Here is a 72,089-nt window from a genome sequence, read left to right on the forward strand (position 1 = left end):
TAAAGGTGATGCTGGCGGTTCTGAGAGATTAGCAGCTATTAGTCACTCAATTTTTTTTCCCTTTCTTCTCTATCTTTGTATGTGTACCAGAATCACATGAGATGATGTATGTGAAGATGTATTATTGCAATAGTAAAGACTTTTTCTTTGAGAAAGCCAGTAAATCAACAGGGCTCTGGCCCAATTCCTATTAATGGTTTTCTGCCATCCTGTTGTATTAAGGCATTAACAAAACGAGTAATATTTTGTAAATACTTTTTCCAAATTCTGAAAAAAAAAAAAAAACTGTGATACAAGAATAGAGACATTGACCTCTGGAACAGGACTGAGAATCCAGAGATGAAACCATCTGCATATGGTAATCTAATCTTTGACAAAGCTGACAAAAACATACACTGGGGAAAAGAATCTCTTTTCAATAAATGGTGCTGGGAGAACTGGATAGCTACATGCAGAAGACTGAAACTAGACCCCCACCTCTCACCTCTCACAAAAATCAATTCAAGATGGCTAACAGACTTAAACCTAAGGCAGGAAACCTTAAGAATTCTAAATGAAGATGTTGGGAAGACCCTTTCAGACATCAGCCTAGGCAAGGAATTCTTGAAGAAGACCCCCAAAGCAATCGCCGCAGCAACAAAAATAAATAAGTGGGATCTAATCAAATTAAAAAGCTTCTTTACTGCCAAGGAAACTATCATTAGAGTGAATAGACAGCCCACAGAATGGGAAAAAATATTTGCTCTCTACACATCTGATAAAGGGCTGATAACCAGAATCTATCTAGAACTCAAAAAAATCAACAAGAAAAAATCAAACAACCCCATCAACAAATGGGCAAGGGAAATGAACAGAAACTTTTCAAAAGAAGACAGAATAATGACCAGCAAACATATAAAAAAATGCTCAACATCTCTAATCATTAGAGAAATGCAAATCAAAACCACAATGAGGTATCACCTAACTCGGGTGAGATTGGCCTCTATCAAAAAAACACAAAACAACAAATGCTGGCGAGGATGTGGAGAGACAGGAACACTTTTACACTGCTGGTGGGACTGCAAATTAGTGCAACCTCTGTGGAAAAGAATTTGGAGATACCTCAGAGAGCTAAAAATAGAAATACCATTCGATCCAGCAATAGCACTATTAGACATCTACCCAAAAGAGCACAAAACATTCTACGATAAAGACATCTGCACCCGAATGTTTATGGCAGCACAATTCACTATTGCAAGAATGTGGAAACAACCCAAGTGCCCGTCAATCCATGAGTGGATTATCAAAATTTGGTATATGTTTACAATGGAATATTACTCAATCATAAGAAATGACAGTGATCTAGCACCTCTTATACTTTCCTGATTAAACTTAAGCCCATTATCCAAAGTGGGGCACCACAAGAGCAGAAGAACAGGATCCATTTGTACTCACCATCAAATTGGTACTAACTGATCAACACTAGGTTGATCACATGGCAGAAATTCTCTCTAAGGATTAGGGGGATGGGGGGGCAAATCTACAACTAAAGGACACGGGGAGCACTAAAGGGAGGGAAGGGCATGCCTTTGGGCGAGGCAAAGACATAAAGTGTAACTACAATGTTTGTATCCTCACAAAACCCTGGAATAATAAATAAATAATAATTTAAAAAAAACTGTGATAGACCAGTTAAAAGTGATCAGTAAAACTTAACACTTTGCCTTCTTCTAATATTTAATGACGTTAGTAGCAAACAAGATGCCATGGCAGATGTGTAAATGTGTTTCTCACTGTGAACAAAACACAACTGTATTTCCTGAACTCTTTACCATCCAGTTAACTAACAGTTCATTAAGCATATTCTGTTCACTACAGGCCAATTATTGTATTCTCTGAAAGGAATGGAAAATCCTGAATAAGCCTCCCAAACCTTAATTCTCAGTCATTGCTGATGACCATGCAAACTGGTAGTACTTTCATGAAGACAAATTTGGTAATATCTGTCAAAATTAAAAATGCATATATCTTTACACCCAGAAATTCCACCACCGGGGATTTACTATTTTTGAAAAGATGCAAAATAATATGTACACAGTTTTTCAGCAGCACAATTTGTAGTACGAGACTGGAAGAAATGCAAATGATCAGCAATAAATTACAGTACATCATCCTACCTGGTAGTAAAACCAAGACAGAAGGCTTTTTCATAATAATTATTTATTGCTTACCATGTGCCAGATAATGTCTAAAAAGTCCTCTATATACATTAAATCATTTAATTTTCATAACAACTTTATGAGAAGTTACTATTATTAATATTATATTTATTTTACAGATCATAAAATGGGTGTTCAGAGAGGTGGAGTATCTGAAATTACACACTGTCGAAGTTGTCAAAATCAAAAGGGAGTCCTGAATGTTTAGAAAACTCTGACAAATATTGCTGGGAAGGCTATGAAGAGAGAGTTCTCATGCTTATATGCCTGATAACAAAAATTATCACAAAAGACTGCAAAACCCACAACCTTACACAAAAAAATACTTCTATAAGGACATCTGCCCTATAACTGCCTATCCAACCTCAGACTGAAATCACCCTTATTATTGATCTTTGTAGCCAAGGGTTATTATTTCAAAACAATTACATAATCCTTCTCATTTTTTTCCTTTAAAAGTCTTTGCCTTCCTTTACCTTCCTGAATACACACGTAGTTTACTATGGCATGTGTATTCCCATTGCAATGCTTTATTCTCGGATAAATTTTATTGTAGAGAGCCTCTCTCTGTTTGCAATTTAGGTTGACAACAGCCAAAAAGTAGTGAAAACTTGATTTAAAACCACAGTGTAGCTTCGGAATCCATATTTATAATGACTGTATACTATATGGCCTCTCCAGGTACTGATATGTAATGATCTCGAAAATTTCTTGTCAAGTGCAAAAAAGCAAGGTACAAGATAATGTGCAGTAGAAGAGTGTGTGTGTGTATAAATGTGAGATATTTCTGAAAAAATACTATTAATAAATAAACTGCTAACAGTGGTTGCCTCTGAGGAAAGGAAGCTGGATAACCTGGGAATAGTGATGGATGGAAGATCTTTTCATTGTAACCCTTTTATGGTCTTTGAATTTTGAATCATATGTATGCAATGTCCATCCATAAATAAATAGTATAAAGAATCCCTTCCCTTAAATACAGGTAAAACACACATTATGATAAGATAATTGTTTTAGTAGAGATGTGTATGAAAACCCTAAGGAGCACAGAATAAATAATATTACTGATGGGGGTAGGAAGAATGCAAAACAGCATTGTAGGCAGATGAAGTAAGAAAAGGTGTCACCTTCAAGGAAGCAGAAGTGTATTAGGGCCAAGAGTCTGCAGCAGTAGGCAGAGGGAAGCAGCACAGGGGACTAGGTAAGTAGTCTATGACTGAGCACTGTTCCAAGGGCTTCCTTCTATTATGTGCAGGCTTCTCAAAATGATGACAGGACTTCTAGATAAAAACAACTAGATATGAACTGTGAAAGGCTTATTAAGTAAAATTCTGAAATATGGTATACACAACTATAGATGCCAATTTAACATTGTATGGTTATTTAAATGAAGCAGACTCTTAAGTTATTTGTTAAATTAATCTAGTAGTCATAAGGTTTTCTTTGCTCCATTGAGTTTGTGGGAGAAAAAGAAAGTACCATTAGTCCCTTTTGGAACTAGTAGAGGAATCTTCTGAGTATTTATTATCAGTTAAAAAGAGAGATGTCAAATAAAACAGTGTGACCATCGCAGCATATGCTCAAATAAGCCAATGGATCAAAATTGCGCACTGAATAGATAGTAATATATATCTATGGAATATTCAGCAGTATCTAGAGTTTGGACATTTTAGGAGACCCCTTTCAGTGACACTGCACATTTACATTAACTTACAACAAACAACTTGGTGGCAGTTTTGGATACTGGCATTGCTATGGTCTTAATGTTTGTGTCCCCTACCTCAAATTCATATGTTGAAACCTAATCCCCAATGTGGTGGTATTAAGAGGTGGGGCCTTTGGGAGGTGAATAGGTCACGAGCAGAGAGCCTTCATGAATGAAATTAGTGCCTTTATTCATACATAAATAACTTAATCTCCAAAGTCATAAATAAAATTATCAACTCTTATGGCCTAGAAGCATACTCAAATTTTGAAAGTTAACAAAAGTGCTCTCTTTATGATTTTATAAATAACAACATGTTGTATTTGCAGTGTTTATTATCAAATGACTTATCGTAAGTTCTTAGTGTCTCCCAACCTGTTCTGCCAATAATAGACCTTGCAGTGCACTTGGCAAAAATGTTATGCATTTAAAAAGTCAAAATGGTCAAAATCTTAGATTTTAAAAATAGCAGAGAAGGTTCTATTTCAATATCACTAAGTCTTATTAAAACCACTTCAGTTTGGAAAACAAAAAATGCTACTAAAGAGTGAATGCTTGTACCATCATTTGTATGGTATCTAACAAAATCTAAAATTTAAGAAATAATAAAATCATATTAAATCCTGAATTCTTGCCAAAAAATGTCATTGAGATTCTGTTATAGGAACAGAATCAATATATTAAAATTTTCATATCATCACTTTGATGAGTTATAGCTTTAAGGGTAAAAAAATGACATAAAATGACTTCAAAAAGCCACACTTATAATTCCTGATACAGAACATTAGATTAGTTGTTGTTTAATGACTGGAAATCCTTATTTCTTCAGAAAATATTAAATATCTGTGGAAACATACCACCTATCTAGTGATTTATTGAATAACCACTTCAGATTTATTAGGTAAGCACTTAAATTACTTTTATGTAATAAAAATAAGCAGGAATTTTACATATTGGCTATGTTTCATTTTATACATTATTGTTTAGGCCTTCATTTATATGGTATAAAACTTAAAAAAATTCTCAACTAACATTTTCATTAGATTTAAATGATTCAAACTATAAATAATGCTAAGCTAAGCACTGTCATTTCCTTTAGAATCTAAGTTTCTAAAAGTTTTATTTTTCAATCAATACAAAAATTATCTGGTTCACATTATTAACTGCCCAACAAACTGTTTAAAAAACTAAATATTCTCTGTTAAAGAGCAGATTACTAGAAATGTTTTCCATGCTCTTATTTTTTAAAAAACAAGATTCTGATACACATAATGAATCTAAATCAAAATTCACAAATGGTAGCTGATATCCTGTCAACTTTAAGCCCAATACAACATAAATCCACAGTTTTTATGCATAAACAATTCAAAATTAAAGTTTATAATGGAAATGTCAACAAGTCATAACTACTACACATCACTACTGATGGGTTCCACTATACTTCAACCAAGCACAGCAGATGTGCACATCTGATAGACAGACTGCTTAGAAAATTAAAGCTATCAGAGCTATAAATAAGGAATACATAAATATGAACACAACAATGCCAAAGCATTATAGCTGTGAAAAAAAAATAAGTGAGTAAGATGTGATTGTGATGTAAACACATCTGACACTTGTCTGTAAGCCACTTTCCACTGATTCATAAAGCTATGGTTTTATAATTCTTTTAAAAAGGAAAATTTTTCTACACTGATGCATGCAGTAATTTCATTGTACATTCTTGACTACAAAGCAATCTTCAAATCCTCTTGCAGATCTTGACATATCTGATCAGAATTTCTCCAGAAAAGTCAGCTTATCATATTTTCAGCAGCCCTTAGTGCTTCAGTAGCCTTGAGAAGCTCCTTAATAACCGATGAGAAAGCTTTAGGGTTAATTCCTTGTTCACAAAGCCGTACACAAATAGACTAAGTTTCCATATCTAAGCCAGTATTCAAAATTCTGGAAATCTCAAGCAGAACGTCCATGGTCTCCCTTACCGCATTCATGTTCGCCGTCGCCGCTCCTTGGGCGCCGTCACTGCTCGCCATGGCGGAGGCTGAGGGAGGCCGATCACACATCCTTTGACTACTTTTATAAAGGAGAATTGTAATTCTGTAGCTTCAGGGGAGAAGGACCATCTCCTTACACATATCCTTACTTTTTTTTTTTTTTTTTTGCAAATTATTTTGCTAATTATAGACTTTTATTTTTAAGGCTAGGTCCTGAAATTTTATTAGTAAATATTAAAAGAAAGACTAGGCCTGAATGCATATTTTACACGAAGAAATAGAAAAAAGGCTGAAGAACATTTTATTTCATAACAAGAGAATAGGGAGCATGTAATATCCTTCAAGAGGCCTTTATCTTCCACTCTCCAGGAGATTCTTCTTAAAGATGAACACATTGGCTTATTATCAAGAATAAGAGTATTCTTTTTTGTTGTTATTTTCATATGTTTAGTGGAGGTACATTCTGCAACTTCTTTTATGCAAGTTTTTTCTAAATTGATTTCTTTCATTATAACCTCATGTTTGCCTATAAGAACCTACTCTTCATTCTGTCTTGGGACATATTTATGAGATATGAGCTATAGCTGAATAATCTGTAGAATTTAAGGCTGTAATCCCTTAAGCAATGTCCATTTGTGCTGCAATAACAAAATATCTGAGGCTGGGTAATTTATAAAGAACAGAAATTTATTTTCTAACAGTTCTGGAGGCCAAGAGTATAAGATCAAGGTCTTCGCAGGTTTCCTGCCTAGTGAAGGCTGGTTCTCTGCTTGTGAATTGGCTGCGTCCTTGGGGGAAGTGGGCGGGGAGGGGGGGCAGAAGCTGTGTAAACGCATGGTGGAAAGAGGGGCCAAAAGGGACAAACTTCCTCCCTCTGTCAAGCCTTTTATAACACCATTAATTCATTCATGAAGGCAGAGCCCTCGTGACCTAAACATGTCCCCAAGGCCTCACCTCCCAACACTGTTACATTGGAGATTAAGTTTCCAACACATGAATTTTGGAGGAAACCTTCAGACCATAGCAAGCAAGGTCCTGCAAAGCTGACCTTCTCCCCTAGCCTACCTTCCTCTGCAAGCTTTCCATGAGCCTACGTTGTTATAATGGAATGCTTCAAGCAGGGACTTTATCAGGATGCTCACATCTGAGGAATATATTCACAGTAACAAAATTTACAAGAAATAGTAGTAAACTAGAATTCACTGTATTAATTATTGTGGAAGATGTGTCTGGCCTTGGAACTGACTACAAGTTATTGATCAGAAATTGTGCTTTAGAGAGCAAAGAAGGAAAGTAAATGAAGTAGCCTTTTTACTAAGGAACATAATTCTGTAATGTGGTTATAACTTACCTCTCCTTACTCTCTTTACTCTTGGTATATGTGTATCTTAAACAGCCACACTTGCAATCTAGCATGAACTAATTTTCTTTCCTGGTTTTGTGCTAGAGCTCATTGACAGTCATCACACTAGTTTTCCTTTGTCCAGATTCTAAGCATGCCAACTACATTTCCATGCACATATCTGTCATTAAATTATGGAAATTTCACTTTATTTTATATCATTCTACATGTGACTGGATGATTTCTTAATATCCGAGAAACATAAGAAGCTATGAACAGCCTCATCTATTTTATTTCTGTTCATATTATGGCCAGGTTCTATTTCTGTACTCTTTCTCCAAATTCTGGGAAAGAACCCCATTTGAGGCCTATAATACTGAATTCCCAGATGATAGTCCCCCAAAATGTACTCAGATATTAGAGAAGTTAGCATAGTTCAAACTCTCAAATGTGTTGACCTGGAATTTCAATACCTGTGTGGACAAGAAGACTACAGGCTCAGAATTTTAAAAAAGGATTTTGCCGTTTATAAGAACTGTGCTCCAGGAAGAAAGGAAAAGAGACAAGAAGGCCTGCAGGCTTAACTGAGTAGATAAGTATAACCATCCACTCTATGGTTCACAGATCTTCCTGTTCCTCTCCATGCACTGAAGGTAGGAGTTAGAACTTTTAGACCCTGGTTTCTTGGTTTAAAAAAAAAAATAACAAACAAAGCTAAAGACCTAAAGTCATCCTCAGTGAGGATGACTTTTGTGAGGTCACCACAAAGAGGCAAATGCCATTTTGGCCACTGCGATCACAGACAAGTCAGTGAAACTCATTACACTTTATACCAGTTTCTATATCAGCAAAACAGGGGTAGAAATTAGCCCAATTTTATCAGGAAGTTGTATAAATCAAATAAGACAATATATGCAACAGGGATATAATTATGTACTGTGCATTAAGGAGAAAAGAATAATATAGAAATTATCACAAATTCCATTTATAAGTCAAGAAAATGATTGTAGAGCCAGTAATTTTGCCTCTGTATGACCTAGTCAGTTAGCTTAAAGGAAATTCATTTATTTAATCATAAAATATTGAACACTTTATATATAGCAGACAGTATTCTAGCATCAAGGATACACAGTGAAAACAACCTGCTAAAGTTCCTGTTTTTATGGTACTTTGAAGTGGAAAATGAGCCAGACTGTAAAAAATAAGTTATTAGATTCCATAATATGTCATCACCTTGATAAGTGATTTGGATAAAAATACAGCAAGAAGGGAGACAGGCAGTTGAGGATTCCAATGTTAAGAAGGGTATACAAATGAGGTCTCAATGAGGTGTCATTGGAATAAAGTAGTGAGAGAGTGTTGCTATGTGGGGGAAGCTATTCCAGGCAGAAGGAGCAATGAGTGTGAAGTCCCAGAGGCAGGCCCCTGCTTAGCTTGTCCTAGGAGCAGCAAGAGAAGCCATTGTGCTTGGAGCAAAGGGATCCACGGAGTAAGAAGTTTTGAGCCTCATTTGTCTGCCTCTTTTTCTCTTAGTCCAATTTAATTCCTGCATAGATCCTTGAAAATCTGCAAGTTTTCTAAATAGCTGCTGAAAAACTGCACTGCAAAATAAGAAAGAGAAGATGGCCCTGTCTCTGCTAGGATCTAGATCTAGAAAAGCAAATGATATTCTTGTCAATCTATCCCTAAAGGGACGAATTCTAACAAAGGAGTCTTGTCCTCAGTTGTACCCCCAGCACCAAGACCAGCACCTGGAATGCACACTGAGTGAATGACATGCCAACAAATGTCTTATTACTGCTTGGTATAATAACAGTACATAGCATTTGGTGTCTTTTGGGGGGGTTTCTTTTCCCTAATCATCTACCTTAATGATTTTTACTTTTTCACATTTTATCCCACTCTTGCAAAATCCCAGAGCCAACAATTTTGATAACAGACATCATTTTTTAAGCCATATAACAATTTCTTCAATATGCCCATAAGGAGACATGAAGGCTGATGTTTACTAAAGTTTTATTTATGGTCGCAAAAAAAAAAAAAAAAATGAGAACAGTCTTATTGGGCAACACTGAGAGAGTAGATAGGTCAAACTCCTGTTTCTGGAATTGTTCGAGTTATTATTACTGCATAACAAGCTAGCTCAAAACTTAATGCCATAAAACAAACATGTCATGTTCATGGATTCTATGTTTAGGAATTAGGACAGATCGCTGTCTGTCTCTGCTCCAAGATGTCTGGAGCTTCAGGTGGAAATTCTCTGGTTTGGGGTGATTCTTGGGATAGTCTTTGAGGGCTGGAATCATCTGGAGGCTTCTTCATTCACATATCTGGCAATTGATGCTGGCCGTGGGCTGGGACATGTAGACCAGATGGACCTACATGTGGTCTGAGCTTCCTAATAATCGGTGGCCTCAGAGTGATCAGACTTGTCATGTGACAGCTCAGGATTCCAAAAGGTGAGTCTCCTGCGATATGCGCCCGAAAGCTGTGACTTTCCATGTCAGAATAAACGTCAAAATCCTAACGAGGTCCTACACAGTATTGCCAATTGTATGGGACAGGATGATTCAGTGGGAGGGTAGAAACAAGGGTGGGAGCAGAGATCTCACTGTTAGAAAAGGCTCCAGAAAATCCAGATGAACCATGCAAGATCATTTTGCAAAAGTTGTGCATTCCTAATTCTTTATACAGTTTTGTCTTGAGCATTACAGGACTGCCAGGATTTCTGGTTCTGACCTATGAAAGCCAGTTGTGCCCCAGTCATTGAAACAACCAAAACATCCACGCATTTTCAAAATACCCCTGAAGAGAGCAGTACAATTTTATTGAAAACCACTGTTGTAAAATGTAACAATTGAACTAGTGCTTCTGGAATGAATATATGAGAAAGAAACTTGCAAAAGGTATTTGTTAGTTGGCCCCATGGTGTAATGGTTAGCACTCTGGACTTTGAATCCAGCGATCCGAGTTCAAATCTCGGTGGGACCTGCTTAGGTTTTGCTTTGTTTTTAAAATTTTTTTTTTTTTTAATCTAACCTCTCTCTGCAATTTCGTCTCTTAAAACTAGGGTGTTTCATTGCAATCCAGCCCATCACACGTCCTAGTATCTGACTAGCAGTAATATCTTTGTCAGTCCTCAGAAGTTGAGCCCACCTACTGAAGCAAGCCCATATACAGAAATCATCACTGCAAGTCTTCATCCTGTGACCTGTGTCCAGATGCGGATGGAGAGGGGCGTGTCTCTCAGGTGTCTCCCCTCGGCTTAATGCCTAGAAAGGAATATGTGTGTGCATACAATAGAAATATCTGTTTTTAAAAGAATGGCCACGTTACTCTATGACTGGAAAAAGGTGTCTAAACTGAGAAGATCTATTTTATTTGAAGGCGATAAACTTGGAGTGATTCTGTTTTATTCTTTTTCATGGAATGCTCTGAATGAGAACGGGATTCCAGCCCGGATAGGAGGAGCACAATGGTCAGGCCACACTGTCCTATAATAGCTGCAAATTTGTTAGGTTCTTTCTTAGACTTATTTTTGGTAAAGCCTCTGCACTTTGATTAAGCTGATACATATGGTACTGTTCTTCAAACTGCTGGTAGCAACCCATGAATGTGCAGCCCTTGCTGTCACCTTAGAGATTCTCACACAAGTCCATTCCCCTTTGCTTGAGGCAGCTTTTTTACATTGTAATGATTGCTGTCCTAACCTGCACACATCTCCAGCCTCATTTGTCACCATACCTGCAGCACACATAGCCCAGAATTAGCTTCTAGTCACCAGCCACGGTAACATTATTTCAATTCCTTTATTCTTTTCCCCCTCTCTTCTCATTTTCTACCTGCAAAACATTTTTGTCCTCCCCTCTACCCTCATGTTACGAGGGCTAGTTCTTTACTCATTCCTCAAGTATTAACTTAGACATTCCAGACCTTCTTACTGAGTCCTTCCCTGGCCTCCCTTTATCTGGGCTCAGGTGCCCCATCTATATCTCCTCAGCACTCTAAATCCCCTTCCCACACCACCTCATATTTTAATTGCTTGTTTAATAAGCTCTCCTTCCTGCTCTAGACAGCTAGTTCTCCTAGGGGAGGGACCAGTCCTGTGGCCCTGTTTGCCTTTCCGTTCTCAGTCCGACCTGGCTCATGTTAGTTCAAAAATACTTGCTGAGTCATGAACTTTCATCTAATCTGGTTTGATCGTTCCAGAACCTGGGATAGTTCATGTCCATGTTTTGTTCCAAATCTTTCTGCGTTGCTTCTTCTCAAATTTCTTTTCATTTTTTCCTTCACTGATCCCAAGTCTACATCCACTCTGGAGGTGAATTTCAACCATGACTCTGTCTTAATGATGCCACCCAGTCAGTAGGTAAAGGGGGGAAAGGGAGGTGTGTGATCGGATCACTACATTCTTCACATTTTGGATGAGAATTCACTTCACAAGAAAGGCTCCTTTCACTACATTCTTGGCCAGTGGTCCTGGAAGTCACTTCGGGCCTAGTTTTGGTTACCTATTGGTTATAGGGAGTCCAGGACCTGTCACGGGCTTAGCCCCTGGAAGGCACTAATTACACATTTGTGATTAATTTGAAGATTTTTTATTGCTGCACAGTAAGCAAGGATTTAAGCTGAAGGTGCTCCTGTATCCTTCCTAAGGGAGCAGGAAGGAGACGTGGCCTCTGAAGCCCGCACTTACTCTTTCCATGGTCGGTAGGGAGCTGGCGCGTAGGATATGGCCCTGGAGAAGCACGGATGTATTCTCTCTGCTAATCCGGAGCCACTGCTGAAGTCAGGGGCATCGTTCTGCACTTGATGCACCTTTGTAAACCTATCAGGAACCTCCTCAAGGACAAGGCCATTGGAACTATTTCCCTCTTTGGCATTGGAAAATGTGATTGAACTAGTGTATTGGGGACTGGCTGATTATGTTCGGCGGCAAGAAATCTACGGGGCTTTCCCAGCGCAGGTCAGAAATCATCCCCTTTTTAAGGACCTTTTCCTTTTCTCCATCGGAGTTTGGAATCTCTCGTGGAGGATTTTTACCCTCTCTCCCGAGGGTTTCCTACTCCCTCCGTGCAAACAAGGGACTGTTCTTAAACATGCTCGATCTGTTCTAGGTTTGAGAAAAACTCCCAATCCAGCTTTCCAGAAAATACTGAATTTAAAGACTTTGTCCAGTGATAGCCACTTGCAAAAGTTCCGTTGCAAAAGAATCCAACAAGAAGCCTCTTGCCGGTTTTCTACAGGAAGAGTTACTGCGTTGTGGTTTTGTCGTTCGTCCGTTTGGGGGTGGAGGGGGATTGCTCTTTGACATCCACAAGAGGGCGCGCGCGGTCCTCGAGTTTCCTCTCTTAAAATCTGACGTCCTAGAAGACAGCCACAACCAGGAAGCCTGGAAATTCAATTTCCACTAAGCACCCTCTTGCTGGACAGGCACCGAATCCCGCTAAACTACTTGGAGCAGAGCTGGACTCCTTTCTATCACTAAGGAAATTGCTGAAGCTCTCGCTTCTACATTTGTGCTGAATATTGTCTCGCTTCCAGGCAACTAAAAGCCAGCGGGAGTAGTTCGTGAAGGTGCTGGGAAGGTAGGACGCGACTCAGAACATCCAGAGAACGTCACAGAAAGCTGGAGAGTGCGAGGAAGAAAGGGGACATTCTCACAGTATGGGCTCCTATGTATGCGGGAATCTTTTTTATGGCCATTTTGGAGTCTCGCCCGTGGACTCTCTGGTGAATGAGCAGTAGGACCGCGGGGCTGCGCGCTGTCCTGGGACACTCCCGCGGTCCTTCCTTTCCCCTCCTCTTCGCCCCCTGGGTTGCTCCCGGGGCTGCTGGGATCTTCCTCCCGCCTCGTCGTCCAAGTACACTTGTTTTCAGTTTTCCGTAAACATCAACGTCTCTCCTGTGACTTTGCTAAACCCTTCGATACGCGTCTTCAAAGCGCCAGATACCACCCTAGTAAACGGCGGTTGTTATGAAAGCAGTAGGATCTGATAACGAAACGGAGTGAAAGATCTCAGGTCTCTCACACGTTCCTCACCTGTAAAATAGCGCCAACGGTCCCCATCCCACAGGGTTGTTGTGAGCCTTAGGTGAGGTAACAATACAAAACGCTTGTCACAAAACCTGACACACGATTAGGGCTCAGTTTTGGTCAAAGACTTCATTTTTTTTTTTTTTCCAGTTTAGAAATAGAGGCAGGCGCATCAAGTTTCTGAACCACTTAGAAGGAAAGGCTTGGGAGGGATTCTGAAATTAAAAGTCAATGGTTTCCTAAATTGAGACTCTAGTATAAAGGATGTTGGGTGCAGGTATACCAGGTAAGCATCCATGACTTATTCGTATAGAAGAAAACCAGAATGTGAATTTACCTGTCCAGCAAATCAGGGCATTTAGGGAGGAAGAAATAGGTCATCAAAATATTTAGGGAAGTGAAACAGGTGAGAGGTCCCGTGGTGTAGTGGTCAGCATTTTGGACTCTGAATCCAGTGATCCGAGTTCAACTCTTGGTGGGACCTTAAGCTAGGTTTTTAGTTTGATTCCTATGACCTCTCCACAAACTTCTGATTACTCTGCTATTTATTCATCTCTTTTTCATTCCACCCTGGAGAAGTTTTTATTCACAGGTACATAAGCTAAATGTCAGGGGAAAGACCTATCCCCTACCTTAAGTGATATATTTTCAACACAATTTTATTTTTCATATACTGTATAAGTATTTATCAAAAATTAGATATTTTCTTCTTTTTATTGATTGCATACTACTATTAAATTTAAAAACAACTGAAACCAGAGAAAAACACTTAAAATATAGAGAATTACTGGTAATAACTAAAATTCATCTCTCAACTTTTATGTATTTTTCTATTTCAGAGTGGTATATGATAGGGTGATCAGTCACAGCCTTTAAGAATAAACATGTAACATAGCGGGATAAAATTCTGTGGCAGATATGGAATACCTTTGAAAAAGAGAAAAAGGATTCGTGTACATTTTTTTGACTGTTAAATAAAACTATGCCAAGTATATTTTTAAAGGATTCTAGTGCATATCGAATTTTTAGTTTTTAGGTTCCAATGGACAAAATTCATTGATCAGCCAGACTCTTCTAACGTTCACATTTTACCAGATGCTGGCAATTACATTCTTTGGAATGATTTAAATTTATGAAGAGACATTTTAGAAGACCACTGGAAAACAATACATGAGAGCACATAAATATTGTTACAATTCTTGAAGATTCTAAGGGATTAAAATAGCTTGAAGATGCTGTTCTTGATTAAAACAATAAAATAATAGAAAAAAGCAAGTCCCTCCTCATCATCTCATGCTGAAACTCTTTCATTTCTATTCTTCAAGTGGTTTTTTTCTCTTCCATGAATTTCCCATTTGTGTACATTTGCTTTAAAATGGTTTGTATTTTTATTATGATTTTGTAAGCATTGAAGCATATTTTTATTAAGATTTTTTGCTCAAATATGTCTTTTGTAACAGTTTCCAAGTCAGTATTTTTTCTTCTGAGTTCTCTTATTAATTTCAACTACGTTTTGTTATTTTATGTTTCATATTAAAATCACTAATCTACCTGTAGCTTGATTTCTTACACAGTTGAGGGGTCTGTCTTTGTTTCCTTGCATAGGCAAAGTTATTTGTGTCATCACAATATATTTTAAAATCACCTTTGCCCACTGAAATGAAATATTAACTTTGTGATATGTTAATTCTCATGTATCCTTGTGTACATTTAATTTATCCATTTCCCTCTATATATACTTATAACAATGCTAAGATCTTTTGATTAGATTTTCTCTTAATACATTTTACTTCCCCAGAGCCTTCTTCCCTTATGGTAGTTGACATTTTTAGGCACAGAGGAATAAGGAGATAAAGAGGAAGAGGCTGGAAATTTAAACATTTCATTTTGTAATTTCTGGCTTCTAGTAAAGAACTAAGAACCAATTAGGCAGCTAATGAGCACACATATGAACCAGTAGCCTGGAGTACAGAGATCTCAGGAGCCGGATTCCAGTCCTTTGGACCTCTGTTTAATTACCTTACTCATAGTAAAGATGTTGGTTCCATTAAGCACAGTATAGTTTCCTTGGTGAACCCTGCAGGCTTTGAAGGATCCAGAAAATGACAATAGGTTATAAAAGGGCTTCAGCATTTGTTTGAGATATTCGGAATAAATATCTCAAATAAAACTCATAGTTTGCATAAATGAAAACGAGGATCAATCTCTGAAGGCCATCTTTTGATTTTCATAATTCACACCTCAAGGGCAGGCTGAACCCCCCCCATTTTTCTCTTTTTCTCTCTTACACTATTCCCCTTTCCTTTTTTATTTCATCCACTAGCTCAGTTTTTATTTTTATTATTATTCTCTTTCCTGCCTATATGCAAAGTAAACCAATAACAAAGTATTGTCTCTGTGCTGTTTTTAAGATAAATTGAAGGGCTGTACTTAAGGTTTGAAACTGTCAAAAAGCACTTTAATCACACCAACCTTGTTTATAACTGGTTGCAGTAAGAGACCTACAGACTGAATGGAAGTTTCAAATCCTGAATTTACACAGATGTGTTTATAATATGTATGAATCAAAGAATTTATGTGGAGAAATTTCATTCTAAGCTGTGATACATCTGAAGTGATGACAAAAAGTACAATTAATAAATAACCACCACTGTTTTCACTACCAATTCATTTTAGAAACCTTGGTGCCATTTAGAAACCTCTGTGATCCTGACTGGTAAAACTGTCTCTACAGAAAACAATTTGACAACAAGGTAATTCCTCTAATTTTACAATGAATCACAAGCAAATGCAGCAGAAAAAAAATTATCACTGGTGAAAGAACAGCTCAATCAAATTAACTTTATGTGGGACTGCTATTTCAACAAGAGTAGTTTTTAATCACTCTTCAACGAGTTTCCTAGGTCCTAAATTTCATTTTCTTTTAAGCATTCAAATGGAACTGATACCATCATAACTGATTTTTTAAAAAGCTTTTAGGTCCTCGGAGGTTGCATCATGGTTTACATTTACTTATAAACTGATTTATTTCCTAAAGGGAGAGCTTTTCCTGATTTTATCTTTTTCTGCTCAATCATTAAAAACAAAAACAAAAGCCTGGGTGCTGGGGGATGTAGTTTGCTTGCACAAAGGCTCACCACCTGCTAGACTCAGGTTAATGGGCAAAAACAAAGCTCCTTGCAAATTTTAGGCTTTCTGTGTGGGGTTTGCCCCAAATAGAAACACAAGCTTGAAAAAGTCTTTGATTTTGTCTTCATCTGAACAGCACAGGTGGGAATGTTCTCCCTTCATTGAGTTCCTCTGCAGATCAAACCCAGACCCAGAGTTGTTAAGAACTGTTCATGACCTGCACCATAGGGGTAAGAAACAGGAGAGGGTGAAAATTCTCCTCCTGGAATTCCACTGTCAAACCCTAGAGGCAGCAAGGAAATGATCCTAACAAATGGGAAGATTTCATACTTGGGAGTATCCCATTATACTTCTTGTCTGCTGCCACCAAGCTACGAAAAATCTTTTCCAACACCAAAGGTGAAAATCATCCCAGCTGGTGTGACCTGGGGAAGTAAAAGTCAGTTTCCCAAATGCAGCCTGCTCAAGAACATGTGCCCTGCAATTTGGCAAGCAACAGCTTGCAGAGAGACTACCTACTTGCACCACTAGGGCTGTGTACCCTTCCAGCCCCTTGCTAGTCTTAACCACGAGCAAAGCAGCAATGAGGGCAGTGGAACAAAGTCTTTCTGAGAAGTAGAAAGGAGTCAAGTTCTCTCAGAAGACAAGCCCTCCTTTGTGGAACCTGGGTAATGCTGGCAAATGGTGAGCAAGTTCAGTAGTATAAATCTTTTCTTACTGTGGGTGAGGTCTCAAAATGTTCCATTCATTTCCACAAACTTTTAGTAACTCCTTCCACTGAAGCAGAGGATGAGGCCTCTGCAATGAACAGCTACACGTACACTACTAAGCACAGGACAAGTGTGGATCTCTTTCTCCAGAGGCCACTGGCCAAGAATACAGTGAACTGGAATCTTTTTGTTCAAGATGAATTCAATCCCCACCATGCAAAGAGGTCCCTCTCTTTCAGTGGCTTCACAGCGCTTCAGTTTTAATTATAGTTAAACATGTGACATGTGCCCTTAAAAAGCAAGCAGACTTGGAATTGTAAAGAAGGAAGAATGACAGGAAGAAATTTAGGGACAACCAGAGCAGACAGACTTGGGACAAAAGGTGAAACAGAGGTATCCTGGGTTCTGGTGAAAATCAAAACAGAGTAAATTAAAGGTTATGCTCCCAGCAAGTGTTTATGAACTTTTATCCTGACACAGGGACTGTGTTAGGCAGTGGGGACTCTAAGGAGAACGAGGCTTCAGGATTAGTCCCTACCCTGGTGGGGAGGCTTGCTAGAGGGTAGGAGAGAGATATTATTAAACAAGCAACTAAAATATGTGGTGATATGATAAAAGCAATTTGGGTGCTAAGGAAACAGATGGGGCAGCTAAGCCAAAGGAAGCCAGGGAAGGCTCATGAAGAAGGGCTGTAAAGTCTAAGTGGGATCTGAGGCAGGTGAAGTGAGGGCAGAGGAGAAGGCTAAAGAGTATTGTGGGTAAAAAATGAGAAGAATGAGAATGTGGAGCTTGGGGAGAAAAGAATTTCACCATAGCTAGTGCTTGGAAGACAAGTGTGAGGACTGAGGGTGGAGATGTGGCAGGCTAGGGCAGCACCGACAAAGTGTAAAGGGCTCCCTGGAGACTTCTCTGCTTATTTACCAGTCTGCACTCAACATTCTCCTTTAAGCAAGAGTCCTCCTTTTTCTCCATTTACTTAAATATCTATCATTGATATGGACTCATGGAATCTTTTTTCCCCAATTGCTCATAATTCATTGTTGTCCTTAATTATCTTGGTGTTCAAATTCACCCATATTTAACAAGGGAGAGCCCCTTCATGTTGGCTTACAGGTCCTTGTAACATGCCACCATCATGAGCACCTTCTTACTTTCTGGCATAACAAGTTGTTTCAGGCTTGACTTGCATCTACCCTGCCCCAGGCCAAAATTCAATCATTTCTCAGAGAAGCCCTGTTTCCTTTCAGTGAGGAACAGTATTGGAGAGCAATATTAAGGGGCTTAGTGTACGTATGGCTTCTACGATGTCTGTTTCTTGGTCCTTTTAATGGAAAGACCTAGGAAATGCATGTGCATGTATACACACATAGTTGCATATACTTGCACATGTGCCAATATATACATACATGTGCACATATACATGCCCATACACATACATATACATATTTTAGAAATCATGAGTTCACACTCACACCTTCAACTTCAATCCATCTCTGTAGGATTCTTTCTTGCATTCTCCCATTCTGTATTTGTATGTGTCCCTTCCTCCACACCGAAACCCCTACCTCCAACAATATTGACATATTTACTCCCTTGCTTTATCCTATAATACACCTACAATAGTTTCAGAATTGCTTTACCCATCCATTACCAAAAATTTCCAATAAAAATAGTTAAAAAAAAAAAAAAGAGTTAAAGATTTGTTTGCAGTTCTTCCCCTCTTCCCCAGCCATCTTCATCCCCTTGGCCAACAGTGAAGGAGTGTATGGTCAAATGCTTTGCTCACAAATTATGTTCTTTTCCTTTCCATGTAGTCATGATAGGAAATAGAATAAAGTTCATTTGCCTTGGTTTTCTGTCAGTTTTAGGGTTTTTTCCCCCACTGCTTCTCATTCTTATTGATTTAATATTAATTTTTGAAAATGTAGAACATTCCCATGCTTTCAAAAGCTAAAGATATACCAAAAAGTGTACTCAGAGAAGTGTCCTTCCCATATCCCTTGTTCTCCATTTCCCCCAAAACTCTTACCACCCTTTTAGGTAACCAAATTTACTGTTTTCTGGTTTATCTTTGCTATGTTTTATTTTCAGAAAGAAAAACAGATATGTGTATGTTTTCCTAATTCCTTTTCTTCCTTGAAAAAAGAAGTAACATACTATAATACTTATCTGCACTTTTTTTTCATTTAACAATATACATATGTTTTTTTGTAGCTGCATAGCACTTCTTCTTTGAGTCCATGTGTCACAGTTTATTCAAGCAGTCTCCTATGCCTGGACATGTAAAGTTAGTTAAAATGGTTTTAGAGAGTAAGCAAGCAAAATAACTTGAAGATTAGCAATCTCAGGGACCTTCAAACAAGAACATCTTCACCAGCAAAGGAACAAAACAGGCCCATCACATGCACATTTTTATTAATATTTTTTCCTTTTAATATTTTGTTCTGCAAATTCCCACTGTTTAGGGGAGTTTATATTTTCTTCTCATACTATAGGCACTCATTAAAAAGTATTTTGATTAGTAATTTTCTCTCAATTTCTTTTGTAAATATATCACTAAGACTTCTATTTTTCTCTTGAGTTTGTGCGTGGAATTTTGATGCACAAAATGTTTTATTTTAATGTATTCCAATGGTTTCTACCTTTCACATTTTAACTTCTTTACTTCTTTTTTTTTTTTTTCTCATAACATCGCATGAATCTAGTTTACATAAGTATGGAGGGAAGAGGATATAAAATATGTTTTCCTGGCCATTGTAACATTAATTGCTTTGGAGAAGAATTCACAGCACATGAAACGAATTTAATAAATCATGCACAGGAATCAGGAATGAAAAGAAGAGTGAAAAGAGCAGGAGACTCCCATAGGAGTAAAAGGCAATATAGATTTAGAGTAACCAATGGCTTCAAGCAAAAGTCAGTAACTGTTTTTCCTTTGAGTGCAAAAGAATGGAAAATCATATTCTACTTTAGTGTATTTTCTATTCATTGGAAGATGGAAGGCTAATTTGTGGGAAGTAAATGTGGAAATTGTCCCTCCTCTTTCCAAGTAAGATGTGCCTCTCATTGGAAATGAATGAGAATGGAGTCATTCGGAGAAAGGAGAAGACTCAGATAGGCATTTTAGGAGATCATCAAATACAATCTTCGGAAGCTATCTTCTCCCTGCGACTGCGGAAAGTAATTCAAAAATCTCGATAGCAGAGGAAGGTTTACGATCAGTCGACCTCTGGGTTATGGGCCCAGCACGCTCCCGCTGCACCATTCTGCTTGTGGCACATAGTCACAACTCTTCTTTTTTATCCTGTAAATGATCAGCGATTCTGTCAGAATAAATATTTTGTGCCTTTCTATTTTTCTTTTGCTCTTTCTTCCTCAGCGTTCCCCTCTCCTCTCTCGGGCTCTCTAAAATTGACTGCCTCCAGAACAACATGACCCCAGCAGCTTCCTCCAAATTGCAAGTTGTGCTTTCCCCATATGCCAAAGACGCTTCAAACTGACATGTTCTCTTCAAGGGCTGCTTTGAGCTGAGAGGAGAAACTCCATAGCAAGTGGAGCAAAGCCCTCAGAAGCCCTTGTTTAGAGAGAATCGAGGAAGGCATGAAGTCAAACTTACTCTCCTTAGGTAGGATGTATATTAACCAGTTCATTCTGTTTTCCCTTCCCCAGGAAAATTTCTTTCACAACACTAGAAGCATTTCCGCTTACTGATCTAATGCCATTTGCAGCTTCCCGGGCACCTAGTCTACCCTCACAGGTCTCTGACCTTGGATTCCCGAAAAGGGACTTTCTATCCTGTTCCTTTGGGGTCATGTCTGTGGACAGCTTTCTCTCATCTTCAGCAATGTGTGTTCTCTCAGACCAATGGCCTGGACAGAGATCTCTGATACTCTTTTATTCTGTGCTCTGTTGGCAAAGTCATTTCCACAGCTTTTCTCTTGCTCTTTTCACCAACTACCTTTCCAGTCTTTTTTGGGTTTCTCTGTCTTCGTTAAGAAGTCTTGTTTTTCTAATCCCAGGCATGGGGTTGGTGGTCATTACTTTCCAGCAATTCCGTTTGAGTTTTCTCTTTTCCTTCTCTAAAGGAAAAGAGACACTGACACAGATGTATTGTCATTAGGAAGATGTTCCAGAACAGGAGCTGGAATGATTCATGTGGACAAAATGGAACCTGAGCAAAACTGAACCAGGTCCCATCAGGACTAGATCTGACACCACTAGATTTGGAATCCTGGACATTAACCATCACAGCAAGGAACTGCCACTTACCCTAGAGGGATGAGATTTATCACCTTCCCTGTTTGCCCAGCTCTCTAGCACTAGACTCAGGAGCTGCCAACCAGGTGCCTGATCCCAACCTCCTTCAGACAAGAATCTGAGCGGAAAAACGTTTTTAAACTCAAAACCCAGGCCTCTTCTCTCCCCTCCCCTCCACCAAGGTGTTTCCTCTTTTCCTCTCAAAGGAGATTAGGGCCGTGGCGCCTGGCCCTCCACTCTCTAATGGAAAACCAGTGAGGCAGTAGGAGGAGGAGACTGATCGTTTGCCATGCGATAAGGCAGAGGTTACCTCACTTCCCGCTCAACTCAATTAAATGTGATGAGGCTGTCTTTGTCTTGCAGGGGAAGAGATTGATGCATATATCTGAGATCTTTCACCTGCGTGTTTCAATTTCGCGTCTATGTTAATCAGAATGCTACTTCATTTTAAAAGGTAAAGGAAGAATTTTAGAGAAATTACTTCAGGAAGAAGCTAGTATTTGCGGGAAACATAAGTGTTTGAACAAGTCTGGGAAGAATTTTTGTGCTATAGGACATCTGTCAAAAAGAGTGACGAAGAAATGGGCGGATTTGGTGTGGAGGGTTGGGGGAGAGAGAATCAGTTTCCCAGATCTGGAATGAAAGCAGGGCCCCGAGTTCCCATCCCACCATCAAGAAAGACGCCCAGTGAGAATCCCAAAATGGACCCAGGGGTGTTTCTCCGCCACCGCCTCACACGTCCTTTTCCCCGGGCTCATGTGGGGACCTGCCGGTTATGAAACTACAAATCAGTCTTAGCTGCTTCATTAGAGGTTCGGGGTGACTTTTCCCAAGAGAAATTTAGGAAAGAGCTTGGGCGATTTCCTCAGCGCTGTAGTGGCGGGCAAAACTCTCTTCCAAGCAGTCAGATTCGGCTGGACGCACGCAGCGAGCAGTGTGGCACCTGCCTGTGTTTCGCGGCCGGCGCGGGCCTGCATGGCCTGGCGGGCAGGCCCCGCTGAGTTTGCGCAGAGAAACGCTGCCGCGGGAGGCGGCGTCCGGCTGCTTGGGGCGCGCCGCCTGGTGGAGACCGCGGGTAACGAGCTGGTGACTAGCCTGCAGGTTTCTGTTTGCTGGAATAGTTGTTTGGAAACAGGGCTTTGAAAGGTGACTCTCACTTAAACCTTTGGTGGCTACTTTTATCGGTACATCACGAGTGAGATCCTCCTGCCCTCAGCGAAGTTTCTACAAGTCAAGAGACCAGGATTGTTAGGACCTAGCTGTACTTAACTATTCTCACACTCGTCTCCATATGACAAAGCTTATACTTTGTAACTTTGCCTTTAATGGAAAATCTGTACTTTGCAGACTGAAGGACAAAACCATTAACTTGTAACTGAAAATGTTGCTGTGATTACCCAATCCTGGGGAAATTTGTTCTAATCTAACGGATGCTATTTGCTTCTGTAAACCCGCTTGCTAAAAGAATCTAATCAAGTCACGTAGCCGAATAGGGGCCCGAGGCAGGTCCCGGGCCCAACAGTTAAGGAATGCATGATGTAACTTTCTTGCTTCTGTTCTTTGTTCTACTTCCCGCCCTTATTCCACTCCTCTGTGCCCAATGTCAGGTAGCCCTGACTAAAAATAGTATAAAGACTCCTTGTTTTTTTGACTACCCACCGTTCTCTGTACCTGTATCCAGACAGGGCAGGCAGGGGTGGTCGCTGGCCAGCTAATAAAGACTCACAATTTGGCTCAATTCAGTCTCAAGGTGGTCTTTCTCGCACTCCATACCATAACAAGGATGAGGTTGGTTAAGGACTGCTATCTGTCTGCACCACGAGACTAGGCCAGGAGGGAGGCTGAAATTGCCCAATGAGCGATTCCAGTTTGTCAAAATGCAGGGCAAATTGTAGCCAGCAGGTTTGAACCGATGCAGAGAAGCTCAATTAGGTTTTCATTATCTTAAGCATCTAGAAGCTGCACCGCAGTCAGGAGACCTGCTCATGTTGTGTTGCCTGTCATATCTGTTTTAAAACTAAGTAAACTTAGGGATGGGGCATTGTCATGGACTGAATTGTATCCACAAAATTCATATGCCAAAGCCCTAACCCTTAAAGTGACAGTATTTGGAGATAGGGCCTTTAAGCCCTATCTTAAATAGGTTGAAGTAGGTCATAAACGTGAGGCCCCAGTCCAATAGGACTAGTGTCTATTTAAGGAGAGAGAGACAGAGAGAGAGAGGAGAGAGAGAGAGGGAAGGAGGGAGGAAGGGAAGGAGAGAGGAGGCAGAAAGAGAGAGGGAGGGAGGGAACAGGGGGACAGAGAGAGAGAAAGAGAAAGAGAAAGAGAGAGACAGAGATAGAGACAGAGACAGACAGACACCCAGGATGCATGAGCCCAGAAGAAAGGCCTTGTGAGGATGAAGCAATAAGTGGCTGTCTGCAAGCCAAGGAGAGAAGTCAAGAGAAACTAAACCTGTGATACCTTGATCTTGGACTTCTAGCTTCCAGAACTATGAGAAAATAAATTTCCATTGCTTAAGCCACCTAGTCTGTGGTATTTTGTTATGGCAGCCTGAGCAAACCAATACAGGTGTCAGTTGTTTCTATGAGTTTGATTATAAATCAAACCTGAAGACCCTCCTGTGGTGTTCATGCAGAGTGGCCAATGGTCCTTCTAGTAGGTGGTCTTCATCATGGGGTCAGTAATGTTCACACAATTTCTTAGAAGTATCTTGTTTCTAGATGTACTTCAGTTCTACTCTTTCTCATATTTTTACTGTGGGTGAACACAGCTGACTTAGGTTTTCCTTTCTTACTTTTCCTTGTAAAATTCACCTTTTTCAAACTTTTCAAAAGGAAACTACCACCTCTTATCCCTTCAGAATATTAATATAGTTAATTGCTGTGGAATGTAAAAATCCTCTGGAATAATTAAGATACGATGGAAATATTGATGTCTGAAAAGCCCCTTTAAATCAAGACGCTTAGATTCTGTTGTTTATTTTGCATAAAGTCACAGATAAGGAGGTGTAAATTTCCTTATTTCCTTCTAAAATATCTGATGCATCACTGAGTATAGATATGACATGCATTGTCAATAATACAGTGGTTTATGTTTCCTTGAAATTTCACTTGAAGTCACAAAAGCAGCATTGTTATTTTTGTTAACAATTTTGGATACCATAAATCTACATTGCTGTGACAGAAGGATCTGTTCCAGGCCTCTCTCCGTGGCTTGTAGATGACCATATTTTCTCTGTGACTTTCCATGATATTCCGTCTGTGTCCATGTCCAAATTTCTTCTTCCTATAAGGACATCAGTCATAATGAATTAGGACTCACTCTAATGACCTCATTTTAACTGAATTACCTTTATACCTTAAAAAGACTCTGTCACCAAACATGGTAACATTCTGATATACAGAGGGATACTGGGGGGTTAGACTTCAACATATGAATTGGGGGAGGCATACAATTTAGCCCATAACAGACACATATTCTTTAAGGATTGTTATGTCTTCTTGAAGAATTGACTCTTTATCATTATATAATGACCCTCTTTATTCCTGATAATTTTTCTTGATCTAAAGTCTAAATTGTCTGAAATTAAACTTACTCTCAGCATTCTTTTGACTAGTGTTAGCATATGTATGTATTTTTTCATGCCTTTACTTTTAATCTATCTGTGTCTTTATATTTAAAATCAGTTTCTTGTAGATAACATATAGTTGGGTCTTGTTAAAATTTCCTATGGTGTCCTTATTTTTGTCTTGTCTGTTGTCTTTGTCCTCTAGGGACTCCTTCTTAAATAAGGTCTGTGATGTGCCATTCTTGTAGTTGTAATCTACTGTTATTACACAGGAGTCCTCCTGGTGTAGTAGTAAGTTTGGGGAGCGGTCTATGCTTAGGTCTCAGTCTTTTAGTGAACCTGTGCCCCTGAGCTGTGACCTTCATAAGTGCTTCTCAATATGCCCCTGTCCTTACATGAGACAGGAAGGAGAGAGGGGGCTGGAGTTGGATATTTCTCTTTCCCCAGGTAAGTTAGACTGTAGTAAAATCACATTCAAGCTCTGGTAAACAGTTTCCCTTGAGGGCAGGCCCTGCTAGGGAGAACAGAATGCTCTGAAGTTATTTCAGAATGGTTGCTTTCCCCTTCCCCTGTGGAAGTATGAGGGGATTTTCCTCCAGTCTTCAATGTGAGAACCTGGTAGGGTTCCTAAGGGTAAAACTCATAGAATTATGGGGACCTCTTTAAACTGTACTACCCCCCCTTAGAGGGTTTAACTTTCAAGTTTCTTCACAGGGAGCCTCCAGCAATTCACCAATGACAGTTTAAATTTTCTTACCAGGGTGCTGGCCCCAGTGGTGGTTTCTGCTCCTAGGCCTCTACTATAATAAGTTATGATTCTATGTATTTTTTCTTGTAAGGACAGGAGAGATGACTTCCAAAATCCTGATATGCCAGACCACAAACCAGAAGTCCTCTAATTGGCTTTAAAATACCTGTTTTATTAAAGGTATGCACATGGCAGGGGCAATTTCAACCATACTTATCTTCAAAGCTAATGACCCTTAGCAATACTATGGAATGCATTAACTAAAGATAAATGATCTTTGTCTTTAAAGATCATGTTAACTCCATGATGTTGTATAAACATAAGTCCTGAGTTGTTTCTAAACAGGGTGTATCTGCCCATCTGCCTTGTGTAGTAATAATAATTTAATTTATGATTTCCACCTGGATTCAGTGGAGCCTATGGGTAAATGTTGGGGGAGGGTGTTGACTGTTAAGCCTGGTCAAATAGGTAGACTGTGCCTATAAGACACTATAAAAAATCCCTCCCTCCCCCAACCAGGAGCAAACTTTGGGCTTCCTGGTCCTGACATGCTTCTTGTGACAGTTCAAGACCTACAGGCAATACATATCCTGTGTTACCTGACCCAGCAGTGGGAAGACAAAGAAGCATGTGCCTGGGATTTTTGGATCCTTTTCAAGGTATAATCTTCTGCTGTTGCCCTTCTATCTCATGCTGTTCCATAAGCAAAATCGTTTGGACTTTATGATTTCTTTCAACAATAGAACACATAAAGTGATTAATTTGTAATTAATGTAATATATTTTAATATATAATTTAGGTATCTAACAGCAGTTAACAAAGTTTACATCTAAAAAAATGATCCATTCTTAATCAATTTATCATTCAATTAAAAATGGACAAACACATGCTCCCCATATCAAGACAGCTCTGTCTTTGATATTTAAGTTTTTGTCTACTAAAGGCCCAATTATCTGAGTGCTCCTCAGACTTTTTAAGTAAGACTCTATTCTAAAACCAGAGAAAGCCTGAATTCCATTCCTGCTCCACTGCCAGGACCCTGGTCCAGTGCAGTCAGAGTGGGACGTGGACTCCATCTCTGTGTCCCTTGGTCCATTTTCCAAAGAAAGAATGTGTCTCAGTGTGGGCTTCTGCCCATGGCATCTGTCACTCTTCACCAAGTGTCCACTGAGTGCCCAGAGGCACTGTTTGTCCCTAGGGAGAGTAACAGCAAACATTCAAGTTGACCCACAAAGCTATGAACAGTCTCAACTCCACAACATTTCAACATGAAATGACAATTTTTCTCTAACCAATGCATTCAGACATGTTTTGTTGAACTTCTCTTTCCTATCCTGTGGGCAAATTCCATATGTTTGAGGATACATCATTTGGTTATTAAAAATGGGTTGCTAAAAACTTCAATCTCAAACTAAATTTCTTGATTTCAGTCTCCCTGCCTCTGCTTCCCATAGTGTGGGTCTGAGTGGGAGATTAAGAGGGAAGTAAAGAAAATGGAGGTGGAGGTGTAAAACTGCCTGCTGAGAGTGGAGGAGGGGGCAGGGTCACAGCCCCTGCTCACTTCTTTAAGGTCCAGTTCCTCCACTGTTTAGGGTGCATAAGAAGGAAAGAGACTCTTGTCTCCTCACTTAACTAGCCACTGCCCAAAGCCACTCTCTGTTGGTTGTTGCTGCTTCTCAGACTGACAAGAACTGGCTAGGAGCTCCTTCAATGTGGGATGTATCTGTGAGAAACACCTTACCCTAAACACTGTACTCCCTTTGAAGCCAATGTCACTGACCTTGCCCTCTCCTCTTCCTCCCTGGTCTTCCTGTAGAGACAGGGAAGGGGGATTTAGGAGGTGGCTGGTCTTCACAATAGTCCCACCACCTTTACTCAGCCTTGATGGAGACATATGGTCTCATTTTGGGCAGTTCTTTTTAGTGTGAAGTATTAAATAAGTCTTGTTTTTGAATAGGCCCCCAGTCCCTAATCCCAGAGCAACTGGACAAGTCCCACTCAATATCTTCCCAACGAACACTGTCTACCATGTGACCTGATGGCCTCATTGCTGCAGTCCTTGTTACCTGGGCTGACAGATGAAGTCATGAGGCTCCAGCAGTAATCAGACATCAAGTGTGCTGTAGTGGAGAGTAAGGGGAGCATCCTTAGTGCACCTCCCAGATTCCTGCTCCTATCTTCTCACCTTGCCTCCCCAGATCCTCACTCAGGAGGCAGCCGGGTAGAAGGAACATGGAGTAGGATTAGGGGATAGCTCTGAGTGTAGGCTCTGCCACAGGGTCACTGCCTGATACTTTTCTCCACAACTCCTTTCCCTCATGTGTCACAATAGGCACCATCCTGTTTCAACAACTCAACATGTACTTTCAAATACTATCTACACCACAATGCTGTGAGGTGGTTTCCAAGAAAGATAAAGATGACAGACTCAAGAAAGGTGATGAAAAAATAGGGGCAAAATTAAAAGATATGAACATGAGGTGATGATGTAACCCCAGGGCTTGCAATAGTGAGAAGTCACCTGTGTTCTCAGTCCCGAAGGGACAAGAGAGAAAGTAGTACCAGAACCTGATAATACCTATAGCTGTTGAAATGGCCTTTCCTGTCCAACAAGGAATCGTGGCCTTTGATACACCAATGTATCCATTGCCAACCTATGGGCTAATATGGAAGAAACCAGGGGAGTTCATAGCCTAGCACCTAACTTCTCCCAATCTCCAATCTCCAATCTCCATCAGGTATTGTTCATTGGTTGAATCCATCCAAAAGCCACAGTGCAAGTTCAATTAATGCAGTCCATAGAGGTCGGCTTCCCAGGACACAGAGAAAAGTGGAGAAGGGTTAAGTGTGGATCCAGAGGGTCAAATGAAAAAATACCAGCACAGGGATGTTATTACTGAGAAGAGGATGCTTGCCTGGGTAGCTCTAGACATTAGACTCCAAATCTCCCCCTAAAGGGGCAGATCTAGGCAGTGCTATTGTGTATAGTCATACAGGTCTTGCACTACAAAAGATGCTGGTCAAGGGGTCAATCAAGGGCAGAAGGATAAAATGTCCTCTGCTCCTAAAGCCATGTGCCCTGGCATGGAACCATATCTGCCCAGAAAAGGTGACTTTTTCTAATTTGCCCACACAGAGGGGCCAAATTTTTTTAATTTGCATAAAGCTACAAGTAGGATAGTCATGGTCTTATTCCCAGGTGATGTTCAAGGTCCCTGCTACCTCTGTATGTCTTTTCCAGGCCATGCACCCGGTTTATTGAAGGAATATCAGTGGTGTCACCTGTCCCTTCATGTGAACTGGCAGGCAAACGCACCTTCCAGGACACATATTACACCTTCTTTGTCTGGTCAGTGTCCTGTGTCCTTTTCTGTCACATGGCTACTGTGATTCAGTGTTTACAATGGGGAAGGGGGGGAACCACAGAATTTGTTTTCTTACATTTTTCTACTTCTAGAGACTACCTGCATTCCTTAGCTTGTGACCCCATTCTCGTATCATTTCAACTCCTTGCTTCTACCATCACAGCTCCTATTACTTACTCTGATCTTCTTGTATTCCTCTTATAGGGACTTTTGTGATTACACTGGGTCTACTTGATAATCCAGAATAATCTTCCCATTTCATGATCCTTAGCTTAATCACATCTGCAAAGTCTCTTTTACCATATAAGGCAACATATTCCCAGGTTCCAAGGATTAGGAAGTAGCCATCTTTGGAGATCATTATTCTTCACCATGCCCATCATTTAGTTTTTAGTAATGAAATGGCTAGACCACTGTGATTCCACCCCCTTCTTTCCTGCGTGTGGTCAGACAAGACTAATGCAAGGTCCTTAAACTGCCAAAGTGCTCTATGCTATTGAATAGGCACTACTTTCTCCACATCCCTCTCCTGGGGCTGCCACATCTTATTCTTTCAGGAAAATCAGAAGGGAAGAGTGCTGTATGAAACACCAAAACTCATGTGTGAGAACTTCTGGAGGGAAGCTTACTCCAGGTCCTCTCATTCCTTGAGGGTATAAGCATATACCATTGCTTCTTTGTAGTCTCAGAAAAAGGCTGCTGTCCCTCACAGCTTCTTGCTAAAACAGACGGTTAGGTTGAAAGTAACTTGCCAAGATCAGTAGTGCTACACACAGCCTTGCAAGTGTATATTTTCTTCTCATTCAGAAATAACCTTGAAATTCATATAAATAAATCCAGACCCTCATTTAACAGTATGAATTGTTTTACTCACATTTCCGACACCAAATATGTGGGGGTTTTCCACATCAAGCACTAGTTCTCCAACTTTCTGGATGCCAGCTGGGTATCCTACAATTCAATTCAATTCTCAGACTAAATACCTAGAGTTAGTGTCAGACTTCATAGGTTTAAGGCCTCAGTCCCAGAAGACTGCCCCCACTTCAGATACCAGCTGCAAATGGGGTGCCCAGGTACTCACACTTCTGTCCAACTTTACTACAAAGTCAGAGATTCCGACAATCCCCCCCCTTTTAGGTTCTATAATTTGCTAGAACAATTCACAATACTCAAAAATACTTCACTTGCTATTACCCATTTATTATAAAGAATATAACTCAAGAATAGCCAAATGGAAGAGATGTATAAGGTATGGTATGGGGAAAGGGGCAGGTAGAGCTTTTATGCCCTCTCCAGGAACACCAACCTTTCAGCACCTTCATGTGTTCACCAACCTGTAAGCTCTTTGAACCCTTCATTTAGAGAATTCTCTGGAGGCTTCATTACATAGGCATGATTGATTAAATCACTGGCCATTGGTGATTAGCTCAATCTCCAGTCCATCTCCCCAACCTAGAAGTCTGGGGGCAGAACTGAAGGTCCAACCTTCTAATCAAGCCTTAGTCTTTCTGGCAACCAGTCCCGATCCTGAAGCTGTCTAGGGGCCCACCAAGAACAAAAGACACTCCTATTGCTTCTATCACTTGGGAAATTCCAAGAGATTTAGGAGCTCTACGTAAGGAAACAGAGACAAAGACCAAATATATTTTTGTTATTGTATTAAAAGAAACCAGAATGTCACCCCAAAATATGCCTCTTTGACATGATTATTTTTGAGCTGAAGATAATAAAAAGTAGCAAACAGAGGAAAAGCTCATTCTATCCTTCCCCTTTTGTGCCTCAAGACAGGATGTAAATTCTACCTTATTGCAGATAAGTCTAGACTCTTATCAGCCCAGAGATCACACCAGAGGAATCTGCAAACAAACCTCCATTGGTTTTCCTCTCATATGTTTACCTTCCCACAATTTACTACCCTTGGAAACCTAAAACTGGTTTTTTGTTGTTGTTCTGTCATTTCTCTACAAATTCATTGTTCTTTTTTGAAGATTCTGTATAAGTGGAGTTCTAGGCCATCATTTTGAGTCACTTTATTATAGTTTCTGCCTCATAATGTGCAATGCATGGGTTAATAAACTGTTCTTCTCTTGTTAGTTTGTTTTTTTGTTACAAGGATCTGCTCCAGCTAAGAACTTACAAGATTTGAGGAAAAAATTATTTTTCCTTCCCTATAGCATCACAGCCAGTAATGACACCACGGCCTGGTAGAGAGAAGAGGACTGGTTGTCTGAGTTCCCTCAGCCAAGGAGTGGTGAGTCTTGAATTCAGGTTTAACTCCTACTTTCTGTGTTAGGCTTTTTAAAATGGCACTTCTAGCACAATTAACTCACTGGCTCTGATACACTAGTTTTCACTGTCAGCAGCTCCAGGAAGAAAACCAGGGAAATGGTAATATTTTTTTCTTTAGATGAGTTGGTCTTTATTCAACCCAAGTGGATTGGAGTTTAAATCTCACTTTTTATGAAACTATGCTAATGGTAATTAAAAACTAAAGTCACTCAATGAGAGAGCACCTCCTCCCCAAACCCATGATTTAGTTTTTACTTTGTATTTTGGATGCTAGCAGTTTTATGTTTTGTTGAAGTGCTGAGAGTACATGTAAATTTCTTCATGACAGTTTCCCTGCATGCTGGCCTCCTGCAAAGCTATTTGGAAACTGTCTACAGCCAGTGCTTAAAGCAACCAGTCCCGCCAGAGTGCTGCGTGCAGGAATTCAGGTCATCTATCCACCCCAACATGTAAGCTGCAAATACTCCAGACCCTGTTCACACCAGGAAAGATCCGGGGCTCCCCTCCTCAGGAATTTCAGCCTGGCAGAGAAGGGCTGGAGCTAAGTTTCTGCTATTTCATGCTGCTGTTGGATCCCACCCCTATTACACTGTGACTGGTATATCCCTAATCATGCAGCTGAAAGTCCCACAGCCCAAGGACCAAGAAACTTCTCCAGGATCTATGTGCTGCTTTGGGGGATCTGCACACCTCCTACTGTTCCTTCACAGTGAATGACTCTAATAAATACCGATGTCACAACATAGGTTGTACACTATCAGATCATCCACCTTACTGAAAAGAACAAAAGCACATGATGCTGGCTGAGCTCCCAGCCAAAAGCCAGCTCCAATTTGCCAACCAGATCAGTGAGCCAGCTTAAATGTAGTTCCTCTGGCTGAGCCTCCCCACTGACACCATGTGGAATAAAGACAAGCTGACCCTACCCAAACAGCAGATTTGGGAGCAAAATGAATGATGTTATTGTTTTAGGCCACTATGGCTTTGAGTAGCTTACAATGCAGCTATACATAAATGGAACAATAAAGAAAAATAGAGAAAGGGCAATATTTTCTCCATCCTTTTTGGCGGTGGGAAAGATGTTAAGTACTCAGTTTCAAATATACTGGATTTCAGGTTCATAGTTTCAAGTAGGGATGCTTGAGTAGGACAGTAGGATATGAGACTCAGGCAAGTTCTTGCAGATATGAGAATAGATACTATAAAACCAATTATGGATTGAAAGGCAGGAATTGATAGTAGGAGAATGTACTTTGTTTTATGTGGAACAGAAACTGTTTTAGATTAGAAAAATGTGTTCTCTTTGATTTTAACTAATGCCATTTGCTTCTGTAACCGTGCTTGCTTTTAGTTGTTAGTCAAATATAGTTAATCAAAAAAAACAGGGCAGGAGTAACTCCATGACAGGCTGAACTTCCTAGAGTAGGCCTAAGTCTCAGTCCCCCTCCCCAAACGCAGATCAGAACTGGCACCCGCACGAAAATTGAAAATCCTGAGGCTTGGGACCACCCAATCAGGGGTCAAAACAATCCTCCACTTTTAAAGGAACCAATGGACAAAGGGGGAAAGGGGATGGTGGGCTCAGCGTATCGTATGCCACCGGTGTGTCATGCGCAACCAAAAGTATAAAAGCTTCACTTTTACCCCGGGGCGGGGTCCTGGTTCCTAGGGAGGCCACTGCGTTGGTGCTCTGGGACTTGGACCCTAGCTTGAGCTAGCAAATAAACTCCTTTGCCATTTGCATCCTCGGTGACTCTGCTTCTCTGTTCCTGGGGCCGAGGGGGACCGGTTCTTACAGATTATATCAAGGTATTATATACGAAATTGAGAAGAAAGAGGGCCAAAGACTGACACGTTTAAAATGGCATCTTTTAAAGCTTGGGGTTGGCCTCACAGAAGGGGATTTATAAGAAAGGAAGAGTGCGATGTTACTGATACCATGGGAAGAGTTTTAAGAAAAAGTGTAAATATTGAGAGGTCAGTAGTAGCATGAAGACCAAATATATTGATTGGATTGAACAATGAGTCATTGGCAAAAATCATCACTATGCCAACCACCAGGAATAGGAGTCAGAACACTTGCACCCACTGCATCCTAGGCTAGAGTTTTACCAGTTACCCAAGTCTGGTGAGACAGAACACATTCACACACCACAAGTTATATAAAGTGGGTTTATTACTTAGAGATAGGCATCAAGAGACAACAGAAGCCTAAGATTCATCACAAGCTTGTCCCCCAAGGCTCAAGAAAACTGTCCAAAGCTTAAATGACCGCTACACATGACCCACATGCACCACAGCTCAGGGACCCAGAAAGGCAGCCTGCTCTGGGTTATATACCTCAGGGCAACAGGACTCAATGAGCAAAGCTTTGAAGGGTATCCTTCTTCTAGGGGAGAAAGGAATAGACTTGAGGCTATTTGGGGCAGTTCCTATCTCAGGATATTGTATTCCCAGTGCATTCTACAGTATTCTGAGAACTAGAGGCAAGAAGAAGAAGAGGGCAAAACTGGGTTGTCTAAGGCTATCCAGGGATGTCGAGCAGAATCCAAATGGAAGAAGAGGCCCTAGAGAAAAAGAAGAAAATTTATATTATACAGGAAGGAATGAAAAAATGATATTTGCAAATACAGAGAGATATTTTGAAATATATGTGAATTCAAGGTACATACAGTTTATTCACTTTTATTTAAATGTACTATTTTTGGACATACATTACAAATACAGCTCTTCATTTATTCAACAAATATTTGAGGATCTATTATGTGCCCTGCACTGTGGATACAACTATGAAAAATGCATGGTCCCTGCCACCTTCAAACTTATATAGAATTAATAGAGTATTTAAAACTTTTTCAAGTTGATTTTAAAAAACACATTAAATAAAACAAATTACAATAATATTGAAGTGCCCAGAATCCACTATTCATTAGTGTGCTTGTCCTCAGTAAAGCTGCACTTTTAAAAACAGTCCCAATAAAGTTAGGAACAAGACCAGAATGCCTGCTATCCTCTACCAATCACCAGGATCACCCTTGAAGTCCTCAACACTACATAATGCTCAACATTTGAGAGGTCCAAAGCTTAAAAAAAAAAAGCTTGTTGTTTTTAGATCATATGATCCTGTGTATCCTGTGTGTATATTATAAAATGATAAAGACAATTCCTGACATTGCTGTATTAAAAATAATAAACAAGTGGAAATATAGATACAGTCTAAAACATACCCATGCATCATGGAAACAGTATATGGTAAAAATGGCATCTCACATCAAGAGAGAAATGTTATTACACTAAAAAAATTCTTTCAGAGTAACAGTTTCTCAATGTTGAGTAATAATTAGACTCTTGACCCATACATCATGTCAAAAAGAAAAAAATCTGAAAAGACTGAACATTATAATGAAAAAGCAAAAATCTAAACATCTGAGAAGACAATATAGGGGATGTGGTTAGAAAAATATTTTTTAAACCAGACCCTAAAAGACCCAGCAATTGGCAGTACTTAAAGGATACCCAGAGACATTACAAACAAGGGGGAAAAAAATGCAGTGTGCTCACTGAAGAAGGATTTGTCACTGCCTGAACATAGAAACAGCTTCCCATGTCTGCCAATCAGAAATGGATGAAATAAAGTATGGTATATATATATATATATATATATATATATATATATATATATATATTCATTAGCAGAAGCCCTCTCAAAGTCAAGTGTAGCAAACTAAATCTGTACATATGAATAGGAAATGATCTCTAAACATCAGTCAAGTGAAAAAAGAAGGATGCATGTAGTATAACATATTTATATAAATTTTAATTAAAATACCAACAAAGATTGGTATCTGTTATGCACAAATATACATATGTAAAAACAAAAAAAATGGGAGAAGGGGGCTTAGAAAGACATATGAAATGAATGATAATGGGGCCTATGGGATAGGAGTGGAAGGAGGGGAATAGGACCTGGGATGATGGTTAAATACGATTCTGCTTTGTATGTAAACATCTATTTCTTATTAAAACTAAAAAGACTAAGCAAATATAACAAAGTATTAAGTATTTCTGGATTATATTAATAGTTATATAGCAGACTCTCATAACTGTTCATCCCTACCTGGGCCGGCAGTACTGTCTCCATCATGCCTGCAGGAGTCTCTGGAGTAGGCGTTGGCCAGCCCCTGAGGTGAGGGTCTCCTGGCACTTGCACTCAAGGCTTCACATGGTGGCTTCAATCCCACTCATACCCCAGCAATGGTTCCCCAGATATTCCCCTCCTCCCCCAAAACCTGCCCCCAATTCTTTGTGGCTTTTCTATGATATAATCTTTGTAGAAACTATGAAGCTATATAGGAAGATTAAAGGAAGCCTCTCTAAACCCACTGGAAGCCATCACTAACATAACAATCATGTAAATAGTTTGGTCTAGTCTTATGTAGATACATCTCTATGCACATATGTTTTTTTTTTAACTTTCATGTTATCTCATTATTCCATTCTATGACCACTACAATTTACTTGATTAAACCTCATCTGTTAGACAATCAGTTGTTCCTAGTTTTTCTTTCTCATAGAGACATCTCCTATGAACATACTGGACCCTGTGACTAGGACCTGCCATCTTCCCTTCCCAAGGCTGACCACCTGCTTAAATGACCCCGTTTCCTGACCCAAAAGCCTAACCCTTGTGGGGACTCCACCTAGGCTAGACTGCTTGCTCTCAAGCTGACAGCCTAATGCAGAATCCTCCCAACGCCTGCCCTATTCCCTCCAACATAAATTTAAGTGGAGACTCATAGACTGGGGAGCCCTAAACTGACACTTTTGTTCTTTGTGCTCGGAGAAGATGCATCTGATGTTCCAGATAGGGTGGGTTGGAATCTGGAGAGACCGAAGTCACAGAATCCTGTGGGGAGGTCCCTGCTAGAGTCACATTTACAACCACCCAGGCCTCTGAGCAGCAGGGGCAAGAGCAGCTTCCCACTGTGATACTAGGAAGGCACAAATGTAAGACTCCCTCCTTTGTCTTCAGAAATCATCGCCTGCATCGTGTCCTCTACACACAATCTTACTTCTTCTCCGCCTGGACCTGGGAGGCTGCTTTTCCCCCTCCCAGTCCCCTGATGCTAAACTTGAGGTCACAAGAGACAATGAGTGACCTTAGGAGGAGATTCATTCACAAGAAATCACAAAGACTCTAGGACAGAACCGGACTGGAAACCCTAGCTCTGGCATACAGTTTGTTTTTTAATATATATATTTTAGAAATTAACCCCATATCAAACATATGCTTAGAATTATGATGCCTCCAGCTTTGTTCTTCTTTCTCAAGATTGGCTTGACTATTCAGGGTCCTTCATGGTTCCTCATGGAGTTTGCCTTTCTAGGTTTGGGACTTCCTTTGGACCAGTCACCCCTTCCTTCTTTGCTATGTCTTCTTTGTGGAATGGCAATGGATATCCTATGCCTGTTCCACCATCATATTTTGGAAGCACATAACTTGTTTGGTTTCACTGTTTCTCAAGTGCAGAGAAATTTTGCCTCAGTATGAACTGTACCTTGAATCTTACTCTTTATCTCATTTAGATGATATTTAGATAAGACTTGGAATTTTCAACTTTAGAATTGATGCTGGAGGAGTTAAGAATTTTGGGACTCTTGAGATGGAATAAATGTGGGAAGGACATGATTTGGGGCAGGAGCAGAATCCCATGGACTGAATATTTGTGTTCCCCCAAAATTCATATGTTGAAACCCTAATCCCAAAGTGATGGTATTTGGAGATGGGGATTTGGGAGGTATTAGGTCATGAAGGTGTTGCCCTCATAAATGGGATTAGTGTCCCAGAGAGCTAGCTAATTCTCTTTCCTTAATATGGGGAGACATAAAGAAGTTAGGTGTCTGCAACCTAGAAGGGGGACCTCACCAGAACCCAACCGTATGGGCACGCTGATGTTGGACTTCCAGCCTCCAAAACCCTGAGAAATACATATTTGTTCTTTAAACCACCCAATCTATGATATTTGTTCTAGCCACCTGAATTGACTAAGACAATTAATTTTTTTTTTTTTTTAGACAGAATTTCGCTCTATTGCCTGGACTAGAATACAGTGGCGTGATCATAGCCCACGGCAACCTCGAACTCCTGGGCTCAAGCTATCCTCCTGCCTCAATTTCCGGAGTAGCTGGGACTACAGGCTCGCACCACGAGCCCGGCTAATTTTTTCTATTTTTAGTAGAGACGGGGTCTCACTCTTGCTCAGGCTGTTCTCAAACTCCTGAGCTCAAGCGATCCTCCCACTTTGGCCTCCCAGAGTGCTAGGATTACAGGTGTGAGCCACTGCGCCTGGTCTAAGACAATTGATTTTATATGTCAGCTGTAAGATTATCACAAACCTGGTGCTTAAAACAACACGTTCGTTTTCTTATGGGACTGGAAGTCAGAAGAAGTCTGAAATCAGTTCCAGTGGACCAAAATCAATGTGTCAACACAGGGTGTCAAACACCCTCCCCAAGCTCCAGAGGAAAATAAGCTTCCTTGCCTTTTCCAGGTTCTACAGGGGCATTCAAAGCCACCAGTGTAGCATACTGATTCAAGGTCACATTGCCTTCTTTTTCTTTGTAGTCAAATCTCCCTCCGCCTCCCTCCTTTTGCAACGACAATGGCTGGGATCTCAGCTTGGCTTGCCAAGGTAACTGCCGATGTGAGCTGGGAGCAGAGTGGGCCATCCTCCGCATTCTGGTGACTGTTGGGATTTGCGCATGAGGAAAGAGTGCTGATCTTAGAATGCTCGGCATCCTGCATGCCACAGGGCCAGTGCCCGTTAGGCCAGCGTGTCACCGGCACAGGGGCTATGCAGGTCTTGGCAGCCCGACCAGCATGCTTGGCTTGTTTGATGCGGGGACAGGAGTTTGGGTCTCTGTTCTCTCTGCTGCCTCTGGCCTGGGCATCCACAGCATTCTTAGGGGATCTTTAGGCCTGGTTTAAGTCTACTGAATTGCACAGATCTGACAACAGAGCCAGACCAGGTCTCCAGGCTCCCGCTGTACCTGGCATCCAAGGTCCAGTGTCAGGGCTTCGGGAGCAGGTTGATCTGTTCCTTCCTCCCAGCTCCCCACCCCTGTACCGGGTGGGAAGTTGGGCCTGAACTCTGCAGCACAGGTAGAAGTGACGGGAGCGAAGAACTGGAGCCCCAGGGACTGTGAGGCTGGTGGGGCCGCACAGCTGCTACTGATTTAAGCAGCGCAGGGCTGGCTGGGAGATGGGCGGGGGGTGGGGGTGGGGTGTTGGGGGGTGGGTGGAGTTTGCTGACTGGGAGTCTAGCTAAGCCACAGGGTCTTAAGGATCCATGCCATTTCTTGTGGTGTCCGCTGCGCCAGCCAATAGGTGCTCCTCACCCTTTCGGAGGACAGGGCTTCAGACGCCAGCGGGCACTGAAAGTTAGAAGAATTTATTGTTTACAGATGATAGTTAAATGGACTTTTTCCTAAAAGTCACATTCATTTATTACCAATTTAATTGTCATTAGAAGTATTCATTTTTGTACGTATTTAAAAGCTACTGTGTCTCAAATTCTCAGGAGAGTGAGACTACCCCAGTTTATTCTTTTCGACATAAATCATTACCCATAAATTAGGTTTCACTTCATAACATTTTTAATAAAAATCAGTTATTTGGTTGCATTAAAATATTTGTATCTAGGTAAAAAGTCTCTCTTCTCCCCCATAGTTTTTGAAATTTAGAGCAGGGAAAGAACAGAACACTGTTTCTCTGCACTTGAGAAACAGTGAAACCAAACAAGTTATGTGCTTCCAAAATATGATGGTGGAACAGGCATAGGATATCCATTGCCATTCCACAAAGAAGAAATAGCAAAGAAGGAAGGGGTGACTGGTCCAAAGGAAGTCCCAAACCTAGAAAGGCAAACTCCATGAGGAACCAAGAAGGACCCTGAATAGTCAAGCCAATCTTGAGAAAGAAGAACAAAGCTGGAGGCATCATAATTCTAAGCATATGTTTGATATGGGGTTAATTTCTAAAATATATATATTAAAAAATAAAACTGCTGTAACTCAACAGCAAAAACCAAACTAACTAATATCCTGATTTAAAAATGAATTAAAAGAGAATTGGTCCGAACTGACACAATTCCTTGGGGAAAAAATTCAAAGAAAAAAGTTAGAAATAAAAGAGACTTGAATAGGTACCTCTCCAAAGAAGATAATACAAATGGCCAACAGGAATATGAAAAGATGCTCAAGTCACTGATCATCACTAAAACAAACAAGCAAACTTTTTCTTGAGATATCACAACTTATGCTTATGATCCCACTGGCTATTGATAAATTCTATTTTGGAAGTGCCTATTCAGGTCTTTTGTTTATATTCCTAAAGGCAGAAAGTAATTAATTCAGTTATATTATACTAGGAAGAAGAAAAATGTATAGACTATCTCTGTGAACTTGAAGAGACAAAGATTTCTTAGAGAGACAGGAAAAGAGGTAAATATAAAAGTTAAATAAATTAAAAATTTTGTCACAAGACACCATTAAGATGTTTCCTGTTGCAGACTGGCAGAAGATACTAGCAATACAAATATCTCACAAAAAAATCTTTAATTAGGTAACTTATACAAATCAATAATAAAAAGACAGTCAAACTAAATGTGCAGCACTGTGATTCAAAAGGGAGCTCTTTTCTGTTGTATAAATCATGGCAGCCTTATGATTTATAAATCTGGAAAGCCGGATTGTGAAAAGTGGCCAGGCATACCTGTCCAGCTGGGACCTGTGCCTCAGGTAGTGCCTCAGCCTATTAATCCTGAGTTAGAAGGTGAACAAGTCAGTGACTGAAACACCTCAGGCAGGGAAAAGATACGGATCCTTGGAGATACTCCTTTTGGAACAACTTTCAGTGTTCATACCCTTGATTGGAGCTCAGAGAAACAAGAAATTACCAAAGCAAAGTGGGTTCAGTTTGTGTAGAATCATCCCAGCAGTCCCCAACCTTTTTGGCACCAGGGACTGTTTTCCCGGGGTGGGAGTGGCCGGGAAAGCGGTGTAGAGCTCCGCAGCTGGGTCCCTAACTGGCTGTGGACTGTAACCTCCAGGGGTTGGAGACCACAAACAAGATGTTTATATGAGAGGGAGAGAGAGACAGAGAGAGAGAGAAAGGTGTTATGATTGGTTTTTTGAAGAAGAAATGGGCTTATGCAACTGTGGGACTGGCTAGTGGGCGCTAAATCCATAGGGCAGGTTGTCAGAAAAGGCAGGCCATCAGGAAGGACAGGCTGGAAACAATATAGAAAATCAAGAAAACCAAAAGTTTGTTCTTTGAAAAGTTCAGCAACAAACATTTCGCAAGAGTGCCTAAGGAAAAAAAAAGGAGATTCAAATTACTGAAATCACAAATTAACATGGGGACGTTACTACCAATTTTACAGAAATAAAAAGATTATTAGAAAATACTATGAACGATTTTATGCCAATAAATTGCATAACCTAGATGAAGTGGACAAACTCCTCAAAACACACAATCTACCAAAACTAAATCATAAAGAAATAGAAAAATTATTTTTTTAGGGTGGGGGGGGTTGGGAAGAGGGCTGTTCGGTTGCCTTGTCTTATTTTTTGTTGTTGTTGTTGTTTTTGTTTTTTGAGACAAAGTCTCTGTTGCCGTGGGTAGAGTGCAGAGGCATCATTGTAGCTCACTGCAACCTGCAACTCTTGGGCTCTCAGCTATCTTTCTGCCTCAGCCTCAGGGGTGGAGGGGAGTGTAGCTGGGACTACAGGCGTTAGCTGCAATGCCCAGCTGGGTTTTTTTTGTTTTTTGTTTGTTTGTTTGTTTTACTTTCTTTCTTTCTTTCTTTTGGTAGAGATGGGGTCTCACTCTTGCTCAGGCTAGTCTGAAGTCCTAAACTCAAGCAATCTTCCCTCCTCTGCCTCCCAGAATGCTAGGATTATAGGCATGAGCCACCACGCCCAGCCAGAAATAAAAATTTTAATAAACCTGTAACTAGTAAAGATATTGAAGCAGTAACCAATAACATCCCAACAAAAAAAAGTCCAGGACCAGATGCCTTTACTGTGAATTCTACCAAACACTTAAAGAATAATTAACACCAATATTTCTCACACTCTTTCACAAAATCAAAGAGGAGGAAACACTTCCTGACTAATTATATAAGGCCAGCATTACCCTGATACCAACGCCAGACAGAGACATTACAAGAAAAACTACAGAACAATATTGCTTGTGAATATTGATGCAAAATTTCTCAACAAGATACTAGCAAATTGAGTTTAGCAAAATATTAAAAGAATTATACACCTTGATCAAGTAGGATTTATTTTTGCAATGTGAGGATGATTCAGCATACTAAAATCAATGTAATAAGTACATTAATTGAATGAAGGGAAAAAACTCACGATCATCTCAACTGATACAGGAAAAGTATTTGACAAAATTCACCACTTTTCATAATAAAAACACTCAATAAACTAGGCATAGAAGGAAACGTCCTTAAACCTTTATGAAAAACATACAACTAATATCATACTTAATAGTGAAAGGCTAAGTTTTCCCCCTAAGATCAGGAAAAAAAAATGTGTATATCTACTTTTATCACACTATTCGGCATAGTATTGGCAGTTCTTTTCTACCCAGAGCAAGTAGACAAGTAAAATAAATATAAGGCATCCAAATTGGAAGGGAAGAAGTAAAATTAACTCTGTTTGCCAATGACATGATTTTTATATATAGAAAACCCTGAAGATTCCACATACAAAAAATATCTGTTACAGCTAATAAAGGAATTCAGCAAAATTAAAGGATACAAAATGAACATGCAAAACTCCATTTTTTTTCTATACGCTAATAATGACAAGCCAAAAAGAAAATTAAGAAAACATTTCCATTTACAATAGTATTAACAAGAATAAAATTCTTAGGCATAATCTTAACAAGGAGGAAGATTTGTATACTGAAAACTATAAAATATTGCTGAAAGAAATTAAAGATACCAATAAATGGAAAGACATTGGTGTTCATGGATTAGAAAATTTAATATGACAAATACACTCAAATATCTACAGATTCAATACAATCCCCATTATAATCCCAACAATGATTTTTCCAGGAATAGAAAAGTCCATCCAAAAATTCACATGGAAACTCAAGAGACACCAAATAACCAAAACAATCTTGAAAAGAACAAAGTTAGAGGCTTCACATTTTCAGATCTTAAAACTTACTATAAAGCTACAGTAATCAAACCATTATGGTACTGATATAAGAATAGACATATAGACCAATGGAATAGAGGAGAAAGCCCAGAAGTAAACGAACCCTTGTTTTAAAAGGATGCCAGGACCATTTAATGGGGAAAGAAAATGGTCTTTTCCACAAATGATGCTGGGAAAACTGGATATCCTCATGCAAAAGAATGAACTCGGACACTTTCCTTATACCACATACAAAAATTAACTCAAAATGGATCAAAGACCTAAACATAAGTGCTAAAACCATAAAACTCTTAGAAGAAAACATGGGGGAAATCTTCATAATGTTGGATTTAGCAATGATTTCTTGGACATGATACCAAAAGCATAGGCAACAAAAGAAAAATGCATAAATTTGACTTCATTAAACTAAAAACTTTTGTGTATTGATGGACACTATCAAGAGAGACAATTCAATCCACAGTATGGGAGAAAATATTTATAAAGCACATATCTGATAAATGATTAATATCCAGAATATATAAAGAACTCCTACAGCTCAAAAGCAATAACAACAATCCAATCCAAAATGGTCAAAGGACTCGAAAAGACATTTCTCCAAAGAAGATATACAAATTGCCAATAAGCACACGAGAATATATTCAACATCACTAACCATTAGGAAAATGCAAATCAAAACCACAATGAAATACAATTTCAGATCCATTAGAATGGCTATTAGCAAAAGAGGGGAAGGGGAAAGGGAAAGGGAGGGGGAGGAGAGAGGGAGGGGAGGGAAGGGAAGAGAAAGGAAGGGAAGGGAAGGAGGCAGAGAAAGAAGGGAAGGAAAGGAAGGAAAGCAGGCATGCAAAAGAAGAATTGTCAGGGAAGATGTGGAAAATTAACATCCTTGTGCATTGCTGGTAGGAATGTAAAATGGTGCAGCTGCTGTGGAAAACAGTTTGGCAGGTTCTCAGAAAGTTAAACATAGGATGGCCTTATGATTTAGCAATCTCACTTTTAGGTACATACCCAAAAGAACTGATAGCAAGAATTAAATAAACACTTGTATGCCAATTTCACAGCAGCATTATTCACAATAGTCAAAAGGTAGAATTAACCCAAATGTCCATCAGCAGATAAACAAAATGTGGTATATACATACAATGGAATATTATTCAGTATTGAAATGAAGTGAAATTCTGATATATGCTACAACCAGGATAAACTTTGAGAACATTATGCTATGTTAAAAAAGTCAAATATAAAAGTACAAATATTGTATGATTTCACTTATATGAAGTACATAGAATAGTCAAAATCATGAAAACAGAAAATAGAATAGTGGTTACCAGGGGCTGGAGAGTTGCAGAGCTTGTGGGCTGGGGAGTTATTATTTAATGGGTATAGAGCTTTAGTTTGGGATGACTAAAAATTTCCAACGAATGTTAGTAGTGATGGTTGCACAACAGTGTGAATGTGCTTAACACTACTGAATTATACACTTAATGGCTAAAGTGGTAAATTTTATGTTATATCTATTTTACCATAATTAAAAAAAAAGGAAAGAAAGAAAAGCAACAAACACACTCTTTTAAACCAGGCCTAATTTACAAGAGGTGAAGGTTTTTTCCCATAGAAATTAGGACAACTAAGATGAACATATGAAACTTGAAGTCTGCCTTAAAGTGAACATGCTAGATGCCAAGTGGAAAAGGGCATTGCAGACTAAGGAGAAATCATGTGCACAGGGAGGTAAGAAGACAGAGAGGACCTATTGGGACAACTGTCAAGAAGTCAGGCATAGCTGGGAGTAAGGCTAGAGGGACTGCCATGCACAAGCTTATAAACCAGTGGTACAATATGGATAGTGTCCTAAATATAGTGGGAACATGGAAAGATTTTAAGCAGAAAAGAGACAAGTTCATACCGGGTATTAGATTTCTCTGGCTGTCACATGAGGGAGGGACCCACTGGGGCTTGGAAACATGCGGGACACTCTGCTGAGATACCAGCAAACATCAATGATGTGAATTCGAACCTGGGTGGTCAATAGTGGGCATGGGAAGGCAGTAGGGAAAAGAGAGATTAAGAAGCATAATTTGGTGAGAGATTGCACAGGGTGGACAGAGGGGATTATCATGTGAAACTTTCTGAGTTGTATCTATGAAAAACTAAGTCTTAAAACATTGAGAAATATAGGACAAAATGTGAATTGTATATGTGTGCTGTTGTTAATCATCTCTTCCTAATTTTAGGGAAAGACAAAAATCATTTTTTTCTTTCCAGGAGGAATTGTATTTGCATTGTCAAGATCCAACAAGCAAAATACACAAATCCTAGCTGAATCCTCTGGATATAAGGGGAAAATAGGAATACATATAACAGCAGTTTTTCACCAAGAATACCTTGAGTCTATCCATGTTCAAATTGAATCATAATAGGAGATAGAACTCATTTTTCTGTTATTGACAGAAGAAAAAAAAAGTTATGAAAAATGCTTTAAAATGTCTTAAGTAGTCAGTGCACTTGAATAGCCCCAGATTAAATACTTCTTTATGTTTATTTTGCTTAAAAAGAACAAATTCAATTTATAATAAACAGGGGTTTAAAATGCTACCTAGTATGATGATCAAGAATGTGAGTTCTGGAGACAAACACACCTGATGCTGTCTGTTCCTAGCTAGTATAATCTCAGCACATTGTTATCACTAAGCCTTAACTTCCTCAAATGTAAACCCAAAATGACAAGAATAGACCTTGACTAAAGAGGTTTGAAAAAGCTGAAAGTAATATAACACTAAAGATAAATGCAGCAACCACTTCTGTATGTCAGTCACTGAGACATTTCAGAGAGTTTTTTGCAATTGAGTTTGCAACAATCCTATGAGGCAGACGCCTTATTCGTCTCCATTTTACAGAGACAGAGTCATGGAGAAGCCAAATAGCTTGCCTGAAACCATACACACGAGAAAGTGGAAGAGGCGAGAATTGTATGCAGATACTTTGGCCCCAATGTTCTGTGGGAGATCTGCCTTGCCAGTCCATAAGGACTGGGAAGATGCCCCTTCTCTGTGCCCCTATGAAAACTCCCTGCAATGTGTATGTCTGCTGCTCCACTTTTTGATTTTGACATAATTTACTGCTCATGTGCCTCTTTCCTCTCCTTGAGGGCAAAGATTGTATAGTCTTTCCTTCATTCCTCTGGTATCCCCATGCCAACATAGGGTCGCATAGGGTCTAGCACATGGTATGTTGCTCAATAATTTATTTTAATGAATATGGAATAAATATATCTACGATAAAACTTTTTTTAAAAATTAGAGACAGGGTCTATCTATGTTGCCTCAGCTGGAATGCAGTGGCTATTCACAGCTGCAATCATCGTACACTGCAACCTTGAACTCTCAGGTTCAAATGATTCTCTCGCCTCAGCCTCCGGAGTAGCCAGGATTACAGGCATTTACAGGATCATTATTGCTGCTAATCTGGTCTTAACTTGGTAACTGGGAAATACAGTCTTTCTTTCGACTGTTACCCATAACATTCCAACAGTCTACGATCCAGCTGCTGCCAGCTCACAATTATTTTAAGGCAAGAAGCCTCTCTCTGTCCTCAGCACACATGCAAGAAAGAACATTGAAGTAGAGGAAAAACTTAAGTGCAGACTTTCTCTGGACTGGTCTGGGAGCCTAACCACCATCTCTACGCTAAGCACAAAGAGTGTGTGGTGTTTATCTGCAAATTGAAGTCATAAAGAAGAATCTGGAAGAATTGCTAGTTTGCTTCTAGCCGTGCAGGGAAACCATATAGAGGGAAGACAGTGACAAGGGAGAGAAGAACAAAGGAAAAAATAAACTGGAGTTTTCATCCTCCTCTTCTAAACCAAATAGCACAGAACTGTCACATTCCAGGGATGGAATTATGTGACACAAAGTCCAGTCTTGTAACCCTGTGACAGTCCCTCAATGTATCTCATCCTGAAATCAGCTTGACATTACTGGGTCACATCCGGTACCTGCTCTGCAACAAGTGCAAATGGTCGCCAGAGCTCAGTCCTGCAGTTCTTGGTTCCTGAAGTACCATTTTCTGGCACCAGAAAGGTAAAGATCAGAGCAAGTCGTGTGCACAAGATGAGGACACTATAGTGGAGTTTTTGGTTTTTTATTTTTAAAAAATCAAATTCTTTTTTTTCTTTTTTTTGAGACAAAGTCTTGCTCAGTCACCCGGGCTAGAGTGCAGTGGCGCCATCATAGCTCACGGCAACCTTGAACTCCTGGGTTCGAGCAATCCTGCTGCCTCAGCTTCCAGAATAGCTGGGACTACAGGCGTGCGCCACTACACCCGGCTAATTTTTTCTATTTTTAATAGAGATGGAGTCTAGCTCTTGCTTGGTTCTCCAACTCCGGAGCTCAAGAGATCCTCTCACCTCGGCCTCCCAGGGTGTTAATATTATAGGCTTGAGTCACCGCACCAGCCTGAAAACCTCCTCTTCTTACTTCTCTATCTAATTCAGGTTTTCTTGCCTGACATTAAAAAAAAAAAAAAAAAAAATGGGCTCACGGGAAAATACTGATAGCTATGAATAACGGAGTTGGACTGTTGATTTTAGTACACCAAAAGTGAAAGGGCAAGAAACATACTACTACTGTGATAATTTCCTGGAAAGAAGGACAGCTTTGAGGTTATAGACCCCGGGGTATCTAAAAAAAAGTCGATTTCTATTCTGTAGAAGGGACATCAGATCAAAGACAAGTTTCACTGGTGTTGTGGTTATAACATTTGCCCAATACAGGAAAGATCCTTGGTTTGAAACCCCGCAGGCATTTTTTTTTAAATTAGAACTATACATTTTTGTCTTCTCTGCTGTCCTGGACTAGAAATCAGGTTACCTGGACCCTGGAGACACTGAGACCCACATGCTTTCCCTTCCAAGTGCAGTTTCTTCCCCTTCTGCTTGGTTTGCCAGATTCCGAGGGGACCCCAGCTGCAGTCAACAGGAAGAAGTGTCTCCCGCAGAAGCGTCTGCAAGTCTCTGAGGAGAATCTGGTTCTCTCATCGGAATGCAGACTGTGGGACTGAAAGGTTTTTTGCAAAAAGGTCCACAAAGATTTATAGAAGGAAAAGAGCTCCGCTTCTATAACAGAGCACCGAGGACTACCCCGGAGTCAGTTTAAGTCATTAGCTAGCCACTTTCGGAGAAATGTTCTGTTATTATATTGTCCTTCTTAATCGTGAGAAAACAGAGGCGGTTGGTGGAGGGAAAGTGGAGGAAGTTGGTCTGCTTACTATAAGGCCTCAGACCTCAGCAGAGATCGTCCGGCAGAGTTGGTTAATCTGGCCACCCGATGTACCACCTTTCTCTTAATCCTCTGCCGGCCCACACTCCCTAGACCTCCAAGGACTGGGTGCCAAGCTGGACTTGATCTGTGTTCTCTTCTGCTCGGGAAGTTGTCAAAGGGGCAATGTTTTGCAGAACCACGACAGGACCCACCTCTCTAGGCTCAGGGACCCTGAACTCCCGGAGCTCTCTAGCTAGGCATCTGGCCACCACAGGCTTCCAAGTTTCACCGGCGCAGCGCACTGAAAACTCCACAGAGTGGAACACTAACAGACTGGAGAACGGTCAGGGGTGCATGTGTGAGTGCGTGCGTGCGTGCACATGCGTGTGTGTGTGTGTGTGTGGTTGTGTATTTTATATCAGTCACCCTTTTGGATCTTTTCAAGGAACCGAACAAGTCGCTGTCCCTATTGAACATTTTTCCCAGAAACAGTATCCAGCTCAGCTCAAGCCAAGGCTGTCTCAATTAGGACGACCGGGTCCGACTGTTCCTGAAATGAGCATGACGTACTAAGGGGAGAAAGTATGAAGCCACACCGGCTGCTGTGCCCCTGGTGTGGGAGTCTGTGACAACCTCACGGGCCTCTAAGCATCCCAGTAAGGCCTGTTTTGGACCGTCTGAGCTGAGGGTAGCGTCTGTACATTGGGCTCCAAGGCTTTTTGCAATAAAATCAACCGCTAAAGAATTAACACTGCTTAATTATCTTCACTTTGCCCAGGCCTGAGCCATTAGCCCTTTTACTCTTCAAAATCTTGCTCTTTAAACTACTTATTCATTTTTTTTTTAAAGTACCCCTGGCACATTTTTAATTTGACATCTAATATTTTATAATTAAATTATTTAGATCAGATGCCATTTTCCTCATATTATAATTATTGGCATTTAATATAAAACTCCTGCATCATTTTAAAATATATCCAACAGGTTATAAAAGAACAAATTCATACAAACATCCTATATAGAAAAATATACATGAGATTAAGTTCTTTTATACCTTGAAGTGTTGTTGATTTTTCCTTCTTAAATTTGAGTTTCATACAGATTTATCTTCTAATGTAATATTTTTATGCTTAGTTTTTTAAAAATTATTTTTACCCTATTATTCTGTTAATAAACATAAATATGCATATTACTATTAACTTATTTATGTTCTGGGGAGCATAATCAAATTTTTATAAGAATCCCTCTGGATTATCGTTGAAATTATTAGTTCTTCACAACTAAACATTAAAACAAATATAAATTCGAAAACTAATCAGTATTTTTATTTTTTTTCTTTTTCTTACTGTCATTATGCAATGGCAGTAATCAGTATTTTTAAATGTATAAAACAATGAGAAGAATAAGTAACATAAATATGTTTAAAAATTAGTTCTTAGATGCATAGATGTCTGAATCTTAACACGAATTGTTTCAACATCAATACTATGCCCATTTTTATTTTTATAATTAACTACTGGAAAATATATTCTGTTATACCAAAAAAAGTACAAGATAATTGTTTATCAAATGTCCCTCGACTTAAATTAGGTCATCGAGTTTTTATATTATAAATAGCAAGTGTGAAAGAGAGAAATTCACTGTAATCTGAAAAGTTATCTGGAAAAAAAAAAAAAAAACCTCACCTGGAGAATCCAGTAGTAATCTATTAAACAGAAAAGGAAATGCACTAAGTCACTAAGTTTCCGTAGTGTAGTGGTTATCACATTCGCCTAACACGCGAAAGGTCCCCGGTTCGAAACCGGGCGGAAACAATCTAATTTTCTTCCTTTCCTCTCCCCTCTCAACTTTTAATTTTGATTTTGAGAGTTCCTGTTTGAACCAAATAGAATCTTTGTAATGTCAAACACACGGCACAGAGTCTTTGTTTTCTCAAGCACGTGAACCTTCATGCTCCCTCCGTCACCAGGCTTCCTCCATCGTCCAGCGACACGCCTAATTAACTCCGTTTCACCCAACCTTCTGCGCCTGCAAACCGCCGCCCGGCTCCCTCGGGTTCTGATCTCTCTCAGAGTCCATGGGCTCAGAGGTCCCGGGGCAGGGTGGCCTGGGGAGTCATACAGAAAAGGTATCTGAGGCCCAAGACCCCGCTTGCACCATGCAGGTGAGACTAGCTATCTTGGAATCCTGAGAGCAGGACTTGCGGGTTTTTCGCAAAGGGAGTTTTCTCGGAGATTTCTTTAAAAGAACGGGGCTCTGTTTTGAGCCGAACGGGCAAATGTACAGTCTATCCTCTGCTCTTTTCTGCTGAAGCGCAGAGAGGAAACTCAACTTTTGAAAGTCCTCTTAAACTTACACCAGGGATTCTACACTTGAACAAGGATACAGAAGTGTGTTTAAATTTGGACCAACCAAAAAAAATACAGCACTGTCTCTTCCTTCCCTTATGTGAAAATGAACGTTTGTCCTGAGGGGATACTTGGTTTTGTGCTCTATCTCAGCCCTGGGGGTAGTAGCTGCTCCTAGTCCTATATTCTTTAGAGTTCTCTTTACTTCTTACTAGCCAATCTTTCCTTACTCCAATCCTATGATGTAGTTAATAAATCCCTATATCAAACTTCCCCTGCTCAAATTACTGTGTGGTCCCCCTCTAGAAGGGACACAGATTGATACACCTGCCTTAAGCGGCTTCCTTTTAATTGTTTTCTGCTGTTTCTAAGTGTAACCACCATCCTGACTTTTAAGAACAAAGAATAGTTTTGCCTCTCACTTAAATTTACACACAGAGAATCACACAGTATGTGTACTTTGTGGCTGGCCTCTTAATTTCAGTATTTGGACATTTTCAAGTGTTGGTTTATTACAAATTGTGCTATTTAGAACATTCTCTTTAGGCAAATACATGAATACACTTCTGTAGGGAATATAAATATATAAAATATATTCTGTAGGGAATATAAATAGGGAAATAAATATAAATATAATAGGCTCTTTTCAAACTGATGTCTTATACTTCTTAGTGCCTCAAACTAGATCCTGTTCAGACATGTTATAACAAGAGCTTATTTTATTGCAAAGAAATTTTGAAATCCATGCATAGTTTTTTATCATACACATTTTCCATGAACTTTTTGAAGTCCCTTCATATGAAAGTTCTTTTTGTTCCACATCCTAGCAAATGCTTAGTATTTTCTGTCTTTTTCATTTTAGTCATTCTAGTGATTTACCATTGTGGTTTCAATTTGCATTTCTTTAATGACTAATAAAGTTGAGATTATTTTCAAATTTTTACTCTATTCGAATGTTTTATTTTATGCGTTGTCAGTTCAGGTCTTTTTTTATTGTTTTATTAGGCCATCTTTTTTTCCTAATGATTTGTAGGAGTTCTTTATATATTTTGAATGAAACTCCCTTGTCATATATTTGAATTGTATAATAATTCCCTTATTTACAAGCTCTGCGGCTTGGGCAAGTTAACCAACCTACCTGAGCCTTAAGGCCTCCTCTTGAAGAATACATACTTAATAGTACCATAGTGAGGGTCACCCATTCTTTCCACTAATATTTATCTAGTAGAGCCTATTATAAACTAGGCTCTGTTATAGACAGTGGCAATTGACTAGTAAACGAGAATAGACATTGTACCTGTCCTAATAGAAATTATTATATTCCACTGCGGGAGAAAAACGTTGATCAAATTGCCATATAAACTAATATAAAAATTGCTAGGACGAAAGACACATTTTGCTATGAGTAATGCTGGTGCCACACATTTACGGCTTTTAGGAAAGTCTTTAGAGAAGTATTTATTGACCTGGAGTCTAAAGAATAGACTGGGGAAAGAAGAGTTTCCCAAGAATTGGAAATGGCATGTGCAAAGGCCCTGGGGATACAAGATAACCCTGTAAATAAAATGACTTAATACATCATAGCCAAGCCTGAGCAATAAAGATTAAGTAGTTTTATATCTAGAATGAGTCATTTACATCAGATTCTCAATAAATACTGCCTTTTCTACATTCAATCTTTCAAAATAAGTAGAATCTGATAACTGGTCTGATTTAATCTAAGGAACAGCATATTAAATTTAATACCGAATGTTTGAGAGAATTCAAAAAATCAGAAGAATCATGTAAATCCTATTGGTCCACTAGGGGCAAAAACTACAATCCCACTGAGATTTCAAGTCTCTGTCCCCCTGTGTTTTTGTATTTTATTTGTTTTAACTAAAGTTATAGACATTAACTGAAGTGAACACTAGAGGTCATGATAATTAAAAGTAGAATAATTTTCCTGAATGACCTCTCTAGGGAAGTAGTAGCAGCCACATACTAGCCTTATCCTAAAAATAGAAGAAAACTAAATGGATCTAAGAGACCTATTCAGAGCATTCCACACAATAGCAGCAGAGTATACATTCTTCTCAGGTATACACAGAGCATTTTCTAGGATAAATCATACTAGGTCACAAATGCATGTCTTAATAAAAGAAAGAAGATCAAAATCATGCCAAGTATCTATTCTGATTACATTGGAATAAAACCAGAAATAAATAGCAGAAGAAAAACTGGAAACAGCACAAATACATGAAAATTAAACAACACATTTTTTTTATTTCAGCATATTATGGGGGTACAAATGTTTAGGTTATGTATATTGCCCTTGCCCCCCCACCCGCACTCCTCAGAGCTTCAAGCATGTCCATCCCCTAGACAGTGCGCATCGCATTCATTATGTATGTATATACCCATCCCCTCCTCCCCCTCCCATCTGCCCAACACCCAATAAATGATATTCCTATGTGTACACTTAGGCGTTGATCAGTGAAACCAATTTGATGGTGAGTACATGAACAACACATTTTTGAACAACCAATGGGTCAAAGAAGAAATAAAAAAGAGAAATCAGAAAATATCTTGAGATAAATGAAAACAAAAATACAACATACCGAAACTTATGGATGCAGCAAAAGCAGTACTAAGAGTAAAGTTTATAATGATATTATCTACACTAAAGAAGAAGATCTCAAATAATCAATCTAATTTTATACTGCAAAGAACTAGAAAAGGAAGAAACTAAGCCGAAAGTTAGCAGAAGAAGGAAATAATAAGATTAAAGCAGAAATAAACTAAATAGAAAATCTAAAAAAAAAATAGAGAAACATCAACAAAACCAAGGTTGAGTTTTTTGAAAGGATAAGCAAAATTGACATTTAGCTAGACTAACTAATTACCATTATATGATCCAGCAATCCCACTGCTGGGTTTTATTTAAAAGAATTAAAATCAGGATCTCAAAGACATATTAACACTCCTAAATTCATTGTAACCAATGAATTCACAATAGTCAAGAAGTGGAAACAATCTAAATGTCCATTAGATAAATGGATAGAGAAAATGTGGTATATACATAGAATGGGATATTATGTAGACTTTAAAAAATGAGGAAATTAGACAATATGGACCAACAATGGATGAACATTGAGGACATTATGCTAAGTGAAATAAGCCACTCAAAATTACAAACACTGCTTAATTCCACTTGAGATATCTAAAATGATCAAATTCATAAAAATCAGAGTAGAATGGTGGTTGCCAGGGGCTTGGGAGAAAGGGATATGGGGAGTTGCTAACCAACGAACATCAAGTTTTAGTTATGCAAGATGAATAAGCTATAAAGAGCTATTGTACAGCATTGTCCCTATAATTAACAATCCTATAGTTGACTTTTGAATAATATGGGTTTGAACTGCACGGGTCCGCTTATATGCTGATTTTTTTTCAACCAAAATGCACAGATTGAAAATACAGTATTCGCAGAATGCAAAATCATTGTAGAAGCGAGTTCGGCAGGGCTGGATGAGGAGGGACCTGACTGCGCGTGGTTCTTAATAAACGCGGAGGCGTCCTAGAACCAATACCTCAAATACAGGGAGGGATGACTGTATATTGTACACTTAAAACTTGTTAAGAGGATTTCTGGCTGGCTCATAACTCCCATAGCCCTTGATTGAGTCTTTTGTTAAAATGTTGGGTGTTTTAGGCCTCAAGAAACAAAATCTCTCTGGCCTTCTGTCTTCCTTTCACTTGTCCCAAGGCAAGACTCTAATCTTCCTCCCCCTCCTTTCTGATTTGGGTCATAAGACCCTCGTTCTAGAGAGGATTCCGATCTATACCCTGCAGGCTAATTACATTTTGACATAGTTATCCATAAAAACCCAAGAAGACTGAGTGCAGGGAGCCTCCAGAAATTCCTAGAGGGTGGCCCCCAGGGAGAGCATAGAAACTCCGCGTCCCTTCCCCCATACCTCAGCCTCTGCATCTCTTCGACTGTATCCTTTGTCATATCCTTTGTAATAAATAGGTAAGCTGTTTCCCCGAGTTCTGTGAGCCACTCCAGCAAATTAATTTAACTCAAAGAAGAGGTCGTGGAAACCCCAACTTAAAGCCGGTTGGTCAGAAGCTCCAGAGGCCCGGACTTTAGACTAGTGGGGGCGGGGGCAGTTTTGGAAACTGAGCCCTTACCCTGTGAGATCTGATGCGCTCTCCAGGTATTAAACAGACACCCAGATGGTGCGTGGGGAAAAACCTCACATTTGGTCAGAGAAGTCTTCTGTCTTGATGATTGTTGTGGTGTAAGAACAGAGGAAATCCCGGTTTGGTAGTTTTTCCCAAAGCAGAAGGTAAATCTCATGTCAGTTCTCACCACAAATAAAATTTTTTAAAAAGTCAAAAGAAAAATTCACTTACTTTTACTCTATTTAGCAAAACATGTAATAGAACCCACATCATCAAATAATTAAAACTTGAAATCTTTTCTTTCTCTCTTTTTAAAATTGTAATAAATCTTGCCACTAGCCCAGCAAATCTAGGGCCCCACAAATCTAGTGTGTACAGGCCACCATCACAACTCCAACAAAGTTTGGGCTCCCTTTTCTATCTCTAAACTGTCTCGAATTTCTGAGCCCCACCTCAGGTTGACCTGAATTCAGAGTACTGGGCAACTTCCCATTGAATACACTGAAGAAGAGTCTCTGATGAGCCTCGGACACCTTCTGGCAATGACTGAGCACTCACCCAACTTGGAGGACACTATGGCTGGAGCTACGCATCCGACTGCTGTACTGCATCCAGCGTCCCAGAAAGACTCAGGCCGTCATTGACCCTGAGTAAAAAAGTCTGGAGCAGAAGACGTGTAGATCTAGCCCAACTATGAACTAAGTTTTTAGAGGTCTTTCTGGGGGATGGAGGTTGGAGGGATGGAGGGAACTGAAAGAGAAAGGGGAGGTCAGGAGAATCAGGTTAAGCTATTGCCAGTGAAGGGCAGATAGTTCTAAAGAATCTGAAGGCAGAAACATTGTCTTTTTATCTCCTTCATCTGCAACCCTCCCCAAAGCACACTCCCCTCCTCTCCCAGACAAACACAACCTTCACAGAAGAGTATTGAAAAAATTTCCAGAAACAAAATAAAGTTGCCAAAGACAGTTGAAGTCTTTTGTCCTCAACTGTCCTGCTTTTAGTTAAAGCAAATAAGGTATCACAAGGTATACTTACGTGCTTATTGGCCATTGACATAGTCTATTTTGGAAGTGCCTGTTCATGTCTTTTGTTCATATTCCTTAAAATGAAAGCTAAATAATTGAGTTACTGAGGGGAAACAAAAAGAATATTTCTGTGAACTTGGAGAAACAATGATTTCTCACAGAGACACAAAAATAACATAGAAGTTAAATGAATTAGACTTCATGAAAATTAAGAATTTTATCACAAGACACCATTAAGATGTTTACCAGACACAGATAGGAAGGAGATATTCGCAACACAATATTCTGCAAAGAACGCCTAATTAAATTATATGTAAAAGTCAATAATAAAAAGACAATCTAATAAAATGCACGCTGCTATGATTCAAAAAGGAGCTATGTTCCGTTTTATAAACCATGACAGCCTCTTTCTTGATTGCAAAGGGAGGCCAGGCGCACCCAGCAGGTGGGACTCGTGCTGCAGGTGGCACCTCAGACCAGACCACTAACCAGGGCCAGAAGCCACACAAGTATAGAGACCGACATTAGGGAGGGGGCCCTAAAGAGAGACCCCATAGCCACACTCTGCCTGGGACAAGTTTCAGCATTGCAGCCTGCCCTCGAATGGGGTTGAATTCAATGAAATGAGAAATTACCCAACCTGAAGTAGAGAGAAGGGAAGAAAATACTTCCTCCTAGTTTCAGAGGGAGGACTGTTCGCGTGTGAAGTAATCATGAGAACCATTACCCTACGGAAACGCCGTGCGCGCTCGAGTTCTCTAAAAATTGAAACCGACGTTTCTTGAATGTCTCATGTTTGGTATTGTGAAATTTGTTTTTTTCCATTAGAGTATTTTCACATTTGTGTCATTTTTTTTCTTTCCATTTATCAAAACCCAAAATATCAAAACTCGCCACCACTCAAGACCCAGGAAGGCTTTCTCCAGCGACACAAATTCTCACAAATGCCAGGAAACCTCAGGCAGAACATGGAGGAATTTGATTTCAATTTCAAGACTGTTCTAGACACTGCCCTATGCCTATGTCTCTGTCCTTACAGCATGCTCATTCACCTTTTTTTTTAAGTATGATTTCCATTTTATTTTTTTCCAAAGGATAGTTTTTCTTCAATCCTCAAGGCCTCAACTCCTTATATGGGCTTTGGTGGAGGTTGTGGGGAAGCACCCGTAGGTCTAAATCGGTGTGGGAGTGTTCTGTCCTTGCGGGCTTCTCCCAGAACGATTGCTGACTATCTCGCTGTGAACCGCACAACTCACGCAGTAATGCAGCTTCACATACAGCTTGGGAAGCACATAGGCATCGAAGATACTCACTTCAGAAATGTCCCTGATGGCTGCGGCCTCCACTATGTTCCAAATAACGAACTTTGTTATAGCTTTGTCTTTACGCACGCCATCGGGTGCAGTTCGTGCAGCTAATAGGCTGCACATGGCCGCAGCCCGTTTTGGCACATCCCTTGTTCCTTCTTTTTTTTTTTGTCATCTTGGAAGCAAGGATGCAAAATCTCATTCATCTCTTGATTACAAAGAATGACTTTTTAGAAACCAGGATCCCAAGGGAGGGGGCCCTAAAGACCTCCAGCACTTTGGGACGGGGAAATGCTAGGCAAGGAGAGACTATGAGTGAGGTGGGGCGAGGAAGCCGCCTGTGACTGGTTATCTTCCGAGCCTGGTAGAGGGCAGGGGACAGGGTGTGCCCAACTGTCTTCCAAGAGGTAATATTATGATCACTTGACTCAGCTTCTTCTGATTCTCACACAATTCCCTGCTATTTCCACAGGCCCCCAGGCAGTCAGCTATTGTCTTACCCATCTGTTTTTTTCTGTGTCTCTATGATTTTAACTTTGATATTATGCTATAGATCCTCACATGCTTTTTGTTTCTTAGATTTTACTTCACATTGAAAAGTCTACTTATTTTGGAACATACGCATCTGTTTCATTAGTTGTGACTGTTGTGTAGCATGAAGTTGGTAACTACTGCAGTACTTATTCATTCTGGTGATTGACATGCAGGTTGCCTTAACTCTCTGTTACTTCAAATTGCTACAACTACTAGTCCCAGTGAAGCCAATATGATGATAAGCTAACATTTCATTAAGGGACATTTTTAGAAGTGAGATTACTGGATACTTGACAAATAGACTGTACAGAAATACTCACTTAACATTTGTACAGCAAAATCTTAGAGCTAGAATTTTAAAAGTAAAATCTTATATTTATTCCATGGGAAAATTCATATGTGTAATATTTTTTTCATGACAAGTCAGAACAGAGGAAGGACATCTAACTCACACTGAGTTGAGAAAACCTCCCAGGGGAAGGTGACCCTAGAGATACGTCTAATACAATGAGTAAACTGTGGTGAAGAAGAAGGGAAGGTATTTTGAGTGAAGGGAAAATTTAAGTTTAATAAGTTCTTTGCTATTAATAAACACTTCTTTGCCTTTAATGATCTAGCAATATTTTGTGCAATTTCATAATATTTATCATGGAGCTATCTTTTTTAGAGTTTCAAAGTAAAATGGAATGCCTATTTTATAGTATCTTATTATACAATTATGGGCCTGGCTAGCAACTACTAAATCCACAAGGCAGGTTGTCAGAAAAGGCAGGCCATCAGGAAGGGCAGGCTGGAAACATAGATAAATCAAACCAAAAGTTAGTTCTTTGAAAAGTTCACTGAAATTGACAAACATTTAGCTAGATTGACTAAGAAAAAAGAAAGAGGAGACTCAAATTACTAAATTAGAAATGGATATGGGGACAATACCACCAAATTTATAGAAATAAAAAGGATTATAAGAGAATGCTGTGAATAATTATCTGCCAGCAAATTGGATAAACAAATGGGCAAACTCCTAGAAACACACAATCTACCAAAACTAAATCATGAAGAGATACAAATCTTAATAGACCTATAACTAGTAAGGATATTGAAGCAGTAATCAACAATATCCCAACAAAGAAAAGCCCGGAACCAGATGGCTTCACTGGTGAATTCCACTGAACATTTAAAGAATAATTAAGCACTTCCTTCTCACGATTTTCAAAAAAATAAAGAGGAGGAGATATTTCCTAACTTATTTTATGAAGCTAACATTACTCTGATACAAAAGCCTAACAAAGACTTATAAGAAAAGAAAACTACAGACCAATATTCCTTATGAATACTGATGCAAAATTTTTCAACAAAATATTTTTCAACAACTAAATTTCGCTATATTTTAAGAGGATTATACATCATGACCAAGTAGGATTTATTCCTGGAATATGAGGATGATTCAGCATACAAATATTAATCAATATATACTATTTTAATAGAAAGAAGAAAAAAAACATGATTACCTCCTTTGATACAGAAAAACATTTGACAAAGTCCCATGCCCTTTCATGATAAAAGAAAACTCAATAATCTAGAAATAGAAGGAAACTTCCTCAACATGATAAAGGCCATTTATGAACAACCTACAACTAACATCATACCCAGTAGTGTAAACTGAAAGCTTTTTCTCTAAGTTGGAAAAAGACATGGATGCCTACTTACACCCCTCTATTCAGCATAGTGTTGGCAGTTCTAGCCAGAACAAGTAGTCAAGAAAGTGAAATAAAAGGCGTCCAAATTAGAAAAGAAGAAGTAAGATTTATCCCTGCAGATGACATGATCTTTATATACAGAAAACCCTGAAGGTTACACACACACACACACACACACACACACACAAATTTTTACGGCTAATAAACAAATTCAGCAAAATTGAAAAATATAAAATCATCACTCAGAACTCCATTGTGTTTCTATACATTATCAGTGAAAAATTCTAAAAGAAAATTAAGAAAACATTTCCATTTACAATACAATGCTATTGCAAAATACTTAGGCATAAACTTCATCAAGGAGAGTGAAGATGTGTACACTGAAAACCATAAAACATTGCTGAAAAAAATTAAAGAAAACATCTATAAATGGAAAGAAATTGGTGTTTATGCATTGGAAGACTTAATATAGTTAATACTACCTAAAGCTATCTACAGATCTAATGCACTTTCTACAAAAATTCCAATGACATTTTTTATAGAAATAGAAAAATTCATCCTGAAATTCCTATGGAATCCCAAGGGACCCTGAATACTCAACAATCTTGGAAAAACAACAACAACAACAACACAGTTGGAGGTCCCACACTTCTTGATGTCAAAACTTACTATAAAGCTACAGCAACCAAAACAATATAGCTGGGAATGGTGGTGCACACCTGTAATCCCAGCTACTAGGGAGGCTGAGGTGGGAGGATTGCTTAAGCCCAGGAGTTTCAGGCCTGGGCAACATGGTGAGATGCCCCTCTCTAAAAAAACAAAACAAAACAAAACCCCACAATTTTTGCATATATGGTCCATCAGTTTTTGACAAGGCTATCAGGACCATTCAATGGAGAAAGGACAGTCTTTTCAATAAATGGTTCTGGGAAAACTGGATATCAACATACAAAAGAATAAAGTTGGATTCTGATCTTATACAACACATAAAGATTAACTCAAAATGCATCAATGACCTAAATATAAGAGCTAAAACCAAATACTCTGAAAAGAAAATAAAGAAAGCAAAATCTTTACAACATTAGATTGAACAATGACTTTTTTGGACATGACACCAAAAGAATAGGCAACACAAGAGATAAATAGATAAATTGGACTTCATCAAATTATAACCTTTTTTGTATAAAAAGACACTACAAGAAATGGAAAGTCAACACATAGAATGGGAGAAAATATTTTTAGATCACATGTCTGAAAAAAGATTGATATACAAATATGGTGGGGCATGGTGCACACCTGTAGTCCCAGCTACTTGGGTCCCAGAGGCAGGAGGATTGTTTGAGCCCAGAAGTTTGAGACCAGACTGGGCAACATAATGAGACACCAGTCTTTTAAAAACAAAATTAATATCCACAATATATAAAGAACTTCAACAAGTCAACAGTTATAACAACAACCCAATTCAAAAATGATCAAAGGACTTGAATAGAAATTTCTCCAAAGATATAAAAATGGCCAATAAGCACATGAAAATACGCTCATCATCACTAATGATTAGGAAAATACAAATCAAAACCACAATAAGATACCACTTCAGACCTATTAGGATGGCTACTAGGAAAAAAAAAGGGTAGCAATTGTCAGGGAAGATGTACAAAATTAACATGCTTGTACCTTGTTGGTGGGAATGCAAAATGGTGCAGCCTCTAGAGAAAAAAGTTTGGCAGGTCCTCAAAAAGTTAAACATAGTATTACCCTACCATCCAGCAATTCCACTTCTAGGTACATATCCAAAAGAAATTGATAGCAGGAGCTCAAACATTGTTTGCCAATGTTTCACAGCAGTCTGATTTACAATAGCGCAAAGGTAGAATCAACCCAAATGTCCATTGCATCTAGAATGTGGTATATATACCGGAATATTATTCAGCCTTAAAAATGAGTGAAATTCTGAAACATGTTATAACATGAGTGAACCTTGAGGACATTACACAAAGTGACATAAGCCAAAAGAACAAATATCGTATGATTCCTGGAATAGTGAAATTCATAGATACAGAAAAAGTAGTTACCAAGAGCTGGGATAATAGGTGGATGGTTAAATAAACTGTGGTACATCCATACCATGGACTACTACTCAGCAGCTGGACCTATTTATACAACAAATTGGATAGATCTCAAGGGCATTAGGCTATGAAAAAGCCAATCTTCAGAATCTCTCTGAACCTATTCTTGTTTGGGGGTGCTACCTGATTTGCAAAAGCAAACAAACAAAAAAAAAAGCCAAAGGCCAATCTTAAAATGTCATCTACTATATGGGTCTATTTATATAATATTCTCAGAAAGAAAAAAAAATCAGAGATTAAGAACACATTAGTAGTTGTCAAGGGGAGAGGGAAGTGGGTGTGACTAAAGGGTAGCAACTAGAGGAAGGTCGTTCTGGTGATGGAATTATTTTGTATCTAGTTTCCAGTGACAGTTACACAAATCTCCACAGGATAAAATGACCTAGCACTATATACAAGATGTACCAACATCAAATTCCTGGGTCAGATATTATAGTTATATAAGATGTATTCACTGGGGGAAACTGGATTAAGGACACAGAAGACCTCTGTACTTTCTTTGTAATTTCCTATAAGTCTATAATTATTTCAAAATTGAAAGTTAAAAAAAAAACCTGATGAAACTAAAAATAGAAAAATCCACACTCGTAACTGGAGGTTTTAACATACTTCTGGTTAGTAACTTCTGTTAGTAAAAGATAGAACAAACAGATAAATAATGCAATCAATAAGTATATAAAAGATATTAACTACAGTCTTAATCAAACAACTTGGCCTACTAGACTTGTGTAAGACACAATACCAAACGACTGCAGAATACATTCTGTTTATAAGCATACACATGGAAAGTTCACAAAAAGTGAGCCATTGAAAATCTCTCCAGATATTAAAGGATTGAAATAATAAAGTATTCTCTAATTCATATAGAATTAAGCTAGAAATCAATAACAAAAAGAAATGAGACTATCTCCAAATGCTGGGAAATTAACATCACATTCTTAGATAACCTATGGGTCAAAGGCAAATCACAAGGCAAATCAGAAAATAGTTTGAACTAAAAGTGATAAAGTAAAACACAACCAAATTTGTGGATAACTGCTAAAACTGTTCTTGGAGAGAAAATTATAGATTTATATATATATATATATTACCCAGTCCCTCATGTAAGAAGCTGGAAATTGTCACTCAGTCCCAAAAACAAGTAAAATGCTGAACAAATTGAAAAAATCTGTCCAAGAAATGAGGTCACAAGGCAAACCACTGCTCCCAAAATTAGAGAGACAGACGAGCAAATACAGAGAATCACAACTTACCAGAGCAGAAGCCCAGAGAGTAGAAACCTCTACGTGAACCAGTGCTAGAGTAGGGAAACCTGAACTTTAATCAAATTGTTGGTGGCTTAGCATGGACAAGTCTTAGAGATAAAAACTCCAGGACCCAGTCTTTTGGGCACCACAATTTTGTGAATTTTACCTCAGGAGCTCAACTATGTTCTCACAGTGAGTATAGAAAAAAAATCCCTTCTGCTTCTGGTAGGGGAGGGCAAAAAGAATGATTTTGAAGTACACCAGAGCATTCTGTTCTTCTTAACAAGGTCTGCTCTCAGGAGAAACTATTTAACCAGAGCCTAACTGTCCGGAGCCATGAGGCCCGGCAGCTGCTTATCCAAGATGGCCGCGAGCCATGTGGATCGGCCTGCTTATCTAAAACGGCCGACCAAGCCCGCGCATTTGCAAAAGCCCGCGAAAGAGCTTGTAAGTTTCTATTTACCCATTATGACTATGTAGCCCTTGAAAGCCCCTGAGGGTTTCCTTATATGGAAATCCTTTGGCTGGAAAGCCAGAGCCTCAGAAAGCACCGCCCCTTTACTGTTACCTCCTCTTTCTGCCTTACTTAAGCCTCTGCCCTACTGCCAATAAACGAGACTTGATCAGACTCCTGTCTTGTCTCCATTTCTTGTGTCTCCTGCCTCTCCCAATTCCCACTCCCTCCTCCAGGGTCAGCGTTGACTACCCCGCGGGTCGGGACACCTAACCTGTTGGAGTTTTATCAGAGCCTGATAGACATGGGGGAAGGGAAATAACCTATGCCAGGCCAGCCTACTCTAGCCTAAGAAGCATGTTCAAAGTTCACAGTCCAGAGGTAGAAGGTTGCTAAAAGACTGAGACTCACTACTAGGACTTTGTGCAGAATACTGTTCCTTCCCCCATACCTTACCGCCACACTATTAAAGGCCTATTAACAGCAGTTTCTTTTACCCAGTACATCATGTCTAGCTATCAAGAAAAAAATAACAAGACACACTAAAAGGTAAAATACATAGTGTGAAGGGAGAGAGCAAGCATCAGAACCAGACTCAAATGTGGCAGGGATGTTGGAATTCTTAGACCAGGAATTTGAAACAACTATGATTAAGATGCTAAGGGCTGTAATGGAGAAAGTAAACAGCATGCAAGAACACATGGGCAATGTAAGCAAAGAGATGGAAATTCTAAGAAAGAACCAAAAAGAAATGCTGGCGATCAAAAACACTGTAACATCAAGAGAATGAAAAGATAAGCCACAGACTAGGAGAAAATATTTTTATTGGTAAAAGACGTATCAAATAAAGTACAGTTGTTCAAAATATACCAAAAAAATCTTAAAATTCAACAGTAAAGACACAAAAAACTCTATTAAAAAATGGCCAAAGACCTTAACAGACGCCTCACCAAAGAAGGTATAAAGATGGCAAATAAACATATGAAAAGATGATTGATATCATATATCATCTGGGAAATGCAAATTAAAACAACAATGAGATACCCCTACACACCTATCAGAATGGCAAAAATCCAGAACACTGACACCACCAAATTCTGGTGAGGATGTGGACCAACAGGAACTCTCATTCATTGCTGGTGGAATGACAAATGATGCAGCTACTTTGGAAGACAATTTGATAGTTTCTGACAAAATTAAACGTATTCTTCTGACATGATACAATTATACTCCTTGATATTTACCAAAAAGAGTTGGAAAATTATGTCCACACAGAAACCTAGATACAGATGTTTATAACACCTTTATTCATAATTGCCAAAACTTGGAAACAACCAAGATATCTTTCCTTAAGTGAATGGACAAAGTGATAAATTCAGGCAATGAAATATTCTTCAGCGTTAAAAAGAAATGAGCTATCACATCATAAAAAGACATGGAGGAAACTTAAATGCATATTACTAAGTGAAAGAAGCCAATCTGAAAAGGCTACATTCTGTATGACTCTAATTACATGACGTTCTGGAAATACCAAACTATGGAGACAATAACAAGAACAGTGATTGTCAGGGCTTTCCCGAATCAGGGGATGAACAGGAGGATCAGAATTTTTAGGGCAGTGAAGCTACTCTGTATAATACTATAATGGTCGATACATGTCGTTATACATGTGTGCAAACTGATAGAATACACAGCGACAAGAGTGAATCCTAATGTATACTATGGTCTCTGGGTGATGATGGATGTCAATGTAGGTCATCAGTTGTAACTAATATACCACTCTGGTGGGGGATGTTGATAATGGAGGGGTGGGGTTATGTATGTGTGGGAGCAGGGAGTATATGGGAAATCTCTGTACCGTCCCCTCAATTTTGTTGTGAACCTAAAATTCCTCTTTAAAAAAAGTCCATAAAAAATAAATGCATAGTTAAGAAAAGAAGAAACGTTTGTATTTGTGGAATTTTACGAAGGGAAACAAAGCTTTGAATTTCAAGCTTGGCGGCGAATAGATTTAGAGTCAAGCCTGCAAAGTTCTTGGACAGTCGTGAAGAACGGATACCAAGGAACCAGAAACCCATAAAGAATACAGGAGAAAGATATTTCATAGAATTTTAACGTTAACCCAGCAGAATTTTCCAAAGATAATGACTCTGAGAGGGTAAGAAGGAATTCTGAGGGATGTAGGGAACGAATTCCAGTGTCCCCGTCATCACGTCAAGAAGTAAACATCAAGTCTGGTTAGCGCCAAGATGTTTGAGATTTTTATTATTGTGGTCGTGATTTTAGTATAAGGCTCATAGGACTTAAACACTCAATAATTTCTGGCTGTTAGATACTTTCTAAGCTTGGCGGGGTTCTTGTTTGGGATCTATTTTAAAATGCTATTGTATCAGTGCTGTTTGCTTGGTTGGAAAAAAAATAAAATTAAAAATAAAAATGTGATCGTGGACACTGACTCAGTAGCATGCTTGAACAAAGACAAGACAAATTTTGAGGAATGAAGAATAATAAACAGGAATATCTTCATTAGACATACCAGGGAAAACAACTGCAGGGAGGGGTTTCCGTAGTGTAGTGGTTATCACGTTCGCTTCACATGCGAAAAGTCTCCGGCTTGAAACCGGACGGAAACAAGACCTAGCATCTGCTTTTTCTCCCCCTTCTCTTCCTAACAATTACATTGCATGATTTAGATCGACCTCTTTCTCCTTGCAATCAGTGGTGCGGTACTGCGGAATGCAACTGGGTCTCTTCCTACACGGGATTTAGATACAATGGAACCACTCAAGGAAAGCCCTAAGACAGCTAGAGGCAGGAACGGAGGAGAAGCTGCCTATCCATGTTTAAGGATCCCAGTGCGGGTGACATGTAATGGGACCAGGAAGAAGTTGTTTGAGAAAAGAATAACTTGAGTTGGATAAGAAATGTAATTCCAGTTAGAGAGAAGACACTAAGAAATCCTATAACTGTAAGAACTAATTTTCCTGTTTAGTATCAAGTTCTCAAACCTTCTAGCGGTGCTTGATATTGACCACTTTAGATTTCATTTCACTTCCTTTCAAGGTGTCTTTAAAATCCAGTCTTTTGACAAATAATTGCACTCTCAAACAGGACCGGCTTCAGGGGCCTCCGTCCTATGCATCTGCACAAGGCCAGGTACTTGATTTAATGCTCTGCTATTGCTGGTTTGAAATTCTTAATTTTTTAACAAGGAGCATTTTCATTTTGCATTGCATTCACAAAATATGACCGGTTTTTCTCCCAAAGGCTCATGAAAGAAGCAAACATCCAATTTAATCATTCCTTACAGGAAGCAGCAAGAAACTAAGAGCACCACGGCAACAAGGAATGTTGTCCACAATACTAGGGAAGGCGTTTGTAGAATATAATACTTTGAAGACATGTCCTGTAGAATATGAGAGAGAGGAGGGCTAAAATGGAAACTTTATTTCAGGGTTTAATTAATTTTTTCCACCCTTTTATTTTAATCTAAGAAATGATTCAAGACTTCAGGCCTCAGTTGCCTCCAGTCTCTTGTTAGGTTTTTTGTTTTTGTTTTTGTCTTAGTATGTTTTATCACTAATCATTCTTCTTATTCTCTTAAAATGTCATCGTTACTTCACTTTTCAAAATATTCAGTGATATCCTAGAGTTCAGAATCGTGCAAGAAGGAGGAACAGTTATCACAGAGCTCAGTTTATACAATATGCATGTCTTGTCTCTTTTTTCTTGCCTTCTTTTTGATTTGTATTAAAAGCAAAAATGTTATGTGAACCTGTTTGTTAGGAAATACGGAAAGTAGCTACAAAAGTTTAAACGTAGGAAATTATAGTTCAACTCTAGATGATTGGTCTTCAGCACAGATTTGATAACATTTCCAACTCCGATCACCATGCTCCTGTCCAAAGTACCTTTATTAGGCATAAACCCAACTTGTCCTCAAATCACTGATGAGAGTTTGCCTGTATTTAGGAAAAGGCCTCGCTGGGATTTGAACCCAGGATCTCCTGTTTACTAGACAGGCGCTTTAACCAGCTAAGCCACGAAGCCTCCTGCTATTACTTGGGGATAATACATTATTTTATAAAATTTCACACTTCAGCTTGTCAATGCTTTTAGTGATTCCTCTAGGATAGAACAGGAAGATAAATCTGGGCCTTGGTTAACAGAGAAAAATGTTCTCGCTGTAGAATAAGAACAGGTCCTAAATTGAGAAGACCATTTTCCTTTAGGAAACTGCTCTAAACGTCAAGGATATCACTAGCATATAAACTCTGGCAGCCAGGTAAAGACCTTGCTTGGTTTGGGGAATAATTACATCTCTGACGCCTACCGGTGAGTCTGCCTTCTCTTAAGTCCTCATTTCATTTGTTTATCCAGTGGGTGAGTTACACCAGTAAAAATGCCCTGGATTCTATTTACATTTTTCTCTGACTTTTAGGCCCCAACGATTCTGCCTCTCCAACATGCAAAATATGCTCACTCCCACCAAGTCTGACTCCTTTGAAACATCAACCCGACGTCCAGGATGGCATTATCTAAATCAGGTAAAGGTGTGGATGAGATTCCTTGGGTGCAATTCCTTCTGTAGAAGTCCTCGAATAAGATTCTTCTTATTTTGAACATCTATGTACTTAAGATATGTTACCTGTCTCGCAACATACAGGCAGAGGAGGCATAGGATAACTTCTATACACACTCGCATCCAAAAAGAACAAAAACAGGAGGCACATTGGTCTGCAGCTTTAGAATACAGGAGGCACACAATGCTAGTGTGTTGATTAGCACTCAGTAATGCTGTCTGGGAATGATTGTTTCTCCAGGTTCTTGCCTCCATCCTTTGGGCTCTTGTTCTACATTCTGAGTCACCCTTTCTTTTACTAAGAATTTTTTTTTACTTGCAGCTCAACAGTCTTCTTAGCCTACTTCCTTCCCGTAGTAGTCTCGGTGGCGGGGAGGGAGGAGGTGTCCAAAGTCCTTTTTTCATTTTGTGCTGTCCTTTATCGCTTTTAGTGTAAGCGGTCAATGTTCAAATACTATACTTTTCTTCAAAAACTTGTGATTTTATGAAAGCTATGGGAGTTTATTCCCTTAACCTGGGGTTCACAAACTGTGGCCCACAGGCCAAATGTGACCATGTACCTATTTTTAGGAAGTATTATTGGAACACAGCCACATTCATTAATTTAGTATTATCTATGGCTGCTTTCCTGCAACAGCTGATTTGTGTAATTGCCACATAGACTGAACCGCCCAAAAAGCCTATTTCCTACCTGGCCTTTAAAGCTTGCCAATCCCTTTAAAACAAAAGCCACATTCACAAACCTCATGAAAATAAGGTTGGTAAAACCTGTTGTTTTATCAGTAGGATCTGTAAGACATGTCTTTAAGATCCTTAGGGGCTTGTTTTTCTGTTTAGTTACCACCTTAAGTCATTCTGGGTTCTTAACAAAGGATTTACAATTACACTCTTGGCTTCATCTTTAGCCCACATTTTCTGATAGTGCTCTGAATTTGATTTTTGCCTGAAAGTCATTTCTTAATTGTAGCATCATTTACTATCTGGAGCAGCTGGGAATAACAAATAGCATTCCTTTGTAACTCAGCAAATTATGACTCATTTATATTTAGAAGTTCTCCATTTAACTTTTCTCTCTCATCTCACATTTTACTGTAAACAGCAAGAAAATGCTAGGAAACACCTTTACAATTCTGTCTGGAAATCTCTTTAGCCAAATTACTCAGTTCATAGGTCTGTTTCTACATTCCATGATACTGCAGGCAACAGCATTTCTAAACTTTCTACAACTTTTGTTACAAGGATCCCTTTTCTCCTGGGTTCAAATAATATTAATATTTCCTCCTTTCCATCTTGGCTTCCTCCTAAACTTTGTTAAGGTAGGTCCAAAGCAGCCTTACTTGGGAAAATTTAGCTCCAATACTAGGATTATACCTTTGTGATACTCCACCTATGCCCTATAAATTATCTTCGATATAAGAGTATGGTGAGAACAGAGAATATTCCCCGCCCTTTATGAATGTCATGAATTGATCCTCCTACAGTTTTCTAGTAGTTCTTTCCCTGGCCTCGTGGAGTTAAAACCCCTACTCATACAGAGAACAATATTCCACTAAAGATTCAAGAAGATCCCTCTGTAGACCTATGGAGTGCTCTCTTTGCAGCTTTCTCCTTTCTGATATTCTCTCCCACAAATTCTAACTGTTTTGGCTTCCCTGAAATCTTTGTGTCCTTAATTTAATGACACTACCTAACTCTTTCTGAATTCCCCCTCACTGTGCTGAGGCCTAAAAGGCAATAAACTAAAATATTTGTAAGATTCATCTGCACTGACAGCAGGCAAATATCTGAATATAGTTATTTCACACACTTATGTCTAATATCCTTCTCTTGTTTACAGTTTTCATAGAAGTGAATCCTTTGCAGGTAGGAGAAATCCACCTATTTTTTTCAATGTTATTTTTCAGTAGCGTGTTAATTTTAAGTTTTATCCATGTTGCTGCATGTACATCTACTCTGTTACTTTTGAATATTAGGCAAATAGGCTTTGCCAAACCCCTAGGGAGATAAAGGAATGGAATGCAAGTGTCTCCCTCTCGGCTCCGGACCTAACATTGAAATTGCTTAATATTTTATAATATGCATTTACAACAGTTTGCGTATCCATTTTCCAATAACAGAAATCAAATTTTCTTCCAATGTCAAAAGATCACAAATAATGCTTTGATTAACTGCCTCACATGTGTACTCCATACTTGTGTAAGATTTCTGACAGTGGATAGTGTAGAAGTTTTATACCTAGCAGCAGAATAGTTCCATCATAGAATGTGCATATCCTTAATTTGAATAAGAACTACTCCAGAATGGCTTAATCAATTTACATTTCCACCAGCAGAACATGAAAATTTTATGTCACTAGGCCTGCGATAATTGATTTTATTCAGCTTTTTAATTTTATCAAAGTAACGGCAGTAAAATGATATCTCCCTCTTTTTTTTTTTTTTTTTTTGAGACAGAGTCTCGCTCTGTTGCCCGGGCTAGAGTGAGTGCCATGGCGTCAGCCTAGCTCACAGCAACCTCAAACTCCTGGGCTCAAGCGATCCTCCTGTCTCAGCCTCCCGGGTAGCTGGGACTACAGGCATGCGCCACCATGCCCGGCTAGTTTTTTCTATATATTTTTAGGGGTCCAATTAGTTTCTTTCTATTTTGGTAGAGACGGGGGTCTCGCTCTTGCTCAGGCTGGTCTCGAACTCCTGAGCTCAAACGATCCGCCCACCTCGGCCTCACCAGAGTGCTAGGATTACAGGCGTGAGCCACCGTTCCCGGCCATGATATCTCTTTTTACTTTTTATTTCTGTGATTACTAATGATTTTGTACAATCTTCGTTAGTCCATGTATATTTCTCTCCTCTAATTGTTCTATCCTTTGCTCATTTCCTTTCGATCTTGCTGTCCTGATTGTACAGATTTTCATGGCTTCTTGATATATATATTAAGCCCTTGCCATTTTTGGACAATTCAGACATATTCTCCCACTAGTACATCTATCTAAGTATTTATATTTTTACTGTGTCCTTTTGAAAGTTTTTTATTTTACTTTATTTTATTTTTTTAAGAGATAGGGTTTCATTATGTTGGTCAGGCTGGCCTTGAACTCCTGGGCTCAAGTGATCCTCCAGCCTCAGTCTCCCAAGTAGCTGGAACACCATGGCTATATTCCTGATTTCAATGTAAGCAAATATTTCTCTCTTTTTTTCTTATTGTTTTTGCTTTTGAAGTTTTTAAAAAGTTCTCTGCTCCCTGGCATATAAGCGTATTTTTCTTCAGGTGCTTTTGATTAATTAATTTATTTTTTCAAGACAGGGTTTTGTTCTATTGCCCGGGCTAGAGTGCAGTGGTGTCATCAGAGCTCTCTGCAACCTCAAACTCCTAGGCTCAAGATATCCTCCTGCCTCAGCCCCCAAGGAGCTGGGATTATGGGTGCTTGCCACTGGCTAATTTTTCTATTTTTTGCAGAGACGAGGTCTTGCTGTGTTGCTCAAGCTGGTCTTCAAACTCCTGGCCTCAAGCAATCCTCCTGACTCTGCCTTCCAAAGTACTAGTATTACAGGCGTGAGGCACCCCACCCAGCCTTTGATATACTTCTAAAAGTTTTATTTTTTTATTTTCACATGTAGATATTTAAACTCTCTAAATAAGTGTATTTTTAAAAAACTTCACGGCTGATTGATTCTACTGTGTAGCTTGTGTTCGAGCAACAATAATAGAATGTTCTGAAAACTTTTGTGTCTGTCTATATATGATGCATTCTTTCTCTGATATGCTTTTTGTGGAACCTTCCAATCCCCTCCATCTCTATCCCCAAACCAGTTCCTGACCCAGAACTGAGAGAACTGAATTTCCTTCAGTGCTTGGTAGAAGCAGGAATCTCTCAGGCCATATCTCCTCTCCCGGAAATGGAAACTTGATCCGGTCAGAGACAGAACCCAGAGCCAGACAGCCAAAGGACTCCAGGGGGCCATTCCTTGTCTATGGCTTTATCAGGCAGAGAAAGATCTGGATGTGGTGGACCCAGTGAGTCCTGAGTATCCCAGATAAGGTCCGGGCTCTTCATCAAGTGATGAGATTCTGGGGAGACTGTCCTCTGACTCTTTTTTGCTTGTCTGCTACAGATGACACAACCTTCTCATATTGTGGTGCTTTCCCTGGTCACCTGAATAACAAAAGGGCATGTCACATAGTAAGTGTTCAGTATTGTTACATAAATTAATTATATTCCAACCCTGCTTTCAGATTTCAGCTCTGTCTCCTTCAGACCCCAAACTTCCGTTCTGGGAGCTTCTTTCATGGGTTCTTAAATTCCCTATGACAACTTTAGCATATTAATTGGGAGGGTCATTTAGCAGACAATTGAAATTAGAATTACCTGGGGGTGCTTGATAAAATTAAGATTCTTAGGATCCACCCTAAATCTCTTCAATCAGGATCATAGCCAGAGGGGTTCTGGAATTTGCATTTGTAATAAATCTCCCTGGGCGATACTTTGGCCGCAAGGATTGGATTCTCCATAGTAACAATGCAAGCTTTTCTGGGAGCACTTTTGAGTTCTGGAGCAGTGTCTTTCTGTGTAGCCCACACCGAGCTCAATATTCCTTTTGTGGATACTTTGGACTGTCAGTTAAGGCATTTTGTCATTAAAATCAAAGTCAAAGCTCTGCCTTGGGCGAGGCAAAGACATTATATGTAACCAAAATGTTTGTACCCCCATAATATTTTGAAATTTAAAAAAATAAAGAAAATAAAGAAATTGGAAAA

The 72,089-nt window shown here is 39.3% G+C and overlaps 5 non-coding genes and 2 pseudogenes across 5 annotated transcripts; 4 read left to right on the forward strand and 3 right to left on the reverse strand.

Annotated features, from left to right (window-relative positions):
- Positions 1 to 5,696: 5,696 nt before the first annotated feature.
- Positions 5,697 to 5,936, reverse strand: LOC105805626 (annotated as a pseudogene).
- A 4,222-nt stretch (positions 5,937 to 10,158) lies between these two features.
- On the forward strand, positions 10,159 to 10,230 carry TRNAQ-UUG. The gene has a single exon. It is a non-coding gene; the product is annotated as a tRNA-Gln (tRNA).
- A 3,458-nt stretch (positions 10,231 to 13,688) lies between these two features.
- Positions 13,689 to 13,760, forward strand: TRNAQ-CUG. The gene has a single exon. It is a non-coding gene; the product is annotated as a tRNA-Gln (tRNA).
- A 35,831-nt stretch (positions 13,761 to 49,591) lies between these two features.
- On the forward strand, positions 49,592 to 49,664 carry TRNAV-AAC. Its single transcript has one exon. It is a non-coding gene; the product is annotated as a tRNA-Val (tRNA).
- A 6,858-nt stretch (positions 49,665 to 56,522) lies between these two features.
- Positions 56,523 to 56,875, reverse strand: LOC105805695 (annotated as a pseudogene).
- An 8,440-nt stretch (positions 56,876 to 65,315) lies between these two features.
- On the forward strand, positions 65,316 to 65,388 carry TRNAV-CAC. The gene has a single exon. It is a non-coding gene; the product is annotated as a tRNA-Val (tRNA).
- A 1,343-nt stretch (positions 65,389 to 66,731) lies between these two features.
- On the reverse strand, positions 66,732 to 66,805 carry TRNAT-AGU. Its single transcript has one exon. It is a non-coding gene; the product is annotated as a tRNA-Thr (tRNA).
- Positions 66,806 to 72,089: the final 5,284 nt, after the last annotated feature.

Source organism: Propithecus coquereli, unplaced genomic scaffold, assembly GCF_000956105.1.
Source record: "Propithecus coquereli isolate 6110/MARCELLA unplaced genomic scaffold, Pcoq_1.0 Scaffold131, whole genome shotgun sequence".
Classification (NCBI taxonomy): Eukaryota; Metazoa; Chordata; class Mammalia; order Primates; family Indriidae; genus Propithecus; species Propithecus coquereli.